This window comes from Theropithecus gelada, chromosome 15 (genome assembly GCF_003255815.1).
Source record: "Theropithecus gelada isolate Dixy chromosome 15, Tgel_1.0, whole genome shotgun sequence".
Lineage (NCBI taxonomy): Eukaryota > Metazoa > Chordata > Mammalia > Primates > Cercopithecidae > Theropithecus > Theropithecus gelada.
In genome coordinates this window covers 77,083,838-77,143,615 of record NC_037683.1, presented here as the reverse complement: position 1 = coordinate 77,143,615, position 59,778 = coordinate 77,083,838, and the positions used below count along the sequence as shown (strand labels likewise).

At 40.7% G+C, this 59,778-nt stretch overlaps 2 protein-coding genes across 7 annotated transcripts in view; one reads left to right on the top strand and one right to left on the bottom strand.

Moving 5' to 3' along the window:
- The window catches only part of CDC37L1 (cell division cycle 37 like 1), a 29,116-nt gene extending 20,275 nt beyond the window's left edge, over nt 1-8,841 (top strand). The window contains exons 6-7 of the mRNA XM_025360502.1: nt 3,070-3,234; nt 7,171-8,841. Coding sequence (XP_025216287.1) covers nt 3,070-3,234; nt 7,171-7,272 — 267 coding nt within the window. The 3' untranslated portion in view covers nt 7,273-8,841. The remainder of the gene's footprint in view (nt 1-3,069; nt 3,235-7,170) is intronic.
- A 3,510-nt stretch (nt 8,842-12,351) lies between these two features.
- On the bottom strand, nt 12,352-42,570 carry AK3 (adenylate kinase 3). Of its 6 annotated transcripts, none has more exons than XM_025359480.1 (5): nt 42,430-42,570; nt 24,888-25,007; nt 19,994-20,166; nt 19,275-19,393; nt 12,352-14,279 (listed from the first exon to the last, which is right to left on the bottom strand). In XM_025359480.1, the coding sequence occupies exons 2-5, from the start codon at nt 24,946-24,948 to the stop codon at nt 14,159-14,161; spliced, it is 474 nt and encodes a 157-aa protein (XP_025215265.1). In that variant the 5' UTR covers nt 24,949-25,007; nt 42,430-42,570; the 3' UTR covers nt 12,352-14,158. The 6 variants fall into 6 exon arrangements, with proteins under 6 accessions (XP_025215265.1, XP_025215267.1, XP_025215262.1 ...); XM_025359482.1 differs by lacking the exon at nt 42,430-42,570 and adding an exon at nt 42,073-42,145; XM_025359477.1 differs by lacking the exon at nt 42,430-42,570 and adding an exon at nt 41,302-41,673.
- Between the last annotated feature and the right edge of the window lie 17,208 nt (nt 42,571-59,778).

The window sequence follows — 59,778 nt, the reverse complement described above, 5'->3', positions numbered from 1 at the left end:
TTTTTTTTTTGAGACGGAGTCTCGCTGTGTCGCCCAGGCTGGAGTGCGGTGGCGCGATCTCGGCTCACTGCAAGCTCCGCCTCCTGGGTTCACGCCATTCTCCCGCCTCAGCCTCCGAGTAGCTGGGACTACAGGCGCCCGCCACCTCGCCCGGCTAGTTTTTTTTGTATTTTTAGCAGAGACGGGGTTTCACCGTGTTAGCCAGGATGGTCTCGATCTCCTGACCTCGTGATCCGCCCGCCTCGGCCTCCCAAAGTGCTGGGATTACAGGCTTGAGCCACCGCGCCCGGCCATCCCTCAGTAATTTTCAAGACGTAAAGAGAACTGCTGCTCTAGAGAAACTCTTACACATATGTACTAGATTGCTGTAATGGTTATAGTAGATTGTTCATAATAGTAAAAACCTGGGAACAATGAATAAATTGTGGTATAGGTTGAGTATTCCTAATCCAAAATCCAAAATGCTCCAAAATCCGAAACTTTTTGAGCATTGACATGACACTCAAAGGAAATACTCACAGATTTTGTGTTTTCAATTTAGAGATGTTCAACTGGTAGGTATAATGCAGATATTCCCAGATCTGAAAAAATTCACAATCTGAAAAACTTCTGGTGCCAAGCATTTCAGATATGCAACCTGTATATTCATTCTGTAAAATACTAGCCAACATCAGCATGGATGAAAAACGAGAGTGAATCAAACAAACCACAGAGTGATGTATCTGTTTAGATAGATACTAAATGGATATATCTAGTATCAACGTTCTTATTTTGTATTTTTTTATAAAGTGTTTTTTTAATAACAGGCAGAACTAAATAATATATTGTTGAAGGATGCATATATAAGCAGTAAAACTAAAGTAAAGGAATAATTAAGAAGACAAAAGTTACAATAATGATAACCTCAGGGAGGGAGGGGAAATGCTCTTGGGAATTGGTTTCTAGGACACTAGTAATGATCTATTTCCTAATTTCTACGGGCACATAGTGGGGGTGTTGCTGAATAAACTGTGCGTATGTCTTTTACATGCTTTTCTGCACATAGGATATATTTGAACATATACAATTAGAAGTTAAAAGGAAATATACCAAAAGTTTAACTTTGGTTATACTTGTGTGGTGGAATTATAATTTCCATTTTCTTTTTCATGTACTACAATGAACATTTCCTTTTATAAACATAAAATTATTATTCGTATATTAAAAAAAAACTGTCAATGTGGCAGTAGTCCTAACTTAAATACCCTAAACTCTTCTGAAATGCAACCGAAACACAAAGTTTTCCTGAAACAGTTGACTTTAATAGCAAATACTTGACTTGGTATTTTAGCTAGGCTGCTTCTGGTGACTAGTCTAAACTTTTGTTTGTTTTTAGAGACAAGGTCCTGCTCTGTCACTCAGGTTAGAGTGCAGTGGTGCAATCATTGCTCACTGCAGCCTTGAACGCCTGGGCTCAAGCAGTTCTCCTGCCTCAGATTCCCAGGTAGCTGGGACTACAGGCAAATGCCACCATCCCCAGCTAATTTTTTGTCGAGACATGGTCTCACTGTATTGCCCAGGCTGGTCTCGAACTTCTGGGCTCAAGCTGTCCTCCTGCCTTAACCTTCCAAAATGTACAGGCATGAGCCACCACACCTCGTCTCTTCTGAATTTTTACTTGACACTTAGGAGTAGTAAAAAACATAATTTCCTTTTCATCTTACATTAATGGATGTGTTTAAACTGGTGTTTAATAAAATAATGGAACATGGCCAAATCATATATATTGTTTGACATTTACTTTAACAAAGTAAAACTGAAACGCACTGGTCTTCAATCTTAACATTGTATTCTTAATAATACTTTTTTTTAAATTATGAAATAATCACTTTCATGGTATGCTTACTTTGTTCCAGGGACTATTCTAAGCACTTTACATGGATTAACTCATTTAATTCATATAATATTTTATGAGGATTACTATTGCTATCTTATGGGTGAAGAAATTGGCATAAAGAAATTAAGCAAGTGGCCTACACATTACTTAATAATACAAAATCTGTCATCACTATATCTAAATCCCTAAACCTTAAGCATGCAGTGAGGCCAGCAATTGTGCCTCTCAATTTTCAGAAAGAATACTTTTGGATATGACATACTCTGCGTCCACACAAGTTCTTATAAAGCGAGGTGCTAAAATGTAATTAAGGAAGTTCTTCCTAAATTTACAAGAAGATAGGATGGCAGCACAGAACATTCTCTGTGTTATTTCAATAGATGCTGATGCTGATAAGTAATCCACAGGTTTTAACCTGATTACACAACCTAAAATCCATTTGACAAGATCTCTCCCGCTACTTGAACTTAAAGCCTGCATTCTATTGGTAGGATAAATCTCTGTATCATTTCTCTATATTCAGAAGAAACATAAACAGAGGCAGCTGCCAATAGGGAGTTGCCTAAGAGTTCCACTCCCTCGACCTAAGTTATCATACTTTTTCTTTCCCTAATATTGAAAAGAAGGTACTTGCTTAACTAGAACAAGAAGATAGTTCCATAATGACGTTGACTGTTGAATTCTATTTGGTTTTCATAGCTCTTATAAGTAGGGAATATAGAGTTAGAAAATTACTAGGAACAGGTAATAGTGCACCTTCATTAGTTGTTGGAGGATTAAAAGGTTTTAAGAATATCCCTTGATTGTTTGGTAGTAGGAGGAAGATAGAATGAATTTGACAGATTAAACGAGGACTATTTTGGATTCTGTTAAGGATCCAGATAAATCAAGGAAAATACAGAGAAAGCCTTCTTTTCTTTTAGTTGTGTGCGTATGTATCGGGAGGGATTGTTTTTTATTAGCTTATTTTGCTGAAGCAGAAGGAAATGGAGCAAACCAATTATTAATGTTCCTATAAATCAGGTAGTTTTCACAAATGTGACAGGGATCATGGTGGTTTCTATATTTAGACTATTCACCTTGTCATTACTTCCTCCACTTCAAACCTGTTATATGCTTTCTGGAGTTTACTATGTCTAGAAATCTTGAAGAACACAGTCTTTGTTTTTTGTTTGTTTGTTTGTTTTTTCTAGGCAGAGGAAGAAGGTTATTTTGAAGCATTCAAAAATGAACTTGAAGCTTTCAAGTCAAGAGTAAGACTTTATTCTCAATCACAAAGTTTTCATCCTATGACACTTCAGAATCATGTTCCCCATTCTGGTGTTGGATCTATAGGTTTATTAGAATCCTTACCACAGGTAAGTTGGAAAAGTAAATATTTATTTTATAAGCATATTAGTTCACATAATTTTTGTTATTTTGCCAAACTTTTTTTTTTTTAATGTGTGTTACTATTTTACGTATTCCTGCCTCAGAAGATAACTGTTGAATCTTACTTCATGCCATGTTTTGGTACCGAATCTCACCTCTTAAGTATTTAGAGATACCAGATTTCCTCTCCTTTTAATGTAGTAATGATTAGTTATACCTAACCATTCTTAAGAACAAATCTTAGCTATTGATCCTCTCAGTCATAAACTCTTCAAGATGGCTCCCTCAGGAACTTCCTTAAAACATCTCATCCTGAGTTAGAACTATGCCATTTTGATTTTTTTTAGATGAATTAGCTTCAAAGTGGACATGCAAGTGGAATCAGTGTGATCTGTTGCTTAAGTTTATTTAGTATTTTCTTGTTAAATGTTGGTATTGTCTACAAGATGTAACATTTTTAGAACACATTAATGTAGCTGATAATATTGTATCTGGTAATATTGGCCAACTGTTTGAGCCTCTTCGAAGTCTTCAGTGGTTTGATCAAGGTAAAACCATGTCATATAGGCAGCATGAAAAAATTTACATCAAAAAGGAGAAGTGATCAGACCACTGGTCTTCCTGATGCTAGTTAGGATTACAAGTTCAAGTTATTAGATAATTCCTACCCATTTGATTTTACTAGTAGCACTTTAGCCCAGTCATCTCTCATTTCCAGGCTCCAAGATTTTAAGACCAGCTTTAGCCAGTTTAATCTGTTGCCTACATTGTGAGAAGGAAAGTCTTATGCAAAAGACAATGCAAGGAGAGTCCTATATTTAGTTTTAAACCTCATAAAGTGCTAAAAATTGAGATTTTCAATGACTTGACCTTATGTCACTATAATTTCACCATTCCAATTACATGTATGTCCTTTAAGGAAAGCGATTGATCATATTTACCCCAGTCAAAAATATTATTCTCAGGAGTCTCTGAGCCTACTCTGGCTCTAGAGGCTGCCTGGAAAAAAAAAAGTCTCAAAGATGGAAATAAATGTTTGATTTTTAAATAATTACTAATGTTCCCCCTAAGGAATATTCCCTCTACAAATTTCCTACAGATTATCTCTTAATTTTATTTAAATTCATTGATGATTTTTCTCTTCATTTCCTAAGAAATAGCGCATAGGGAAGTAGTTTTTCCAGGGGAATTCTGGGACCAAGTCACTGTGAAATCCAATATATAAACCTCCTGCAATTAAAATGTCACATAATGCATGGGAAGGAAAAAAAGAGACTTTGGAAGGGTGTAACTGATTCTAAACATAAGAGGGAAAGGTACACATTATAGTATCTTAGCCTTTGTTATCAAGAAGTTTCTTCTGGTTTGAGAGAAGTAAGTCCTTGTTACACATATTCGATAGCAACTGATATCAGGTGCTAGGCATCCCTTATAGTCATGGGGGGACTAGAATTATACAATTCTGACACTTTTGTATTGCTGATATTATCAGAGTTATTCAGATTTAATTAAGCTGGGCTAATCTCCTCATGGTGGGAGACCAATTCCTTATGGTAAGCAATTTGAGCATCCTGGTGTAGTCCTGAAGGATACAAGGGCTGGATAAAATTTCAGTTAGATGCTTGCTACATGTGCAGAAAGGATTATCAACTAATTGAGGGAAATAAAATGAGAGGACACTTGAGGGACCAAATCATCAGTTTAGAGGTTTGGAAGAAAAATCTTACCATAATAACATCTCATTTTTATATCAGTTTATAGGTTGCAAAGCACTTTCACACATATTATTTAATCTTCTCAAATACCCTGTGATTCATTTTCATTCATTTTTATAGATGAGTAAACTGAAATTCATAGAACTTAAGTAACTTGCCTGAAGTCAACACAATAAGTGATGAATCTAATATTCTACTTTTGGATTTCTGTTATACTTCACTGCTTATTCACCTATACCACAGACTGTTGAGTCATATGTGTTGAGAATGTTACTAGATGAAAATATGGGACAGTCAATGAAATTTAAGTATAGGTTAGGTTGGGTATACCGATTCCTTCTATTTTTTTAAAGTCTCTGTATGATAGTATCTTACAGTTCTTAGGAAGATGGGTGGATGAGTTTTGGAGAATCTCCTCAGCCAATTCTGTTATTTAAAGTTGTGTCATGGAAAACTGGAGCCCAGTCTTAATAGAGTAATTGTAAGCTCTCTTCCAGAGAATTAGGTTTGGATTGTCAGAAAAAGGGCTTAAAGCTGTTTTTTTGGAGAATGAGACAATGTAGCAAGAATATTGGTCATTTTTGATAAAGCTTAAGTGTGGGTAACCATTTAGCTTTTAATTTCTTTTTTTTAATAATTGACAGCAATTGTTTGAAATAAGCCAAATACCATTCATTATCCTTAGTTTTGAGAGGTCTAATCCAAGGCCTTTTGGATATAGATATAATAACAGTTACTTTAGGTTTATCGTATAGGCTAGCTTTTAATTTTACTAAATTGTGAATTTTGTTCTCCTTGAGGCTTGCATTACTAAATAGAGGCAGGATTAAAACTGAGGCCCAGTGTGAGTATCCCGTCTCATTCGGTTGTCTCTGCTATTTCCTTGACAAAGACCTGATTGGGAATAATCCAAACTCCAGCTAGCTTTTTGACTTTTAGAATAAAGGAATCTCACAAAGTGTTGTACTTTCTTAGGAGGATCTTTAGAAAACCCTGCCTCCCAACCTCCTATTGGATGGTGAGGTTTAAGACATCTATCCTGTTTGACTATTGTCCTCGTTGGTGTTTATTAAATAAAATAAATACAAGTAAAACTAGTAATACAAGTGGTAAAAGTCTTAAGTAGCAGACATTCGGAACAATTGAGTAGACAAAATTGAATTGGGGAAGAATTTTCTAAAGTTCTGGATCTTAAGGGCTATACCCTTATTCATGGTGCTTTAACAAATAATGGTTTTATTTTTGCATTTATTGAGTAAGATTTTATGTTTTCTATTCCCAGTTTTTTGAAATTGACATAACATTTATGAGTGATGCTTGTTTAAAAAATCCCGTGGTTTTATTCTGTTTAAAAAATAAGGGTGTAGGCCGGGCGCGGTGGCTCAAGCCTGTAATCCCAGCACTTTGGGAGGCCGAGACGGGCGGATCACGAGGTCAGGAGATCGAGACCATCCTGGTTAATATGGTGAAACCCCGTCTCTACTAAAAAGTACAAAAAAAACTAGCCGGGCAAGGTGGCGGGCGCCTGTAGTCCCAGCTACTTGGGAGGCTGAGGCAGGAGAATGGCGTGAACCCGGGAGGCGGAGCTTGTAGTGAGCTGAGATCCGGCCACTGCACTCCAGCCTGGGCGACAGAGCGAAACTCCGTCTCAAAAAAAAAAAAAAAAAAAATAAGGGTGTAAATACCTCTCAAAAGCGTACAGATTTCTCACTGAGTTTGTTTTAACCTTTGTGAAACCATAGTAGACCCTGAAGATATCCACAATTTTTACCCAGTAAATTTTTTTCTTCATTCAGATGATTTGCAGTTTTTCTATTTACTGTTATAATTAGATGGTAATCTTAAAAATGCATTGCTGACTTCAAACCATATTTAAATTATCAGTAGCTGTGTATATATAATCACATGGAAGTTGTAGCCTTGCCTTGTATGATTAAATGGAGAAGAAAGGTGGTATTTGTTAACATTTCTGTTTTTCACATGTATCATTCTTTTATCACATCTTATGAGGTGATAGCATCCTATTTTTTTCTTTATTTTTTTGGAATTCAGCCCAAGTCTCTTTCCAAAGTCCATCTTCTTTCCTACTGCTCTACTACACTGCAGAGAAATAGGACTGTGAAACTGAATATATATGTATGTGCTGTCATAAAACTGGTTATAATGCGTTTTTTTCTCCCCCCCAATCCACCTTTTCTTTTTCCCCAGAATCCAGATTATCTTCAGTATTCTATCAATACAGCTCTCTGCAGCTTAAACTCAGTGGTACATAAAGAAGATGATGAACCCAAAATGATGGACACTGTATAATTTGGTTAAGACTGCTGAGGCCAAGTGCTATTTTGTTACAAGAAAGGAAGAACTTGGCTATTTTCTTGACACTTTTATGGGTGCTGCACTTTATTTTTGTTTGGTTTTTGATGGGAGGGAAAGAGTACTGAAATGTTTTGTAAACTTTTTTTTAATGTGCTGCTAGGTTTTTTGTTTTGTTTTGTTCTGAAGAGAGGAGTGGTACCATATGTTGCAGGAAGTCAAACTGGACTTTTTGTGGCTACTAAATTTGCCTTTAATCTTATTGTTCTCAATTTTGGAATCAAGTATGAAAATCTGCACAAATGCAATGTTTACAAGAACTGGTTGATTCTGGGAGGCATCTGCTACAGTCTCTTTTTATATGGATATGTACATGTCCTATTCTACAAAAATGATTAAAGATAAAAACGTACTTGTATCCCACTGCTAATTTAGCTGTCAAATCTGGTATTTCATCACATTAAAAGCAATAAATCAGTAATTGGTAATCTACTTTACTAAGTAAGTTGGGGGGTACAATTTTTAAAAGTCTTAACTCTTAAATACTTGACTTTCGGCACCATCAGTTAAATCCTTGACTATAATACAAATTTGATGTAGACATTACATTTACCCTCAAATGATTCTCAAAACTATATTCCTTAGAATTTGATTTTACCCTGCTGACTTTAAGAGTTATAGTAATATCAAAAGTGATGAGCTAATATAGATTTTCTTTTTAAATAAGAATAACTTCAAGCTCACTCTTTCTTAACATAGTCTGGGATCTCTCAGGGAGTAAGTTTTCAAAGAATACTAATGACTCGTAAGAACAAACAGGAATAATAATCTGATTTTTAAATTTGTGGTTATTGTTTCACTCATGTAGCCTTTTTAATTTTTTTGTTTTTTTGTTTTTGGTTTGGTTTTTGATGTAGCCTTTTAAAAAAGGACTCTTAAAAATGATTTTTTTTTTTTTTAAAGAGAAATCTTGTAGTGCTAACTGCCTTGAGCTGCCAATTACCTATTTCTGAGAATTTGGTGACCCTTATTGGTAATGACGGCATTTACAACATTTGGCATTTCCCGTTTTTCAGCTCAGTTACCATAGAATGCTTCCAAGCTTTACTATTTCCTCGGTAAGTCATTTCAATTATGCTAGGATATTTGACGATTTAGTTTATGTAGAATTAGGTAACAAAGCTAATTATGCTATCCTTATTATTGAAGGATTAATCTTATGACTTAGACATGAGCTTTGGTTATATTTGGGTGTAGTCTTTGGCTAAGTACCCATTAAGACTAATAGCAAACACTTGGAAGGTGGCTAACTGGGACTGGGAATACATGTCTCAACTTGAGAAACCAAATAGTGCTAAGGGACTCAGGGTGATCAGACCTGTGACCTTGGCCTCATTTGTATTTTGTTTTAACTGAGGTGATCAGACACTTAGTACCCTAGAAATGGACTGGAATTATTGAATCTTCTTCTGTAACATCACAATCTTCCTGGTTTTCAGAATAAAAGTCTTTTTGTGCTTTTGATATAAATATATATAATAAAATGTTTGACTAATTTACATAGTAGTGTTTGTCAGCCTGTACTTTTTTTTTTTAACCCATGACCTAGTCATAGACATTTTTTTCTTTTTGTTCTGTTCTGAAGCAAGCTCTTATTTTTCCTTTTCTACCAAATTGAGAGAATGGGCAGACACAGGAGCCATATTCCCAGTTTCACAGAAATGTTACTTGAATTATTATTTTCCCTTCTTTCCCAGGATTTGCCTGTAAGCATTCAAATGGTTTTGAATTTCATTTTGCCTTCTTTAAGTTAGAGGTATTTAATGACTGAAGACTGGCGGGAGAGAAAGTATCAACAAACTGAGTAAACTATTCTTGAGGGGTTTTGTTTCTAAAACAGGAATTACTGAAAAGACGTTCTTTGAAACTTGATTTATATATTTTTACTTGCAAAAGAAAATACTGTGTTTTGAGTATGTAAGTGTGATTTGGTTTGTTTTGGGAACCATTGACTGATGCCATAATTTGCACTTAAAGACCATATATAGTTACCCGTACTTTAGTACTAGAAACAGTAAATTGACATCCTTGAACTAAATCCTATCAAATGAAATGTCCTTTTTTTGGTTTCTTAAGAAATAAAGAGTATACTAAGCAAAGGGATAATTTATATTTCAGGTTGGACAATTTACCCTAAACAAATTAAACCATGGAAAGTGCAAACACATGAATGAAACTTTTTTTTAACATCAAAATATCATCAAAGATTCTTGTTTCATTTGATAAAATTAATATTTGAATAAAAAATTTTTTTAATCAAATAGCTGTCCATTTATTCTCTGTTAACTCTGTCATTTTTTCAGTGGTAGTGAAGATAATACTGACTTGAAATTATTACTCTTAGGTAGATGGGTAACATTCTCTTCCAAGTATACCATTAAGTGGACTCTTTCAAATTTTGCCTAATGAGCTCACAATCTCTTATAACTTTTCTTTAGGAAAACCAGGTCCTCCTCTTCTTTCAGACTGGCATATCATATTACCCTTTTAAAAATGAATGAACGTCCGGGCGCGGTAGTTCACACCTGTAATCTCAGCACTTTGGGAGGCAGAGGTGGCAGGTCATGAGGTCAGGAGATCGAGACCATCCTGGCCAACATGGTGAAATGCCGTCTCTACCAAAAATACAAAAAATTAGCTGGGCATGGTGGCACGTGGCCGTAGTCCCAGTTACTTGGGAGGCTGAGGCAGGAGAATTGCTTGAACCTCGGGAGGCAAAGGTTGCAGTGAGCCAAGATGGCGCCACTGCACTCCAGCCTGGCAACAGAGTGAAACTCCATCTAAAAAATGAATGAACATGCTGCCCAAAGTACATGAATCTGTTTTAGTAAGTGGATTTTCTTACAGGATGAAAAAAGTTGATTGTAGGTTTAGGCAAGGTGATCCTAAAGTTAACCTTGGGGTATTTTCAGAGGAGAACAAAATGTCAGTTTACTTTTCTAAGTCAGTCATGTATTTCAGTTCTTAAATTGGTGTGGGACAGAACCGAGGTACTTGTCTGGGTTGAGGTTAGGCTTTCCATTTCAATTTTGCCACTATAGCAAACATACTTTTAACAAAACCCTTAAATCCACCCATTTCTCATCTGTAATGGACATGGACATATATATACAATTGCATAACTCTGAGAAGTTGATTTATCTGAAAATTATTTGCTTACTGTGTGAGCCAAGGGGGTCAGGGGAGGGGGACACAAGGGTGAATATAAGTTCATTCTCGATTGTTTACCATCTAATATGAAGTGAAACCAGTCTCATAAGCTTTGAAGAATTAGACTTGTTTGATCTTCTCCAAATATAGAAAATGATTTTTAAAATTCCCACATCTTTCACATAGTTAATAGCATAATTCTTCATGTTATTTACACATCAGACATTTAACTTGGAATCCTTTAGAAAAAGATGACACAGTGCTGGACTGATTGACACTTTGGCGTGACAGTTTATTCAGTGCTATATATGGAAAAACTCAGTGTTTATATCATTTAGTGAGCTAAAAACAAAAAGCAGGAGGGGGAAAAGGGCTCTACAAAGCATATTGGCTTTTACCAGAAGCTTTAAGCACAGCTACACTATTTTAACTGTTTAAAATTTTTTTAACCGTAACTTTCAAGATGAAAATCTTTAACTGCAAAGATAGGAAAGCTATTTCTACAATTTATCAGGGTCTGAAGTTTTTTGTTTGTTTGTTTGTTTTGGTCAATGAGAAGACTTAACATATTCTAAAATACAAATTCTTGCTGTTGGTTGCAAGTATAGCAATTTAACATAATTTGAGATCTATAATTACAATGATTTGTTGTTAGTATAGGGCAGTTTTGTCACAAGTTATGAGGATCCAAAGTATCTTGCTAGAATGCCATTATATATAGCTGGGGGGAAGTAGCCACAGGGTGGGGTTTAGAAATTTGAGCCAGTATTTAAACTATTTCAAATGGAACTGACATTTCTGGATGGTGTTAACAACTGCCAGTTTGCATTTCCCACGGTACACTCTGCTTACAAAAGGTATAGCAAAATAACTTTTACTCTATAAAATAAGTGGGTTGAGGTGCTGTTCTCACTGGCTTTTTTTTTTTTTTTTTTTTTTTTTTTTTTTTGAGACGGAGTCTTCCTCTGTAGCCCAGGCTGGAGTGCAGTGGCATCTCGGCTCACTGCAACCTCCACTTCCTGGGTTCACGCCATTCTCCTGCCTCAGCCTCCCGAGTAGCTGGGATTACAGGCGCCTGTCATCATGCCCAGCGAATTTTTTTTTTTTTTTCTGTATTTTTAGTAGAAATGGGGTTTCACTGTGTTGGCCAGGATGGTCTCAATCTCCTGACCTTATGATCCACTCGCCTTGGCCTCCGAAAGTGCTGGGATTACAGGTGTGAGCCACCGCGCCCAGCCTCTCGCTGGCTTTTAACAAAAATATAATAGTTTCTCCTAGCCATGGCATTCAGCTCCATACATGTATTTCCATGTAGTACATAAATCTTAATGATAGTCATTACAGAATTATTTTTTTGGGTGGGAGCAGTGACTTACACCTGTAATCCCAGCACTTGGGAAGCTGAATCGGGAAGATTGTTTGAGGCCAGGAGACGAACCTGGGCAACATACCGAGACACCATCTCTACAAAAAATAAAATTAGCCAGGCATGGTGGTGCACGCCTGTAGTTTCAGCTGCTTGGGAAGCTGAGGTAGAAGAATCGCTTGAGCCCAGGAGTTCAAGGTTACAGTGACCCAATTATGCCATTGCACTCCAGTCTGGGCAATGGAGTGAGGCCCTGTCTTAAAAAAATAAAGAAAAAGTTGTATTACAGTCATATTCATTCCTAAAGTAATGAATGTATGTGCAAACTTTGGGCTGTTTTGGGGGTGGGGAGGGAATGGTCACAGGAAATAGTCTTAATTCTCATAGTCATGTTCTTCCACTCCTCACTTTGATTTCCAGATCCCCTAAGGGTATTATGAAGGCAGGCACGGCTACCATAGCAGGAGATGAAGTATTGCATAAACCGAAACCAGCCTATGGACTGTTTTAAGATCATTTATTAGAACAGTCATTCGGAAGCCATTGAGACATCAGGCAGCAGAAAGGAAGGTGGGATGGAGCAGGCCCTGCGAAGGACCACAACAGCCACAGTTACGACATTTCATTTTATTCTGATAAAGACTGATGTATGCCGATAACCTAGTGATAATCCATAAGTTTGGTATTTCACAACAGTTTTTAGAAAGCACCTAAGATTAACATTCAAATAAGGCATTATAGAAAGTTTTATAAAGAATGAAGTGTTTACTATAATTCTTTTAAAAAACCTTGGTTCATCTTGAAAGATTGATGAATTTTTTAAATATCAGAAGAAAAGGGAAATAAAAATTTTCCCCCAAAATACATAAGAACCACTTACTGGCACTTGTATTTTAAGTACCTGGGGAAAAAATGGAACGGATTTTTAAAGGCAGTAACAGCTTGTAAGAGGGCTTGTTTCATTTGACTTGGCATCAAGTAAAGTAAGAGTAAATATGCCATGGAAGACATAATCAAATTTTTCCTCCACCTCTCATATTTCCCCACTTCTACCAGACCACACAGTACATCAGCAACCATCCTTTAGATTCCAGTTTTTAAATGGCTGCTCAGATGACGCCAATAGAGTTCTTTCTCCTTAAAATATGGTGGCAGTGAATGCTAACAGGTACAGATTTATTTGATCAGGAACAAAGAACTCCTTCAGGAAACTCACTCACTTTCCTGGTCCTTGTTAACCTATCATGTAAATTCTTTTTATTGGTACACTTGTTTACTAATTATGATTGATTGCTATTTATGCCAAGGGAGCATTTCCCGGGCATGCCTCATCTATTCACTAACAACAAAGTATGCTTACTTTATTTACATAGTGCCACAGGTTTTCTCTTTTTTCTTTTCTTTCTTTTTTTTGGCGGGGGAGATGGTACTATAACTTGTTATTTATCAGGGCAGATCATACATTTGGATCAAAAAGAAAAACCAGCAAGTAGATCCTAAAACACATTTCTTAACCTGAGTCACATCTGAAAACATAGACTTGAATTACATTTTGTTGAAAATTCATTCAACTTTGGTGCTTGTAAAAGCACTTATGTCAATTTCTGACATAAATCATAACCCTCAGTACATACGTATTTTCAAAGGAAACAAGTCATCTTAAAGTAATATTTTTCTATATGCTAATTGATACATTTTTATAGCAAATTGAAAATTCTGAGTAAACTAAAAGTATGCTTAACAAAATAAATACAGCATATATGGTTAACATATACATTTCTTAGTGTAAAGGCAGCAGTGAATTTGTGTCTCACAATAAATCTGTAAATCCAGTTGCTTTCTTTCTGGAATTTTATATAGTGTCTCACCATGTTCCACAATGCTAGAAATGTCTTCTTTGGCATCAATCTATGCAAAAATTTCTGACTATATGTTTTCTCCAAATGACATGTAACTTTTTTTAAACTTTTCTAGAAAAATATGGAAACTTTATCAACCACTTGTTAACTGAACAAAAAGACTACTACCAAATGCTCTTTCAATTTTGCTCTAACATGTTTGAAAAGTTCAGACATCGCTGATGTTTTTGAGGATAACTGCATAAAACACCAGATGATTTCAAAGGATGAATCTTAGTATCCGACTCATTTGGCACATCCTTAGTATCCAGAATAAAATCAATAGAAATAAAAGTAATATAATTTTCAAAGAATTCATACATACTGGAAGTCTTAGGAAAAGCAGCTTCTAAATGGAAGGACTAGGAGGTTTGCCCATCTTACTATTAATAGTTACACACATTTCTCCTCATGGAGTAACTGAAGCTTTCTGGCTTGTTTGTGGAACTTTAGTTTGTAGGAAAGCATACACATAGGGCCAAATCTTATTAGTTTCTGTTCCGGAGAATGTTTCCAACACTCCTTTTTTCCTAAAGATGAAACAAAAAACAAACAAACACAGGTCTGAGTCTTCCTAATAAGCTCTTTCAAAGCTTTTCTGTAAACGATGATAATGTAGATTTAGGAGTCTTGGTAAGTATGGGTTTGTGTAATCAGGAGACAAAGGCACTTGGCCAGGCATTGGAAAATTTAGATTTTAGTTTCAGTTGTGCTCTCTGACTTACATAAATGGGTGCTTAAAAAAATAACAGCACCTATCATTTATTTTATTTATTGAGCATGCACTGTGTGTCAAAGGCTGTGCTACATGCTTTACATATAATAGTTTGTTTAATCCTTTCCAAAGCTCAAATTTTCTTATTTTACTGTTAAAAACATCTCTTTGTAATGTAACTTAGCCCAAATCACCAAGTTGGTAGTACATTTCCAAACAGAACCTGTTAAGATACCAGAACACCCGTCAGCTTTTTTTTTTCTACTTAACTCCTTTGCAAAAGCTACTTTCTAATACTTGAGTATCTTTCCTTTTTGCCTAGGCCAACGTTTATTTTTTCCTCTACTCCACTCTTCTGAATTTTAACAGAAAGGGGAATAAAAGGTGTTGGTTTTACTGGGTTTCCTATTGACTGTCTTCATTTCTCCACAGGCAGATTTGTCTAGCTTGTCACTAGACCAGCAGCCAAAGTCTATTTTATTTACTCCAGTTTCCTGTGGATAATATGGTGAGGAGTGAGAATCAGAATCCTGGGGCTGCTTTTCAAGCCACACAGATTCCCTCCAGAGATTCTGGCATTCCTCTTGCTAACCCCTCGTCTAGCCCATGTGTACACCTACACATATACACACTGGTTTAAAGGCTGCAAAAGGGCAACCTAAGAACTCTGGCTTATTACTTTATGAAAACAGGATCCCTCATACCTTTGCAGCCCTTCTTACTAGGTTTTCAGGGGTTTCACTAAGGACAAAAGCATTCCTTCTTGATACCTCATAAAATTCGCCACAGTTAACTTAAATATCACCCACTGTTTTCTTGGTAAGAAACATCTGCTAAGGAGGGAAACTATGCAAATACAGCATTCTTAGGGTATGAGAAACCCCCCTGCTTCTAAATTCACTGGCACCTGGTACAACTTTCAAGGAAGTAAGCTTCTTAACTGTTGTAAGCCTCTTGAAGAGCCACTTTAAAAATCAAACCAGTGTCACAAGTGGGTTAATTACTGAGGGCACAATTGCAGGCACCTATTTGATCCTAAATCGTGGGTGAACATTTGTCATTTTAATTTCTGTGTAATAAAATGGAACCAGCTTCAACAACTGGTCCTCCAAAGAGTAAGAGCATCGTGTTGTTTGTAAACATAGACCAATTACAATGTCCCACAGCTAAGAGTTTTTTCTAAAACAACCAACAATACAACCATCAGCATTTTTAAATAACAATGCTGACTATTACTAACATTCTTGCAAATAAACTTTCAGTTTTTAGTTAAGTCTCGCCCTAGTTCTATGTGTGGGAGCTGAGAATGAAAAGCTTGAATTAGGCCAGGTGTGGTGGTTCACGTCTGTAATCCCAGCACTTTGGAAGGCCAAGGAAGGTGGATCACTTGAGGTCAGGAGTTCAAGACCAGCCTGGCCAACATGGCAAAACCCCGTCTCTACTAAAAATACAAAAATTAGCTGCGCATGGTGGCACGCGCCTGTAGTCCTAGCTACTGGGGAGGCTGAGGCACGAGAATCGCTTGAACCTGGGATGCAGAGGCTGCAGTGAACTGAGATGGCACCACTGCACTCTAGCCTGACAGAGTGAGACTCTGTCTCAAAAAAGAAAGAGAGAGAGAGAGAGAGAGAAGAGAAAGCAAAAGCAAAAGCTTGAATTAACAGCAAGAGGCAGCAAAAGCCAGAAGCAGCCTAGAAAGACTTCTCAGATATCTCCTAAGATAAGGACCCGCATCATTCACTTCATCTTCGCAGCCTTCCTCGACTGCCCTTCCTACCTTTTTTTTTTTTTTTTTTTTTTTTTTTTTTTGAGACAGGGTCTCACTCTGACACCTGCACTCTGGACTGCAGTGGTGCAATCAGAGATCACTGCAGTCTCGACCTGCTGGGTCCAAGCAATCCTCTTACCTCAGACTACCCAGTAGCTGGGACTATAGGTGTGTGCCACCATGCCTGGCTAATTTTTTTTGTTTTTATGTTTTGTAGAGACAGAGTTTCACCATGTTGCCCAGGTTGATCTTGAATTCCCGCCTCTTCGATCCTCTTGCCTTAGCCTCCCAAAGTGCTGGGATTATAGGCATGAGCCACCGTCCCAGGCCCCTTCCCATATTTTGATATTTTGACAGAACAAATCCCAACAACCCCTGGTACTTCACTGCATTGGGGGATTATCTATTCATAGCCTTGCAGTGGTGGTGCTATCTGCCCAGCAACAATGCATTCTCCCTTCCTCTGGTTACTTTTGGGAAACAACCTCTCCATCAAACTCAGTTGACGAGGTTCAGGAGAGACTGTCGCCACTCCCCATCTTCAAGGATGGACATGATCAGAGCTAATCGATGCCAACCCCAAGACTTTTGCTGGCAAAAGAGGCTCTTTGCTGCTGGGGTTTCTGACTAGTAGGAGGTAAACTGGAAAGCTGAGGGGCTGCTACACAGGGACGGCACACCTGAGACTGAAGCCAACACAGAACAATGGAGCTGAGTGACTGAGGCCTGATGATAGGTGTTTTTGAACACCTGGACCCATCCATCTATCTGTGACTTTTTAGTTATATTACCAATAAATTCCCCTTTTGCTTAAGCTGGTGTGAATTAGGTTCTTAGTTAATATAAGCACATATCACATTGTATGATAAATACTGTTTACCCAGCTCCCCACCTCACCCACATACATAGTTTCTTGGAGCCTGACAGGGACTGGATCTAATTGTCCATGTGGACCAAGGGCCTACCACAGTGTCAAGAGAGTAAACAATAATTGCTGACAATGAATGATTTAATAGACACCAGGGCTGTTGTAGGACTTCCCAGGATCTCTCACTTAATTCCTTTAACAACCCTGTAAAGCAGATGCTATTTAATATTGCCTGACTTTACAAATAAGGGATTTGCAGCATGGAGGTTAAATAGCTTGCCTAGGGCAAAAGAGATGGTAATTTTCAGAACCAGTCTCATTAAACAAATGACAAAATTATAGTAACAGTTACTATAAAAAGTGGTTTGCCAACGTAATTTTATGCTCCAGAAACAAGATGGTTTGAAAGGTCAGGCATGGTGGCTTATACCTGTAATCCCAATGCTTTGGGAGGCCGAGGCACGAGGGTTGCTTGAAGCCAGGAGTTTGAGACTAGCCCGTGCAACATGGCAAGAGGCCCATCTCTAAAAAAAAATTTTTTTAATTGGCCAGGTGTGGTGGCACGGGCCTGTAGTCCTGGCTACTTGGGAGGCTGAGACAGGAGAATTGCTGGAGCCCAGGAGTTCAAGGCTGCAGTGAACTATGATAGAACCACTGCACTCCAGCCTGGGTGACAGAGTGAGACTCTGTCTCTAAAATAAATAAATAAATAAATAAATAAATAAATAAATAAATGTTTGGAAATGGTTGCTTCAGATTTTTACTGCATACGTGCCCTATTACAACAACAATAATAATAGCTAACATTTCTATAGTGCTTTCTATGTGTCATAGAAAGTTACCCATATTAATCTTTTAACCCTTTATTCTCTTCCCCAATTTATAGAGAAAAACACAGGCAGAGGTTAAGCAGAAGGTGAAGGTGAAGATGGTGAGCTGGGACTTGAACTTAGGTATTCTGGCTTCAGAGTCTGTGTTCTGCCCATGATACTGTTCTGCCCTGATCAGGATCAGTATTCAGTAAGTACACAAATGAAAGGGGAGGCAGTAAATCCTCTGTAAGAAGTGGGAAGGCTCAGTAAGAAAACTGGACTATTTCTTAGCCTAAGTCAAATACTCATTCAGTACAGTTCCTGTATGTGTTGCACACAAAACAATGTTAAAACGTAAGCTTTTAAAGACTGCTAGCCAATTACAGAGTCAGAGGGATTAGCCGCCATCTGACATTCTTCCACACCATAGCATCCTGTATTGGCAAATGTGGTGGGCAATATTAGGTTTGCCTTCCCAGCATTCATTCCAGCCCTCCCTCCGCTACCAACGATTCCCAGCTTACAACGATTCAACACAGGATTTTTCAGTTTTATGATGGTGCGAAAGCAACATGCATTCAGTAGAAATTGTACCTCGAGCACCTGTACGACCATTCTGCTTTTCAATTTCAGTACAATATTCAGTAAATTTGTGAGATATTCAACACTTTATTACAAAACAGGATTTGTGTTAGATGATTTCGCCCAACTGTAGGCTAATCTAAGTGTTCTGAGCACGTTTAAGGCAGGCTAAGTTATGGTGCTTGGTATTTTCAAATTACAATGGATTTATCAGGACGTAATTTCATTGTAAATTGCGGAACATCTGCACATAGCAGAGTTTGGGTGAGACTGTCGCACTACCAACTCTAGATGTGGACTGGTCAGTGTAATTAGTGTAATCATTCCCACCCCAATGACTGGTTCTGCAGTGGGCAGTAACCCAAGCCTATAACAGTGAGTGCCAGGCATTCCCTGACTGCAGTTCAAGTTGGCTCCATCTGAGTGGTGCTCTGGGCTTCTATTCACTGGAGGAAAGGTTACCCCTCAGCCCGTCATAGAAAAGGAAGCCCTGGCTGTTCCTGCAAATGTCTGCTACCATGCAGGAAGCCTAAGGACAAAGCCAATACACACAGGAAGGCAAAACCAAGAGAATGGCTACACTGATCAAACCCAGGTGTGACTGAAGCCCAACTTACCTTCTGGACTCCTGTTACACAAGTTAATGTATTTCCTTTATTACTTAAGCCCATGTGAACTGGGCCTTTTGGCATTTTAGCATTTCAGCTGTAGAGGAAGGAAAATCAAAACTAGACTTAGTGCACCACTATGCAAGAGAAGTTCTGAAAAGCAAAAACTCACTGGTAATATTCCAGGACTGGCTTTGTTTGGTCTTCATAAGCCTTTAGTCTCTTGATAACCGTCTCTGGTTTATCATCCTCACGCTGAATGAGAGGCTCCCCAGTCAGGTCATCAATGCCCTAAACAGGATTAGAAGAGACTAGTATCAGATATCATATTTCTGAAGGATATTTTCATAAGCAGTTCAATTATTTTTAAACAAACATCTCTGTGCGAGTGCCAAGCACAAAAATGTGCTAACTTTTAAATAAATGGAATTCAACCTCAAGAGAGATCATCGCAACAGAAACAGGGGACGCCAGTTTCATTTCCACAGTTATCAGTCACTTTAGCCTTAGAGTAAAAGGTTTTCTAAGCAGCCTCTAAGTAAGTTTGTATATATACAAAAAGATTCAGCTATAAACTGGGAATTTTAACTGCAAGTCCTAAATAAACCAAGGTGTTATGAATCTCTATCAGCCCAACTCCTAACATACTCCTTGGCAGAGTAGGAAATCAACAAATGTTTTTGAATGAGTAACAAACCCCTGTTGCTCCTGGGGCACCTTTAGCACCAAGCTCAGTGGACTATATCAGTCAACGATACCAAGTAACCTGAGAATATACCCTCGGGAGTTTTGGTCTGGCAGAAGATTTCCAAGTTCACTAAACTTATGTCTGTTAGGGCAAGAGGACTCAGGGACAGTATGCTATATGACAGTGCCACAACAACTACTCACCACAGTTTTGGGAGGGTTGAATTCAATGTTGTAGACTCGGCCACTGGCGGGATGAATCCAGCGAGCAGTAAGGCGTTGTTTAATGACCTCAAAGGGCACATTCAGGTTAATCACTGTGTCGATTTGATAAGCTCTGTCTAGGGCTTCTGCCTGTGCAAGGGTCCTTGGAAAACCTTTATAAAGTAAAAAAGAAAAAGAAGAAAGAAAGGAAGTATAGGTGGAGGGGGAGGTGGAGACAGAAGAAAGAAAAAGAAAGCATTAATGTTGGACAATCTGAACAAAAGGAATGAGGCTCACCAGGCAGGCTGATCACAGCTGCAGTGCAACTGTGATGGTGACCTGTCAACTTGACGAGGGCATGAGTGCCCAGATATTTGGCAAATATTATTCTGGGTATATCTGTCAGGCTGCTCTTACTATGAAATTATCGTGTAAATAGGCAGACTGATAAAGTATATTGCCCTTCCTAATATGGGTGGGCCTTATCTAATCAATTTTAAGGCCTGAATAGAACAAAAGGCTGACCCTCACCCAAATAACAAAGAATTCCTCCTGCCTGCTACCTCTAACTGGGACACAGGACTTTTCCTGCCTTTAAACTCAAACTGAACTCATGATCTTCACTCAAATTCCAGAGGCTGGCCAGGTGCAGTGGCTCACGCCTGTAATCCCAGTATTTTGGGAGGCCAAGGAGGGCGGATCACCTGAGGTCAGGAGTTCAAGACCAGCCTAGCCAACATGGTGAAATCCCATCTCTAAAAAAATACAAAAATTAGCCGTGCATGATGGCAGGTGCCTGTAATCCCAACTAGTTGGGAGGCTGAGGTGGGAGAATCGCTTGAACCCGGGAGGGGAGGTTGCAGTGAACCAAGATCGCACCATTGCACTCTGCCTGGGTGACAGAGCGAGACTCCTTCTCAAAAACAAACAAACAAATAAACACTCCAGAGGCTATTTCTGAAATACGACAAAATGAAACTAAAGTCCAGCTAAAGAAACACTATTAATGCAAAAGGTCAAAACCCTAACAGATAAGCAGATGTGTTACATAGCTAAACAATGTAGTTCAAAAATAGACAGGCAAATGTACCTGATGAGTGAATTCAGAAATACACCCAAACATATTAGGGAATTTAAAATAATACTTTGATCACAAACTTTTGACTTTGCAATGTTGTTACTAAGGACATTTTGTCCAGAATACCAGAAAAAAATTAAAATTAGTAGAAATAATATATTTTCTTTTTCTTTTTTTTTTTTTTTTTGAGACAGAGTCTTGCTCTGTCACCCAGGCTGGAGTGCAGTGGCCGGATCTCAGCCCACTGCAAGCTCCGCCTCCCAGGTTTATGCCATTCTCCTGCCTCAGCCTCCCACGTAGCTGGGACTACAGGCGCCCGCCACCTCACCCAGCTAGTTTTTTGTATTTTTTAGTAGAGATGGGGTTTCACCATGTTAGCCAGGATGGTCTCGATCTCCTGACCTCGTGATCCGCCCGTCTCGGCCTCCCAAAGTGCTGGGATTACAGGCTTGAGCCACCGCGCCCGGCCAAAATAATATATTTTCAAAAATGACAAAAGTTAGGCCAGTCGTGGTGGCTCACACCTGTAATACCAGCACTTTGAGAGGCTAAGGCAGGAGGATTCCTTGAGCCCAGGAGTTTGAGACCAGCCTGGGCAACATAGCAAGACCCCTTCTCTATAAATAAAAACATCAACAAAATTAGCAGGGCATAGTGACACATGCCTGTGGTCCCAGCTACTCAGAAGGCTGAGGCAGGAGGATCGCCTGAGCTCAGGAGATCAAGGCTGCAATAAGCCATGATGACACTGCTGTACTCCAGCCTGGTGACAGGGCAAAACACTGTCTCCATTAAAAAAAAAAAAAAGTTAAAACTGCACATGCATAATTTGTTAGAGCAAAAATGATGTCTGAAAAATTACATTTTCTTATTAACAATGAAATGTGGAAAAATAGACCTTATAATGTGCTAAAATGACAGTGATAATGACTAAAACTATACCCAGGAAACCTGGATTTGGGAGAAATAATAGCCCCCAAAGAAAGCTTATAATGGCAAAATCTCAATCTATATAATTTTATAAAATAAAAATATTATAAAATTTACACTGAAGTAAGTCATCCTGGTGAAAACAATTTTAGTACATTTAATAATAATAAATGGAGTTTAACAGCTAAATCTTGAGCACTTTCTAGATGCAAAGTACTGTATGTGAAATGTTTTACAAGGATCATTTCTTTTAACCATCATAACAACCCTAAGAGATATACTTTATTATTCCCACTTTATGAATGAGGAAACTGAGGTACAGTGAGGCTAGGTAACTTACTTTAGCTCACAAAGCTCACAAAGTGATGGAAGTGGAATTTGAACACAAGCTGTCTTACCCAAATGTTCCTCAGTAGATTAGTCAAATTATGATACAGACACAAAATGCAAGCCCATGCATCTTTTATTTCATGAGGCAAATCTACATGTTAAATATAGATTTATTCAATGAAAAAGCAAAATGCAAAACATGGTATGTGTATGTGTGTGTGTATTATACAAAAATATATATAACAATATTAGATACTACCTGTGGGGGGAGCTAGAAACTTAACTCACATCTTATACCAAATATAGTAGCATCTGTGGGTTCCATATCTGGGCATTCAACCAACTTCAGATCAAAAGTATTCAGAAAAAAAAAATGGATAGTTGCACCTGTACTGAACATGTAGACTTATTTTTCTTGTCACTATTCCCTAAATAATACATTATAACAACTCTTCACATAGCAATTACATTGTATTAGATATTACAAGAAATCTGGAGATGATTTAAAGTACACTGGAGGCTAAGCAGATGTTACATGCAAACATTACACCATTTTATATAAGGAACTTGAGCATGCATGGATTTGGTATCCACAGGAGGTGGGTGGAATCGATACCCCTGAGGCTACTGAGGGACAACTGTACATTTCTGAATGTGTATGTATATGTTTTTAAATCACTAATTATACAAAAAATCCTGATGAATTACATACCAAGAAATTAAAAGTAATTGTTACTAAAGGATGTGATCATTAAGGATTTTGAGCCTCTCTGTGAAACATTTACAACTTTCTTAATTTTTTAAAAGGAAAAGGTATTTTTGCAATAGAACAATGACAAAATCACAAACATTAGTGCTTCACATTCCCGGCCTGTCCCATCTGGCTCAGTCTTTGGCTTTCCCCCGAGACCCTTACTGCTTACTGTGGGTTGGTGTCATGCATGACTTGACACTTTCCTGGGGCAGCATCACCAACCTACCTTAGTTTACCTTCTTCCTGCTGCCAAAGATGACCTGTCTCTCCACCCATGTAACCCTACTCATTCCTCAAGACCTCCCACAAACGGGAATGTTTTTCAGCCCCTTCCATCTCATAAAGAAGCAAGATTTTTCATTAAACTTTTTAAAACAAAATTTTTAATTCTGAACCATACAACATATTTTGTTTTAAAAAGGGGAAGAGGCCAGGTGTGATGGCTCATACTTGTAATCCCAGCACTTTTGGAGGGCAGATCACTTGAGGCCAGGAGTTTGAGACCAGTCTGGCTGACATAGTGAAACCCTATCTCTACTAAAAATACAAAAATTAGCCACGTGTGGCGGTGGGCACCTGTAATCCCAGCTACTCAGGAGGCTGAGGCAGGAGAATCACTTGAACTGGGGAGGAGGAGGTTGCAGTGAGAGATCACGCCATTGCACTCCAGCCTGGGCAACAGAGCCAGGCACTGTCTCAACTGAAAAGAAAAAAAAAAACTGCCTACCTCTCCACTACATTACTCTCTGTTCACATCAAATTCTTTTTTTCTTTTCTGAGACGGAGTCTCGCTCTGTCACCCTGGCTGGAGTGCACTGGTGCGATCTCGTTTCACTGCAAGCTCCGCCTCCTGGTTCAAGCAATTCCCCTGTCTCAGCCTCCCAAACAGCTGGGGTTACAGGTGTGCGCCATCACGCCCGGCTAATTTTTGTATTTTTAGTAGAGATGGGGTTTCACGATGTTGGCCAGGCTGGTCTTGAACTCCTGACCTCAGGTGATCCACCCACCTTGGCCTCCCAAAGTGTTGGAATTACAGGCGTGAACTACTGCTTCTGGTCCACATCAACTTCTAATTTACCTTTTAGCACTTATATCTGGGCTTATCCAAGTTTTTGTTTACTTGATTACTACTTGTCTTCTACTAGAATGTACTTTCCACAAGGACAAGGACTTCAGAACCTTCTTAGATAAAGCAAGCAAGTCAGGGCTGCAGGGCTTGGTGAGGGCAGCACTGAGTGCATGCATGCCTGTGTGCAGAGGTGGGTGAATGGGGTTGAGTAGGAGAGAAGACTAGATTAGCTACCCTCTTCCAAAAAAGGATATTATGACTCAGATCTTCTTGAAGAAAAGGCTTATCCCAAGGCTATCCCAGTTTTAGTGAGAACTCTGGACTCAACTGAAACAAATCTCGTGTCCTCTCTATATTAACAAAACTAAAAATCAACCTACCCTCAAGGATTCTGCCATACCTCTGGCTAGAGAAAGTTTACAGATTATTGTAAATTACTCTTGGGTCCTGCTTCTTCTGTGGTGATCCTCCCATATCACAGAATATTATCAAAGAAAGGGGAAAGGAACTAAAGTTATAACTGATGGGATCTTAGAAATCACGCAATTCACTTCCCTCTTTCACTTTGGATATAGAACTGGTCCCAGAGAAGAAGACCGGTTTCAGGATAGTCCCAAGCACCCCTCTCCTGCAAACGCCATCCTTGAAGTCCGTCCAAAGCTCATGAAATGCTCATTCTCCTGTCAGCACTCATTATTTTGGGCAGGTGAAATGCTCACGACACTCCACTTACCATCCAACAGCCAGCTATACTGGGTGAGATTTTTCAGCTCATGAAGGGCCAGCCGAGTCATGACATCATCTGGGATGAGTTTCCCTTGGTCAATGAAAGCCTTGGCTAACACGCCAATTTCTACAGCAAAGGGGGAAAAAAATCAGTAAGTGCATTTGTTTTATCCCATTCCAGGCACCTCGGAATGAGTTGCCCAAAGGGGAAGTCTGTATGGCATACTTATGTGAAAATGTGCATCACCAACTTTTCTGATAAAAACAAAGGCTTTTATTTTCTACCAGAAAAAACTATGAAATAGCTGAAATTATTTTCTTTTAAAATAAGAATTTGAAATCATCATTATTCTGAATGATTCAGTTTAAATGCCTGCTATCATGTTATTGTAGAGACTTTTCCAATCCTGTAAAACAGGTGCTACTATTGTGACACAGTTCCATTTTTAACCAGATTAGCATTGTGATTATGTCATATTTTTATTAACAAAACACTCTGGAAAATGATTTATGAACAATTTAATAATATTACCTACAACTATATGTCACTCTTATGCAACAGCATTTTAATTTCTTCATGTTCCCTTACCAAACTATTTCTATACTTTCAGAACTGTAATACCATCATAATCTGCATATCTACAATTTTATGTTCTTTTTGTCACTTAGCATTATTTAGTAAATACTTTTCAGTAGTTTTATATAGTTGTTTCAGGTAACGATATTACACTCCAAATATATTTAGAAATAAATATATAAAAATACACTTTATTACAGCAGTACTGTTGGACATTTAAATTGTGTAAATTAGTCTTGATTTTTCCTCATCACCAAAGACTCTTGTTTTTTTGCTTTTCTTTTTTTTTTTTTTATTTCTCTTTGGGATTGTTTGCAATGAATAAATTCCCAGATGTCAGATTAAAGGGTCAAGGCATATATGAACATTCTCCTAACTCTTGGTATGAATTGCCATACTGACCCCAAAACAGATTCTAAATTGTCAGATTCATGAAACTTTAGATTTTTAACCAAGAACAGATTCTAAATTGTCAGATTCATGAAACTTTAGGCTTTTAACTAAGAACAGTAACTGCATGGACACAGGCTGTCATGTGGCAGGTGTGCTGCTGGATTTGCAGACTGCACTTAGAAGAGGGTTTGGTAGATGTAGAGCTCAGGACACACTGAAACAGCCTTATATTAATGTGTGAACTTCTTTGTCTCCAGGCTTTTGACCACTGCTCTCGGGAGGGAGAGCTTCAACCTCATCAACAGCATTTGGAAAAAAAAAATGTAAAAACGTGCAATTCTCTAGGGCCAACTCCCAAAAAAACCTGTTATTGGCCTCTCCCCTCACCTCTCACTCTTCAGGCCAAGCCCTCTTCTAAATCCCCAACCAGCTGCAACAGATGGGTTAGAAGATGGGGTTAATTAATAAAGTACTTAATTTTATCAGTATATGAACAAGCCATAAGAAAAGATTCTCTTGCCACTTCTATATAATATTAGAGATTCTAGCCAAGGCAATTAGTCCAGAAAAGGAAATAAAAAGCATCCAGAAAAAAAGAAGTAAACCTATGTCTAAAGCCAAGGGTTTGAGACTAGTCTAGGCAACATGGTGAGACCCCATCTCTACAAAAGATTTAAAAATTAGCTGGGTGTGGTGGCACATGGCTATAGTCTCAGCTACTCAGGAGACTGACGCGGGCGGATTGCTTGAGCCAGGAGGTCAAGGCTACAGTGAGCCATGATCATGCCACTGCACTCCAGCCTGGGCAACAGAGTGAGACCCTGTCTCAAAACAAAAAACAAAAAAAAACATAGAATTGAAAGTCCAGAAATAACCTTAAAATTTATAGTAAACTGATTTTTAATAGGATGACAAAATAAATGAAGAAAAAGTAGTCTTTTTAACAAATGCTCCTGGGACAAATAAATATCCAGATGAAAAAGAAAGAAGTTGGACCTCTACTATGTATACAAGTTAACTCAATATAGGTCATAAACCTAAATGTAAGCGGTAAAGCTACTAAACCTTTTTTTTTTTTTTTTTTTTTTTGAGATGGAGTCTCACTCTTGTCGCCCAGGCTGAAGTGCAATGATGTAATCTTGTCTCACTGCCAACTCCCCCTCCCAGGTTCAAGTGATTCTCTTGCCTCAGCCTCCCAAGCAGCTGGGATTACAGGCGCCCACCACCATGCCCAGCCAATTTTTGTATTTTTAGCAGAGACAGGGTTTCACCATGTTGGCCAGGCTTGAACTCCTGACCTCATGATCTGCCCGCCTTGGCCTCCCAAAGTGCTGGGATTACAGGTGTGAGCCACTGTGTCCAGCCTAAAAACTCTTAACAGAAAACACACATATAAATCTTCATCACTATGCATTAGGCAATGGTTTCTAGATATCAAACCAAGAACACAACTAACAAAGGAAAAAAAATAGATACATTAGACTTCATTAAAATTAAAAACTTTGTGCTTCAAAAAACACCATTAAGAAAGTGAGGCTGGGTGCAGTGGCTCCTGCCTGCAATCTCAGCACTTTGGGAGGCTGAGGTGGGCGGATCACCTGAGGTCAGGAGTTCAAGACCAGCCTAGCCAACATGGTGAAACCCTATCTCTTAAAAAAGAAAAGAAAAGAGAAAAGAAAAGAAAAGAAGTGAAAAGACAATGCATAGCATGGGATGGAAGAGAAATTTTGCAAATCATGTATCTGGTAAGGAATTGTATCTAGAACATCTAAAGAACTCTCACAACTCAACAATTTAAAAAAATTTTAAATGGGCATAGGATCTGAATACACATTTCTTCAAAGAAGATATACAAATGGCCAATAAGCGCATGAACACATGATCAACATCCTTAATCATTAGAGAAATCAAATGAAAGCCACAATGAGATACCACTTCACATTCACGAACATGGTTATAGTAAAAAAGACACATACAGGCCTACCCTGGAGATATTGTGGGTTTGGTTCCAGACCACCACAATAAAGTGAATATGTGAGTCACACAAATTTTTTGGTTTCTCAGTGCATATAAAAGTTATATATTTACATTACATTGTAGACTATTAAGTGCAATAGCATTATGTCTAAAATAACAATGTACCTACCTTAATTTAAAATAGTTCTATTGCTAAAAAATGTTAATGATCATCTGAGCCTTCAGCGAGTCTTAATCTTTTTGCTGGTGGAGGGTCTTGCCTCCATGGCTGATGGCTGCTGACTGATCAGGGTAGAGGTTGCTAAACGATGAGGTGGCTATGACAATTGCGTAAAAGAAGACAACAATAAAGTCTACCTCATCAACTGACTCTTCTTTCCACCAAAAACTTCTCTGATGCATGCAGTGTTGTGGGATAGTATTTTATCCACAGTAGAACTTCTTTCAAAACTGTAGTCTATCCTCTCAAACCCGCTGCTCCTTTTTCAACTAAGTTTAAGTCATATTCTAAATCCTTTGAGGTCAGGAGTTCGAGACCATCCTGACCAACGTGGTGAAACGCTGTCTCTACGAATAATACAAAAATTAGCCGGCTGTGGTGGCATATGCCTGTAGTCCCAGCTACCAGGGAGGCTGAGGCAGGAGAATTGCTTGAACCTGGGAGGCGGAGGTTGTAGTGAGCTGAATCGCACCACTGCACTCCAGCCTGGGCGACAGAGTGAAACTGTGTCTCAAACAAAAAAATAAATAAAAACAAGTGTTGGTAAGAATGTCGAGAAACTATAACCCTCATACATTGCTGGTAGGATTATAAAGTGGTGTAGCCAATTTGTAAAACAGTGTGGTAGTTTTTTTAAAGGTTGAACACAGTTACCAAGCCCTGCATGGTGGCTCACATCTGCAATCCCAGCACTTTGGGAGGCCAAAGCAGGAATTTCACTTGAGGCCAGGAGTTCAAGACTAGCCTGGGCAACACAGCAAGACCATGTCTCTACAAATAAATTTTGTTTGTTTGTTTTTGAGACGGAGTTTTGCTCCTGTTGCCCAGGCTGGAGCACAATGGCACTATCTTGGCTCACTGCAACTTCTGCCTCCTGGGTTCAAGTGATTCTCCTGCCTCAGTCTCCCGCGTAGCTGGGGTTACAGGCATGCACCACCACGCCTGGCTAATTTTGTATTTTTAATAGAGATGGTGTTTCACCATGTTCGTCAGGCTGGTCTCGAACTCCTGACTTTGGGTGATACAACCACCTCTGCCTCCCAAAGTGCTGGGATTACACGCATGAGCCACCACACCCGGCTTAAATAAAATTGTTTAAATTAGCTGGGTGCTTGGCATGTGTTTCTAGTTCCAGTTACTCAGGAGGTTGAGGCAGGAGGATCACTTGAGCCCAGGAGCTCAGTGCTGCAGTAAGCCATGATCGCACAACTGTACTCCAGCCTGGGTGACAGAGCAAGACCCTGTCTCGGGAAAAAAAAAAAAAAAAAAAAAGACAGTTACCATAAGAGATAGCAATTCCTCCCCTTGCTATATGCCCATAAGAAATAAAAACATATGGCCAGCTATGGTGGCTCATGCCTGTAATCCCAACATTTTGCGAGTCAAGGCAGCAAGATTTCTCGAGCCTGAGAGTTCCTGACCAGCCTGGGCAACACAGCAAGACCCTACATCTAAATCAAAAAAATACGGGCATGGTGGTGCACACCTGTAGTCCCAGCTACTTGGGAGGTTCAGGTGGGAGGATCACTTGGGCCTAGGAGTTGAAGGCTGCTGCTGCTGAGTTACGATTGCATCACTGCACTCCAGCCTGGGTGACAAAGAGAGACTGTGTCTCTTAAAAAAAAAAAAAAAAGAAAGAAAAAGAAATATGTCTACACAAAAACTTGTAAATGAATGTTCATAGTGGCATTATTTAAAATAACCAAGAAGTAGAAACAACTCAAATGTCCATCAACTGATGAACAGATAAATAAAACGTGATATATCAAGACAATGGAATATGATTCAGCAAAAAAAGAAATGAAGTACTGATACATGTTACAGCACAGATGAACCTTCAAACATGCTCAGTGAAAGAAGCAAGACACAAAAGACTACATATCGTATGATTCCATTTGCATAACATGTTTAGAATAGGCAAATCTATAGAGATGGAAAGATTAGTAGTTGCCAAAGGCTGGGAGGGTTGGGGAGAAATGGGTAATGACTGCTAATGAGAACAGGGTTTCTTTTTGGAGCGATAAAAATGTTCTAAAATTGACGGAGGTGATGGTTTCACAACTTTGGATACACTAAAAATCACTGAATCATACACTTTACAAGGAGTAATTGTATGGTATGTGAATTAAATCGATGTTGTTTTTTAAAAAATAGAACAGATGAAAAATTCCCAGTAAGAAAAAATATTAAAAAACACTCATAGTCTCATCACTACTCAGAGATAATTATTGTTAATGATAATATAAAAATTTTCATTGCCTGTGGTCCCAGCTATTCAGGAAACTGAGGTGAGAGGATTGCTTGAGCCCAGGAGGTCAAGGCTGCAGTGAGCCATGATCGCACTACTGCACTCCAGACTTGGTGACAGAGCAAGACCTTGTCTCAGGAAAAACAAAAACAAAAACAAAACAAAAACCAGGTATTTTTTAGTTTTGTTAACATATAGATAGATAATCCTACGTGTAGTCTAATAATCTGTTTTTCATTTATCGTGAACTTTTTTTATGTTTGTATGATTTAATTAGAACAAGACATTGAGAATAGATTATCTTTAACATTCCAAAGAGATTTTTGTGTGATGAGAAAGAATTGTTATTTTTCTCTTTTGTTTTATGTGTTAAATATATTATCTTGTATATGGTTATTGTGAAAAAATCTATTTTTAAATTGCAGTATTGAATGGAAGTTACATGAGTTTTTACCTTCTCAATTATAATTGCTCTGTGAACTTTCACTTTGATCATTATGGACTCAGTTTGAATGCCTGACTGATCAAGACTGCTACCTGATCTGTACATCTTTTGATTGCCTTACTTGGCTGAAAGGATAGTCTTGTAACTGTTGATGTTGGTTTTAGCTACTGATATTGTCACTCTTTCTCAAATGTAAAGTGTTTTTATTTTATTGTTTTTGTTGTTGTTTTATAATTTTTATTATATTTTCAGGGGTACATGTGCAGGTTTGTTACACAGGTGAACTTGTGTTGTGGGAGTTTGTTGTACAGACTATTTCATCACCCAGGTATTAAGTCTAGTACCCATTAGTTATTTTTCCTGATCCTCTCCCTCCTCCCTGCCTCTATCCTCTGAAAGGTCCCAGTGTGAATTGTTCCCCTCTATGTGTCCATGTGTTCTCATCATTTAGCTCCCACTTATAAGTGAGAACATGAGGTATTTGGTTTTCTCTTCCTGCGTTAGTTTGCTAAGGATAATGGCCTCCAGCTTCATCCATGTCCCTGCAAAGGACATAATCTTGTTCTTTTTTATGGCTGCACAGTACTTCATGGTATATATATAATGAACTTTCTATATCAATAAGCATTTATCCACAATATTTATTAAAACCTGGAGCCTATAATGTTTCAGTTGAAGCTTATTAAAAAAAAAAAAAGACTTAACTCCCTAATTCCGAGTCTAAGCAGTTTGCATACTACCTTTCAAATATATTTACCCCCTCCCAAAATTATATGCAAAGACTCTTAACCAGCATGTTCTCTGGAGATATGGTAAAGTTTTATCCATTTGATTACCTACATTTAATATTACATCTTAACAGACTCCTCATAAAAATTCTAGAGTGGAACCCTGAACGACATGGGTTTGAACTGCATGGGTCCACCTGTACCTCTGCCACCCTTGAGACAACAAAACTGACCCCTCCTCTTCCTCAGTCTACTTGACATGAAGACAATGGGGATGAAGATCTTTATGATGATCCGCTTCCATTTAACAAACAGTAAATATATTTTCTTTTCTTATGATTTTCGTTTTTAGAGACAGGGTCTCGCTCTGACACCCATGCTGGACTGCAGTGGTGTGATCATAGCTCACTGAAGCTTCGATTTGCTGGGTTCAAGTGATCCTCCCACCTCAACCTCCCAAGTAGCTGGGAAAACAGGCACACGCCACAATGCCCGGCTAATTTTTTTTTTATTTTTGGTAGAGATGGAGTCTTGTGATCCTCCCATCTTGGCCTCCCAAAGTGCTAGGATTACAGGCATGAGACACTGCACATGGCTGATAATTTCTTAATAACATTTTCTTTTCTCTCGCTTGCTTTATTATAAGAATACAGTATACAATACATATATCATATAAAATATGTGTGAATCAATTGTGTATGTCATTGGTAAGGCTTCTGGTCAACGGTAGGATATTTAAGTTTTGGGGATGTCAGAAGTTACACGTGGATTTTCGACTACACTAGGAATCAGCAGCCCTAACCCGGAAGTTGTTCAAGGCCAACTATATTTCCTTTTTTGATTCAAAAATTAACAAATTTGGGCACTTCCACAAAACACAAAAGGCAGTTCAAAAGTAAATTATTTATAATAAGCTAATTTTCTACAATGTTATACACTAAAATAAGAAAAGAAGGTTAGAGAAAGGGAAACTCAAAACCAACTTTTGAGGATAATAACTAGAAATCCTAAAACATGGAGACATTAGTATGAGAAATAAACCTTTATATTACATAAAAAGTCATTTTAAATTCTGTAGCTCCCTTTAAAGTTCATGTTACCCAAATCAACCACACCTCATATCTGAATAAGCTTATTCAAACTTACTGTTTGAGCAGTTATGAAGCACAAAAGAGGGACCTGACCAAACTGTAAATAACAGTTCTCTCTCTCTCTCATTTTTTTTTTTTTCAAAGAGCCAATGCAGTGGCATGATTATAACTCACTGCAGTCTCAAACCCCTGGGCTCAAGCGATCCTCCCAGCTTAGCCTCCCAAGTAGCTAGGGCTACAGATAAGCACCATCATGCCTGGCTAATTTATTTATTTATTTATTTTATAGAGATAGGGGTCTCACTATGTTGCCCAGGCTGGTCTCAAACTCCTGGACTCTAGTGATCCTCCTGCCTTAGCGTCCCAAATTGCTGGGATTACAGGGGTGAGCCACCCCCCAACCAGCAGTTCTCTTTCACATGTGCCAAGAGAAAAGGCTACAGAGAATTAACCTAGTTCCTGCCAAAATTGCTTTTAAAATCATTATAAATGACATAAAACTTAACTTTAAAACTGTGTTGAAACAAAATAAAACTAGGAGAATATCAGAAAATTAAATGATAGCTTTATGCCCTATCATGGGCTTGTAAAAAAACTTTTCTCAAATAATAAACACTTGAGTCAACAAAGTGGTTACCTCTGGGAAGCAGGAAGGAGATGTGCATGGAAGGGGAACTGGAGGGCCCCCAAAGTCCTTGTTTCCCTCTGGTGATAGGTAAATGATGTTCGTTTTATTATTCTTCTAACCATACATAGACCTTGTAATACTCTGATGCATGGAATATTTCACAAGAATTATATTAAAAATGAAAACCTCCCTTGACCATTGTTCCTCCCGCTAACCATCACCCAATCTCTCTCCTCTTCAGTGAAGCATCCAGAAAGAGTTCCTGTTCCAGGCCTATACTCCCCTTCCCATTCACTCTGCTTCAGATAAATTCTGATTTTGACAATTACATAAATGCCCACCTGGGTCCAGCCTCATTTTATTTCTCCTCCTCCCTCATCCTCCCCATTGGCACTTCAGCCTGAAACCACACTCCAGCAAGGAGCTCTACATACATGGATCCTCCTAGCCTTTACCCAAGCCCCATGGTAAGCTCTTACACATTTTTCAACACACATCCTAAAAGGCCCTTCATGGTCAAGTGTCCCTCAACCTCCTATGGAACTGGAAGCTCCCACTCTGAACTTCCAAATGTCACAGACTTGTCTCTATTGCAACACCTATCACACCAATGACTATCTGTTTACATGTTGTTACAGACGGAATTACGTCTCCCTTAAATCTGTATGTTGGAACCTAACTCCCAGTGTGACGATATTTGGAAATAGGGATTTAAAGGAGGTAATTAAGATTAAATGGAGCCGGGCACGGTGGCTCATGCCTGTAATCCCAGCACTTTGGGAGGCCGAGGCGGGCGGATCACAAGGTCAGGAGATCGAGACCACGGTGAAACCCCGTCTCTACTAAAAATACAAAAAATCAGCCTGGCGCGGTGGCGGGCGCCTGTAGTCCCAGCTACTCAGGAGGCTGAGGCAGGAGAATGGCGTGAACCTGGGAGGCGGAGCTTGCAGTAAGCCGAGATCACGCCACTGCACTCCAGCCTGGGCGACAGAGCGAGACTCCGTCTCAAAAAAAAAACCAAAAAACCAAAAAACAAAAAAACAAAAAAAAAAACAAAAAAAAGATTAAATGAGGTCATAAGGGGAGGGCACTAATCCAATAAGCCTGGTGTCTTTATAAGAAGAGGATGAGATGTCAGGGGTGCCTGCTTACAGAGGAAAGGCCATGTGAGAACAAAGTGAGAAGGCAACTAGGCAGGCCAGGAAGAAGGGCCTCACCAGAAACCAACTCTGCCAGTGCCTTGGTCTTATACTTCTAGCCTCCAGAACTATAAGAAAATAAATCCTGTGGTTTAGCCTTCCCTAGTATGTGGTATTGTGTTACAGCAGCCTGAGCTGACTAATACACATGTCCATCTGCCCACCTGCCCCCATGCCTACACTCTGTGAGCACCTAGTGAAATCAGTTCCTCTCCGTGTCTCCACTACCTAGCACATATCTGATGCTTAAAGGATCCATGGATAGTTGCCTGAATGAATGGTTAGATGGACAGATGGATACATGGACAGACAAGCTCCCTGGATTCTACTAGATTCTAGCCATGGAATTGTAAAAGGCCTAACTTACTTTGTTAAAAAATATCCATCTAGCAAAAGCCTACTTTCTTTGAGACAGTATTCACGACCAGGCTTACCTTTTAAAAATTGTTCTTTAAGTTATTTAAACAAACTATGGTACACCCATAAGATAACAGAAAAAGAGAAAACAATCCACATGTTCACCAGCTTATGAATGGATAAATAAAACACGGCCCATCCATAAAATGGAATTGTATTCAGCAATAAAAAAGAATGAAGTACTAAAACATGCTACAGTGTGGATGAGCCTTGAAAACACTAAGCTAAATGAAAGAAGCCAGTCAGAAAAGATCACATATTGTATGACTGCATTTGTATAAAATGTACAGTATAGAAAACTCAAGAGAGACAGGAGGTGAGTTGGTGTTGCCAGAGGCTTAGGTGGAGGGGAGCGGGGTTGGAACAGAAGTGACTGCTAATAGGTATGAACTTTCTTTTATGGAGTGATGGGTATGTTCTAAAATTGATTATTAAAGAAAAAATATTAATTTTTAAAAGGTTGGGCACTGTGGCTCATGCCTGTAATCCCAACACCTTGAGAAGTTAAGGAGGGAGGATTACTTGAGGCTAGGCGTTCATGACAAGCCTGGACCAACATGGTGAGACCCCATCTCCATTATAAAAAAAGAAAAATGGATTCCATTGATTATGAGGAAACAAAAGAAAGAAAACACAAATTTAAGTATTTATATATATATATATTTTGTTGTTGTTGTTGTTGTTGTTTTTAAAACAGTTTTTGCTGTGTTGCCCAGGCTGGAGTGCATTGGCATGATCTTGGCTCAATGCAACTCCGCCTCCTGAGCTTAAGTCATTCTCCTGCCTCAGCTTCCCAAGTAGTTGGGACTGCAGGTACCCGCTACCACACCCAACTAATTTTATTTTGTATTGTTAGTAAAGACGGGGTCTCACCATGTTGACCAGGCTGGTCTCAAATCTGACCTCAAATGATCCACCTTCCTCGGCCTCCCAAAGTGCTGTAATTACAAGTGTGAGCCACCATGCCCAGCCAAAAAAATATTTTAAAAAGAACAAAGAAAAAATTTCTTAAAAGAAAAAATATATTAATTTAAAATTGATGAAGGCCAGGCGCAGTAGCTCACACCTGTGATCCCAGCACTTGAGGTAGGGAGTTCGAGACCAGCCTGGCTAACATGATGAAAACCCATCTCTACTAAAAATACAAAAATTGGCTGGGCATGGTGGCTCATGGCTGTAATTCCAGCTACTCAGGAGGCTGAGGCAGGAGAATCACTTGAACCTGGGAGGCGGAGGTTGCACTGAGCCGAGATCGTGCCACTGCACTCCAGCCTGGGCAACAGAGCAAGTGAGACTCCATATCAAAAAAAAAAAGTTGATTTTGGTGATGTCTGCACAACTCTGTGAATATACAAAAAGTCCACTGAGTTTTATACTTTAAATGGATACATTATATGGTACATTAATTATATCTCAATAAAGCTATCAGAAAAAAATGAAATGGGGTACTCCATATGCAAAGCAATATTGTTAAAGGCATAAAACAGTATATACAGCATGCTATAATCTGTGTTTTAAAAAACACATACACAAAGAGAAGCATAGGTAAATCTTTGGTTGTATAAGCATAAAATATCTTGGAAGAATCTTTTCATGAAATATCCTTTTATGTTTTTAGAATTGCCTATTACAAATTAAATGTTTTACCATTCCAAAAAAAAAAAAATCCGCCCTGCCATCAGTATCATCCTAATTATGCATGCCTATGTGCCATAGGTATACATAATAATGTTTCGTTAGACATACAGAATCCAGGGACTGACAGAAGTCTTGAAGATTATCCACTACATTCATCTGCCCCAGCATATAGATGAGGATAAAGGAGATTCATAAGGGTTGGCCGTCTAGTCTAGGGTTATGTCTCCCTTTTTTTTGAGACAGGGTCTCATTCTGTCACTGTGAGTACGGTGGTGCCATCACAGCCCACTGCAGCCTCGAACTCCTGGGTTCAAGCAGTACTCTCACCTCAGCCTCTCAGAGAGCTGAGACATAAGGCGTGTGCCACCACATCCAGCTAATGTTTTTATTTTTTGTAGAGACGGGTTCTCACCATGTTACCCAGGCTAATCTCAATCTCCTGGGCTCAAATGACCCTCCTGCCTCGGCCTCCCAAAGTGCTGAGATTACAGGCATGAGGCACCAAACCTAGCCAAGGTTACATCTCTGAGAAGTACTATGCTACAGTGCAGTGTCTCAGACTGAGCAATCACATGTCAACCTCATGATTTCTACCATAGCTGAACTACTATTCACTATATAGTTTACTATACAGTTCTTTACTATATAGTTTTCTTTAAAGTGACTTAGCTTTAAAAATTAATAGCTATAATTTTCATGAAATACAGCTTTGGTGTGCTAGATTTGTGTCTGTTTCAAATCTACTTTGAAATAGATAAAAAGTTTTTGTCTATGTAAAATGTCTATCTCATGAATCTCATTGTCTAATTCACGTCTATCTCATGAATCTCAGTATGGGAAACACTGCATAGAGAAAAGAGTATTTAATTAGCACACAAGGAAATCTACGTTTTCACCCTCATCCCCCAATAAACACTGTTTACTATCAAGCAGGTTCTTCTCCTGAACTCAGTCTCTTCATCTTCAAGAGAGGCCTGACTTTGGGAGGTCGAGGTGGGTGGATCACCTGAGGTCAGGAGTTCGAGACCAGCCTGTCAACACGGCAAAACTCCGTCTCTACTGAAAATACAAATATTAGCCAGCCACAGTGGTGCAAGCCTGTAGTCCCAGCTACTTGAGTTGGGAGGCGGAAGCAGGAGAATCGCTTGAACCCAGGAGTCGGAGGTTGCAGTAAGCCGAGATTGTGCTACTGCACTCCAGCCTGGGCAACAGAGTGAGACTCTGTCTCAAAAAAATAAAACAAAATAAAAGAGAGAACTGGACTAAATGTCTTAAGGTCAGATTCAAGTTCCCTGACTCCAGGTTTCAGTAATGATCTACATTCCAGCTTTGCTACTGTCAATGAGTTGCCTAATGTTTCCAGTGTTCTTATCATATCTCCTGGGATGATTTTAAACCTTAGCTATAAAATACAGCCATGGGCTATAAAATATAGCACCCTCATAAAACAATGACTGGAAAGTAAATTGGAACAACCCTTCTGTTGTAGTATTTGATAGTACCATATTTGTAGAAATTCCATACTAGGAATTTATTTGAAGGAAATAAGCAAAGATGTGCCAAATGTTTATGTACAGAGATCGTCATAACAGTATTTATTATAATAAACAATGGTTAACAACATACATGTCCAATAAAAATGTTTAATAACAATACAACTTTGGCTGGGTGCGGTGACTCACACCTGTAATCCCAGCACTTTGTGAGGCCGAGGTGGGCAGATCACGAGGTCAGGAAATCGAGACCATCCTGGCTAACATGGTGAAACCCTGTCTCTACTAAAAACACAAAAAAATTAGCCGGGCATGGTGGCGGGTGCCTGTAGTTCCAGCTACTTGGGAGGCTGAGGCAGGAGAACAGCGTGAACCCGGGATGTAGTGCTTGCAGTGAGCCGAGATCGCGCCACTGTACTCCAGCCTGGGGGACAGAGCGAGACTCTGTCTCAAAAAATAACAAATAAATAAATAAATAAATAAATAAATAAAACCATACAACTTTGATAAAATTAAACATCTTTTTTTTTTTTGAGATGGAGTTCCACTCTTTTCACCTAGGCTGGAGTGCAAGGGTACCATCTCAGCTCACTGCAACCTGTGCCTCCCAGGTTCAAGTGATTCTCCTGCCTCAGCCTCCCAAGTAGCTGGGATTACAAGTGCCCACCACCATGCCTGGCTAATTTTTGTATTTTTAGTAGAGACAGGGTTTTGCCATGTTGGTCAGGCTGGTCTCAAACCTCTGGTGATTCACCCACCTCAGCCTTCCAAAGTGCTGGGATTACAGGCTTGAGTCACCCCGCCCGGCTTAAACATCGTTTTTAAGACTGGTTAATGATGCGTGAACATGCTCACTATAAATGAGAATAAAAAAGTAACCTATCATTTAGAATATGACAATTTGTTTTTAGAATTTAACCATTTTGCAAATACAAATGCAACAGAAATAAAAAAGAAAAATAAAAAAAAAAAGAATAAAAGAAAATGCACCCAAGGGTTAATTATAATCATCTCTGTGTGGCAAGGCAGAATTATAAAGGATCTTAATTTACCTTTTTTATATTTGCATGAAAGAGATATAGTTTCCTTCTTTTATAATAAATATGCTTTACTTTTTTCCTTTTTTTTTTTTTTTAGACAGGGTATCACTCTGTCACCCAGCTTGGAGTGCAGTGGCACAATCTCAGCTCACTACAACCTCTGCATCCCGGGCTCAAGTGATTCTCCCACCTCAGCCTCCTGAGTAGCTGGGATCACAGGCGCGAGCCACCATGCCCAGCTAATTTCTTGTATTTTTGGTAGAGACAGGGGTTTCGCCATGTTGCCTAGGCTGGTCTTGAATTCCTGACCTCAAGTGATCTGCCTGCCTCAGTCCCCAAAGTGCTGGGATTAAAGGCATGAGTCACCGTGCCAGGCCTACTCTCTTAGACTTTGGTTAACCTGACCCCAACCAGTATCAGTATCTGGGATTGTTTAATGTTACCTAACTACTTCAATATGTTGCATTAACAACATTTAGCAAGCAAGTCAAACAACTTTTTTTTCTCTCTCTTTCTCTCTCTCTCTCTCTCTTTTTTAGATGGGGTCTTGCTCAGGCTGGAGTGCAGTGTTGCAGTCTCGGCTCCCAGCAACCTCCACCTCCCAGGTTCAAGCGATTCTCCCACCTCAGCCTCCTGAGTAGCTATGACCACAGGCGCCTGCCACCGCGCCCTGCTAATTGTTTTTGAATTTTTTATAGAGACGCAGTTTCATCATGTTGCCCAGGCTGGTCTAGAACTGCTGAGCTCAAGTGATCCGTCCACCTCAGCCTCCCAAAGTGCTGGGATTACAGGTGTGAACTGGTTACATAAATCATACTAGATTCTGAAAATACATACCTACAAAAACAGAATGAAATGGATGTGTCCGTTTTCATGTGAAATATATCCCAGACACGAAGTGAAACCACACTGATGCAGAGTATATATACATAGTATGATCACATATTACATACAAGAAAAGACACACCTTGGCCGGGAGCGGTGGCTCATGCCTGTAATCCCAATACTTTGGGAGGCCGAGGTGGGTGGATCACGAGGTCAGGAGATGGAGACCAGCCTGGCTAACACAGTGAAACCCTATCTCTACCAAAAATACAAAATTTAGCCCGGCGTGGTGGCATGCGCCTGTAGTCCCAGCTACCAGGGAGGCTGAGACAGGAGAATTGCTTGAACCCAGGAGGCAGAGGTTGCAGTGAGCCGAGAGCACGCCACTGCACTCCAGCCTGGGCGACAGAGCAAGACTCCGTCTCAAAAAACAAACAAACCAAAAAAAGAAAAAGAAAATAAGTGATACACGTATCTGTGCTTATAAAGTAAACCTTTCTAGAAGGAAACTCTGTCCCCCCCCCCCCAACGAAGAATGGGACTGAGGTAGGGAACGAAGGAGGGCGTTGTTTTTTATGCTATACACGTCTATCCTGTTTCTTATCCTTACAAAAAAGAAAAAAAGAAAAGAAAAGAAAGAAAAAGGCCTTGTGTAGGCATTATTTCTATATAGTAAATGGGTTTCAAAATGAGTTTCAAAACAGGTTCTATTTTGAAAAGTAAGGTCAACATTTTTTGAGAAAAAAACTCCCGCTATTGGCTTTTCAAAAACAACCTTCTTAAGAGAGAATTTGCATACCACAAATTCACCCATTGTATAGTGTAGATTGTTAACTGGCTTTCGTGCTGAGCTGTAAGAATTCATTTGGCATGAGAAACAAAATATTTTATGTAACCACGCGTAAGAATAGCCTCCGTGTCTACGAAATCTAGGGATATCAAAATTTGAGATAATTTTATGACTGCAACAAGGGTAAATAATACTTGGCCTTCGGAATATGGGGGAAAGGTCAGAACTACAAGATCCCATAGAGCTTAACCACACCAAAAAAAAAAAAGGAAAACAAGAAAGAGAGGAGAAAAGAAGAGAAGAGAACAAAACAAGCAAACTCTAGCAGGGCTAATGCCAGTCTTCTAAATGCACCAGCACGTTGAATAAGCTGCAGCTCAGCTCGATGGACCCCCAAGAGTGGTTGCCACTGGGAAGACTAGTGCCTCTGAAACAAAGCCCGGTGGTTTCCTTTCATCTCTGAACTTCGAGCTTGACCTAACTTTCCAGTACCTTCCCCAGCCCCACTCTCCCATAACCCGCCCGAAGCGGCCCACGGGGGCCGGAGGTTTCGGGGTGCAGTCGCTCAGCAGCCCGAGGTCTCTGTCCCGGGCGACGGGAGGGAAATGCCGCGCCCGCAGCCTGGGACCCGCGTGCCCAGCTTCGGCCCCCTCGCACGCAAAGTCCGACCCGGGTGACAGCGCACGGCCGGCCCTGGGCCCAGAGCTCCCACCTGTGCCCCGCAGCATGTTGTCCCGGAGCAGGTCCCCGCTGGAGAGGTGCTTCAGCTGGAAGTGTGTGGTGATGCGCGACGACACGGTGCCCTTGCCCGAGCCCGGGGCCCCCATGATCACCGCTCGCAGCAGCCGCGCGGACGCCCCCATGGCCGCAGACCCAGGCCCGCGCCGCGCGGCTACCAGGGCTTTGGCCTGGCCTGCGCTCTCACCCGCTTCGCAGCCCGCGCCGGCCGGCTGGCAGCGCCGCTATCAGGCGGTTACTGAGGTTCCCAGGCGTTCCCGGAAGTGAGCCGACAGCCACTGGGGCAGCCCAGACAGCGACCGACCCCGCGGCTGCTCCCGCCTCTCGGCGACCCCGGCGCACCCAGTCCCGGCGCCTGGCCCCGCCCAGCCGCGCAAGCCGCGCCGCCTCTGCGCTCGCTCTGCCGCCCAGCTGCCACCTGCGCCTCTCCGCGGCCCCTCTCCACCGGCCGCTGGGCCCAGTCCCTTCGGCGCCCCTCTGCACCAACCCCCACGCGCCCTCCACTCAGCTCAGATCTACCTCCGCGCCTCTCCGCGACTCCCGAACCCCGCGCCCTGTCCGGCCGAGTCCCAGCCAGATAGACCGCGCTCCCCTCTGTCCGACCTTGGCAACTCCTGCGCGCCCCCCGCCCCCGCCACCTCTAGTCGCCCTTCGGAGCCTCTTGGTTTCGGAATCCACCCGCACCCACCCCTCCAACAACCCTTTCGTAGTCTGGGCCCCTAGTCCATAGCAGGCGCTGCCCTACCCAGTCCCTGCGGGACACACCGCGCCCCCTTCCGTGCTCCCTTGACAACCCTTGTCCCCGCTCCACCTGGCGCCCACTCGAGTCCCCCCTCCCCTCTACTCCCTTGGACCGCCAGACCCCCCGCTTCTGCACCCACCCCCGCCTTTGTCCCTCCCTCCTTCCTCCTCTACCCTTCCCTCATTCCTCCTCTTCCCTTCCCTCCTTCCTCCTCTTCCCTTCCCTCCTTCCTCCTCTTCCCTTCCCTCCTTCCTCCTCTTCCCTTCCCTCCTTCCTCCTCTTCCTCTGCTGCCAAGGGCCCTCTCTTCCCACTCCTCTGTGTAGAACCAGAGGGAGTGACCTTGAGCCGAGAGGGCCTACCTCATTTTACAGGAGAGGAAATTCGAGTTTCATTGAGTGAGATTCTTTTATAAGTAACATAAAAGAGTATGTGAAACTGTGGAGGCAGGCTGTTGTAGATAGGCGGTCGGAAAAGCTTTGAAGAGATGGCATTTGTGCTGAGTACTTAATTAGAATGTGGAAGAGAGAGACATAGGCCCTTCCTATGTCCAGTTTTAGGGGAAGGCCCTAAACTGGAGGTTTGGCATGTTTCAAGAATGGAAACAGAGGACAAACATTCGAGTGAGTATCATTTTGTCTGCAAACTGGGCATAGAGGATTAGAATGGAGGAGTTAATGTAGTACTTAGTGCAATGCCAGCTACAGGGTCAATGTTCAATAATGATTGTCCATTTATTATCATTGCTTTGTGCTGTGACACTATGTGAAGGCAGAAAGAAGGCTCTATGAAAATAAACACAGTTACCATTCTCCTCAGAGGTCCAGAACTGATTTCAAAGAAGATAGAAATGACATCAGGGTGAGACAGTGAGTGAATCTTGACTGAGTGAATGGATGGGGGATTTCAATAGATAGACAGCCTGGTACTTAGAAAAGACATTAGCCTTTACTTTCTGATATGGAAAAAAAAGAAAGAAAATACATACCTTCTACATTTTTTTTTCTTTGAGACAGAGTTTTGCTCTTGTTGCCCAGGCTAGAGTGCAATCGGCTCACCGCAACCTCCGCCTCCCGAGTTCAAGTGATTCTCCTGCCTCAACCTCCCAAGTAGCTGGGATTACAGGCACGTGCCACCGCACCCGGTTAATTTTATATTTTTAGTAGAGACGGGATTTCTTCACGTTAGTCAGGCTGGTCTGAAACTCCTGACCTGAGGTGATCCACCCGCCTTGGCCTTCCAAAGTGCTGGGATTACAGGTGTGAGCCACTGCACCCTTCCTTGTTTTGTTTGTTGTTTGTTTGAGACAGGGTCTTGTTTTGTCGCCCAGGCTGGAGTGCTGTGAAGCGATCTCAGCTCACTGCAACCTCTACTTCCCAGGTTCAACTGATTCTCATGCCTCAGCTTCCCAAGTAGCTGGGATTACAGGCACCCGCCACCACACCCAGCTAATTTTTGTATTTTTAGTAGAGATGGGGTTTCATCATGTTGGCCAGGCTGATCTCAAACTCCTGACCTCAAATGATCTGCCCGCCTTAACCTCTCCAAGTGCTGGGATTACAGGCTTGAGCCACCCCACTGTGCCCAGCCGAGCTCATACATACTCATTACTAAGCAAGAAATAATGAAAATAAATAAATTAAACATTGAATTAATGTAATTGGGAAAAGGACATCAAAATAACCCATGGAAAGCAGAGGAAGGGATGAAGTAAACAACACAAATGAAAGGATGAGAAAAACAACTAACTAAAGAATGAACGAGTCTGGACAAGTACAACTTATGCAATACTAGAAAATCTGAAGGTGTGGAGAAAGTACTTCTAATCTCAAAGCTGGGAACATAGGAGGTTCTGGCTCCAAAAGAAACCAGAAAGAAAATCCTGGGGAAATTTGGTTTAGAAAAAAAAGTGTTCAAACAAAAATAGCTGAGGAATCATCCTCTCATTGCAGGGGCGAAAAGCTGAGTGTCGTGGTCATATCAACAGGCCCACAAAACACCCATCAACTTTAGCTTTGCGAAAGGTTGTTGATTACAAATGAGTAACTGCCAGTCTGTGAAATCTCCTGGCAACTGTGCCTGGCGTAGTCATTTCACCATTCGCAGGCATTTGTATGGATCTGTTCCTCACTGCCTACCTTGTTCCAACGGAAAAACACTGAGGTCAAATTCATTCAAATTCTAATTTAATGATCAAGTGTTTATACAGATTAGTTTGAAGCAAATAAAGCCCAGATGAGTGCTTTGCACATAGTAGGCACTCAATAGGTCTTTGTTGATTAAATACTAAGAATTACTGTTTTGTCACTTTTGTTTGTTTGTTTTTGAGCTGGAGTCTCTCTCTGTCACCCAGGCTGGTGCAGTGGCGCAGTCTTGGCTCACTGCAACCTCTGCCTCCTGGATTCAAGGGATTGTCCTGCTTCAGCCTCCCAAGTAACTGGGACTACAGGCCTGAACCATCATGCCCAGCTAATTTTTGTATTTTTAGTAGAGGTTTCGCCAATTTGGCCAGACTGGTCTCAAACTCCTGACCTCAAATGATCCTCCTGCTTTGGCCTCCCAAAGTGCTGGGATTACAGGTATGAGCCACCATGCCCAGCCTTTGTCACATTGAAGACTGAAATGTTTAAGGGCTCTAGAATGTACAACTGAGGGGGAAATGATAGGCATGTGTCATGGGTTGAATTGTATTTCCCCAGGAGATATATTGAAGTCCTAACCTCCAGTACCTCAGACCATGACCTTACTTGCACATAGGGTCTTTGTAGACATAGTTAAGACAAGGTCATAGTGGAAGATGGTCAGCTCTTAATCCAATATGACCTGAAAACATAGGGGGAGAATGCCATGTGATGATGGAAGCAGATATTGGGCTTAAACAGCTGCAAGCCAAGGAACACCAAAGATTGCTGGGGACACTAGAAGCCAAGAGAAAGACACAAAGCTGATTCTCCCCTAGGATCCTTGGGGGAGAATAACCCTGCCCTCACCTTGACTATGAATTGTAGCCACTAGAACTGTGAGAGAATAACTTTCTATTGTTTCAAGCCCCCTAGTTTGTGGTAATTTGTTACTGTAGGTCTAGGGAACTAATACAGCTTGTTTCCAAGAAGTATGTATATGTGTTTGTATATTGCTTCACACTATGTGTTACCTAGATGAGAACAAAAGAATAGAAGGGTTCATGTTTGAGAAATAATTACTGGGATTGTAGTGATTGTAGTGCGACAAAGACAAGGAAGGTGCATCAGTTATCCACTACTATAAAAATCCACTCCAGGCCAGGCGTGGTGGCTCACACCTGTAATCCCAGCACTTTGGGAGGCTAAGACAGGAGGATCACTAGAGTCCAGGAGTTTGAGACCAGCCTGGGCAACATAATGACACCCCTTCTCTACAAAAAAAAAAAAAAAAGAAGAAGACGAAGAACATTAGCCAGTGTGGTGGTGTGCACCTGTGGCCCCAACTATTTGGGAAGCTGAGGTGGGAGGATTGCTTGAGCCTGGAAGGTTGAGGCTATAGTGAACTGTGATCACATCACTGTACTCCAGCCTGGGCAACAGAGCAAGACCCTGTCTCAATGAATAATAAATATTCTGGCCAGATGTGTTGACTCACACGTGTAATACCAGCACTTTGGGAAGCCAAGATGAGTGGATCACTTAAGGTCAGGAGTTTGAGACCAGCCTGGCCAACATGGTTAAACCCCCGACTCTACCAAAAATACAAAAATTAGCTGGGCGGGATGGCGTGTGCCTGTAGTCCCAGCTACTCGGGAGGCTGAGGCACGAGAATTGTTTGAACACTTGAACCAGGGAGGCAGAGGTTGCAGTGAGCCAAGATCATGCCATTGCACTCCAGCCTGGGTGACAGAGTGAGACTCTGTCTCAAAAATAAATAAATAAACAAACAAAAATTAGCTGGTCGTGGTGGTGCACACCTGTAATCCCAACTAGTCAAGAGGCTGTGGCAGGAAAATCACTTGAACCCGAGAAACGGAGGTTGCAGTGAGCCTAGATCGCACCATTGCACTCCAGCCTGGGCAACAGAGTAATACTCTGTCTCCAAAATAAAAAATAAAATAAATAAATATCTGGGGGAAGAATGTTCTAGAGAGAAAAGAACAAACGCAAAGGCCCTGAGGGAGGAGTGTGCTGGAGTTTCCAAAGAAGCCATTTGCCTGGAACAGAGAGAGCAAGAAATGAAAGTTATTCAACAAGAAAGCTCAGGGAGGTAGTAAGGGTCCAGACCTTACATGGCCTAACAAACCACTGTGGCAAATGGTATTGTCCGAAGACAGCCACGACGCCCACTCCCAGTCCATAAGCTTATCTTTGACACTTCTCCAATCAAGAAGTGAGGTCCCTGTCCCCTCCACCTTTAACCGAATAGACTTCTGTGACTGTTTTGACCAACTGAGTATGGTGGAAGTGCTATTATGTGACTTCCAAGGCTAAGTCATAAAAGACAAAGCAGCTTCTGATTTGTTCACTAGGACACTCATTTTGGAAGCCTACAGCTGCCACATGGGGAATCTGACTGCCCCGAGGCCAAGAGGCTGTAAGGAAGTCCAGATTAACCCACATGGAGAAACCACTTAGGGACTTCCTGAGATGACATGGAGAGAGCAGTGCTTTATTCCCTGGGTGTCCCAACTCTAGCCATCTGACTGCACTTGCATGAGATACCTCAAGCCAAAACTATCCAGCTGAGTCCTTCCGAAGTTCCTGAGCCACAGAAGCCATGGGAGAAAATAAAGTGATCGTGGTGGTTTCAATAATGCAAGTGAGAGAGGATGATGACTTGGGCTTGCATGGTATAGGTGATGAGAATTAGTTGGATTCTGAATACAAACATTCATTTTCTAGAAATAATCTCAAACGTATAGAAAAGTTGCAAATACAGTACAAAGATTCTTTTTTTCTGAGCCATTTGAGATGCCCCATCATTCTTGAATATTTTCATATATGTTTCCTACAATGACATATTTGCATAACCACAATATAACTTTTAAAATAAGAAAAAATCACATGACTAACATTTAATCAGATCTTATTCAATTTCCCCAAATGTTCCACTAATGTTCTTTATAACAGAAGTTATGAAATCATACAGTAAATTTTAGTTGTGTGATTTTCAAAATCACACATTGCATTCAGTTTCCATGTCTTTATTCTCTTTCAGTTCTCTTTCAAGCTGGAGTAATTCCTTAGTCTTTCCTTGACTTTTATGACCTTGACACTCTTTGTTCATTGTTTTTGTTTTTTTTTTTAACTTCCCATACTATACCGACGTAATGACCTTCACACTCTTGAAGATTATAGGAAGGTTATGTTGTAGAACACCGTCTCTTTATCTGATGTTTTCTCATGATTATATTCAGCTTATTCATCTTTGGTAGAGAAAATTACAGAAGTAGTGCTGTGATTTTGTTATGTTCCGTCAGATGGCATATGATTTTAATGTGTTGTATTATTGATGATGCTAACTTTGATCACCTAGTTAAGGTGGTGTCTGCAGGATCTCTCCACTGTAAAGTTACTCTTTTTCCATTTGTAATTAACAAGTATTCTAGGCCCGGCACAGTGGCTCACGCCCGTAATCCCAGCACTTTGGGGGACTGAGGAGGGAGGATTGCTTGAGCTCAGGAGTTTAAGACCAGCTGGGTAACAATTCAAAAAGATTAGCTGGGCATGGTGGCCCAGCCTATATTCTTAGCCTCTCAGGGAGTGGGTTGAGCGGGGTGCTGAGGTGGGAAGATCGCTTGAGCCCAGGAGGTTGAGGCTGCAGTGAGCTGTGATCGTACCACTGCATTACAGCCTGGGCAACGGAGTAAGACCCTGTCTTTTAAAAAAAAAAAAAAAAAAAAAAGTATTCTGTGAGAGGGTAGTTGAAGTTCAGACTTTGTAAATACCTCGTCTTTCATCAAACTTCTAATTTACTCACTATCTTACATTTATTTATATGGTTTCCTATTTTATTAAACAGGTTGTAAGCCCTTGTCATTATTACTTATTTTGATGTTCAAATCATTTAAGATTTGGCTAATGGAATCCCCTTCATGTCAGCTAGCATCTGTGTCCTTTTGGCATGTCCCCATTACTCTTTGTGCACTTCTTTACTTTCTAGCATAAGAAGGTCCAGGTTCATCTTGTACTTCTAGACCCAGCAACACATTGAGATGGCTGAGATCAACCATTTCTCCAAGAATCCCTGGTTCCCTTTAGTGGAATATGGAATTTAGAAACTCAGGCCTGTGCATTCAGTGTGCTCATTACTATTAATGTGTTGCTGCTTTAAGGCCCTCTTAGAGGACAGAGCTAAGGAATATGTAAATATGTTTGTATTCATTTACACATACGTTTACATCTACATTTATTTCTATGTTTATCTATGTATTATTGAAGCCATGAGTTTACACTGATACCTTCAATTCTGATCTAACATTCTAGGATTCATTTTCATTTTTTCCCTTCCATCCTTCACTACAATCCTAGTCTGGTCTTCTCTTCATACATTGAAGCCACCAATTTTTATTTTATTTTATTTTTTTTTTTTAGAGACAGAGTCTTACTCTGTCACCCAGGCTGGAGAGCAGTGGCGTGAGCGTACCTCACTGCAGCCTCTACCTCCTGGGCTCACGTGATCCTCCTGCTTCAGCCTCCCAAGTAGCTGGAACTACAGGCACATGACATCACTCCCAAATAATATTTGTTTGTTTGTTTATTTATTTATTTATTTATTATTTTTAGTAGAGACAGGGTCTTGCTGTGTTGCCCGAGTTGGTCTCAAATACCTGGGCTCGAGGGATCCTCCCACCTCAGCTTCTCAAATATTGGGATTACAGGTGTGAACCGCTACATTCAGTCTTCTTTTATTCTTATCTACCTAACACACAGTCACACATTGCTTCTGGATTTTGAGTTAGTGTCTCTAACAGACTCTCATGTCCTTCATGTATCCATATTTATGATCAATCACCCTGTGTATACCCAACCTTCCATCACCACAGCCTACCCTTTCTCCATGCAGATGTCCTCCTCACCCTACTTGGGTTACAGAATTCCCTGCCGACCACTCATCAGCCCGATATGTGGACACTCTTATCTGGCTGGGGCTCTGACACTCTGCTGGACCAGACCACCCCCTCCACAGACATCCTTCTCACCCCTTCTGGGCTCTGATCACAGACCAGGCTGCTCATCGCTATGAGCATTCTACTCACCCTGTGCAGACTCCAAAACCCTGAGCCACACTGTAGTGTCCTCTATGTGGAGACATCTTCCTCACTCCAGTCAGACTCTGGTACTTGTGCCGGGCAGCTCTCCTCTGCAGATGCCCTCTTCTTGCATATATTTTAAATGTAGACCATACAGGAGTCCCTGGTGGATTCGATGGATTAAAGTGAAGGAAAAAAAGAGATTTATCCTGAGCTACTGGGAGAATAGAACTGTCATTAGCTGAGATTGGGAAGACTGTAAGAAAGACAGGTTTGGGTGAAAATATTAGAGTTGTTTTGGAATAAGTCAACTTCAAGATGCCTGCTGGACATCCAGGCAGAGAAAATAAGGAAGCAGGCAGATGTATAAATTTTGATCACAGGGTAGAGGTCCAGGCTGGAGATATAAATTTGAGAGTTGTCAATATGTTTAAATTTATGAGATGGTACAAGCTCACTAGGGAGCAACTTTAGATAGAGAGGAGAAGTCTGAAATCTGAGTTCTGAGGTTCTCCAACATTTTGAGGTTGGAAGATATGGAAGAAACATTGAAAAAGCTTGAAAGAGAGGGAGAGGCCAATTAAGAAGAAAATTGGGTGAGTATGATGTCATGGAAGTCAATTGAAGAAAGTGTTTCAAGAAGAATATGATTAAAGGAGTCAAATTCTGCTGATAGGTAGGACTAAGAACTGATTGAAAATTACTTCTAGGCTGGGCACAGTGGCTCATGCCTGTAACCCCAGTACTTTGGGAGGCCGAGGCGGGCAGATCACGAGGTCAGGAGTTTGAGACCAGCCTGGCCAGTATGGTGAAACTCCGTCTCCACTAAAAATACAAAAAATTAGCCAGGCATGGTGGCGCCTGCCTGTAGTCCCAGCTACTTGGGAGGCTGAGGCAGGAGAATCACTTGAACCCAGCAGACGGAGGTTGCAGTGAGCCGAGATCGTGCCACTGTACTCCAACCTGGGTGACAGAACGAGACTCCACCTCAAAAAAAAAAAAAGAAAATTACTTCTAGTTGTCAAAAAACCCCTTATGAAATAAATTACATTTCACTTACAATTTATAGATTTAAAAAATGAGGATAATTTTGCCGCAAATTCCATAACTATTCAGCAGCTAAATTAGTGATTTCAAAATGTACTGGATGCATACAGGAAATGGTTTCTCTGAGGAGAAACTTCTGGGAGTAGAATTCAAATTATCCAGACAAGGGTGTTAGAGAAAAAAGATAAGGTCTAGACAAAAGTCAAGGAACAGAACAGAGAAGGTCGAACTCAGATACTACAATGTCATATCTGTTAACACTTTGTAAAAGAAACAGAAGAGGGAGCCTTAGAACTAAGACAATTGTATTAGGACGTTCACTTGGAAGGATAAATAAGAATATCTGAGAAAGCCCTAAGAAAGACGGACAATGAGGAAGCCTGTACAATAAGAAGATAATATTGACACATATCTTAGTCTATTCTGTGCTGCTATAACAAAATATTGAGACTGGATACTTTATAATGAAAAAGAAACATATTGGCTCACAGTTCTGGAGGCCGAGAAGTCCAAGATCCAAGTGCTAGCATCTGGTGGGAGCGAGAGAGAAAGAGACCATGCCCGAAAGCCCCTTCATTAAGGCACTAAACCCACTCAGGAGGGTGGAGCCCCATGGCCCAAATACTTCCCAAAGATCCCACCTCCCAACACTGTCTCAATGGCATAAATTTCAACATAAATTTTGATGGGGATAAATGTTCAAACCCATGGCAGCACATGAATAAAACAGAATAGAAAAGCCAAAAATTTTTTAAAAATAAGAAAACCGAAAAATAAACTTAATGGCATCTGGAAGTCTAATAAGTGGTAAAGATGCCATCTCAAATCAACAGAGAGAAAGACCTTCTTAATAAATAGTCCTAGATAAATGGGTAGCCAGTGGAAGAAGATACAATCTTAGTCTGTTTTCTGTTGCTATAACAGAATACCTCAGACTGGGTAATTTATAAAGAAAATAAGTTTATTTAGCTCATGATTCTGGGGGCTGGGAAGTCTAAGAGCAGGGTGCCAGCATCTGGTAAGGGCCTTCCTACTACATCATAATATGACAGAGGGCATCACATGGCAAGAGAGGAAGAGCATGTCAACCTCTCAGGTCTCTCTTCTTCTTATAAAGCCACCAGTCCCATTATGGAGGCCCTACCCTGATTACTTTATCTAATCCTAATTACCTCCCAAAAGCCCCACATGCAAATGCCACCAATCTATAAATTTGGGAGTTACATTTCCAACACATGAAATTAGAAGGGCATGTTCAAACCGGAGCACCACCATATCTGTTTTTCCACTGTAAGATAAATTCCAATGGATCAAATATCTAATTTTTTGAAAGAAGTAAAGCTATATAAATGCTAGAAGAAAATATGATGAAATTTTTCTATAATCAAGAAATTGGGAAAACTTTTCTAACTCTAGATATTTGATCCATTGGAATTAGTGAGGGGTTTCCAAAATGTTCCCCAGGCTGGAGTGCAGTGGCCGGATCTCAGCTCACTGCAAGCTCCGCCTCCCGGGTTTACGCCATTCTCCTGCCTCAGCCTCCTGAGTAGCTGGGACTACACGCGCCCGCCACCTCGCCCGGCTAGTTTTTTTGTATTTTTTAGTAGAGACGGGGTTTCACCTGGTTAGCCAGGATGGTCTCGATCTCCTGACTTCGTGATCCACCCGTCTCGGCCTCCCAAAGTGCTGGGATTACAGGCTTGAGCCACCGCGCCCGGCCAACTTTTCTAACTCTGAATTCAATATCCAGATGCAATAAAGGAAAAGACCAAAATTTGAAGTATACAAAACAACATTTTCACATAGCAAAAGACATCATAAGCAAAATGAAAAGATAAATGACAAACCGGGATATGATTTCCAATGTATGTCATAGGCAATGGGTGAACGTCCAGTGATGTGTTCTTCCCAGGGGTGGGGGTCAGGAGGGTGTTATCGCATTTGCCAATTTCCATGGAGTAAATACTCCCACCATAGCCAATGATAACTTGCCAATGTAACATCAGCTGCACTAATGCTACATCAGCGGGACTGCAAAATTCCTAAAAATTTAACAGTCAGCACTTGCAAGCTGGCACTAGCCAGCTTCAGCACACTGCTGCAAATATTCCTAATATATGATGGGCTTCTAAAGATGGAGAAGGGAAGGAAACCCATCCTATGGAAGATAGACAAGAGATCCAAACACTTCGCAGTTCACACACATACACACAAAATGAAAATAAAGGACCTTTAAATATATGAAAAGATGTCAAATCTTACTACCCGTAAAATAAATGCAAATTAAAACTAAAATGAGATACCATTTTTCAAGTATCAGATTGGGAAAAATCTCAAAGGTCGACAATATAATGTGTTTATAAGGCGGTGAGGAAGGAGGCACTCATATTTTGCTGGTGGGAATGCAAAAAATGGTACCATCTATAAGGAGGGTGTCAGCCTTAAGAATGAAACTGAGGTAAAATTAGTATAAATCAAAAGTTTATTTGGGCCAAATTCGAGTACTTTAATCTGGGAAATACATGTTCAAGTTGCCCTGAAATATATGCTCCAATTAGCAGAAGTTACAAGTGGGTTTCCAAAGGCAAAAACGGGGTGGTTCCTAAATTGAACATGAACTATTGGTTGGCTATACATTGTTTTTTATATCACTAATGCCAAGAACATGAATATAATGGGTGAGGGTCACATAGTGCAATTTATGATAGAATTTTAGGTAATTTATCAGCTAGTCTGGAAACTACAAGGAAGAAAAGAAAAAACTAAATGCCTTTAAGCAGGCCGGGTGCAGTGGCTCGTGCCTGTAATCCCAGTACTTGGGGAGGCTGAGGCAGATGGATCACTTGAAGGCAGGAGTTTGAGACTAGCCCGGCCAACAAGGTGAAACCCCATCTCTACTAAAAAATACAAAAATTAACCAGGTGTGGTGGTGTGCACCTGTAATTCCAGCTACTTGAGAGTCTGAGGCACAAGAATTGCTTAAACCCAGAAGGCAAAGGTTACAGTGAGCTGAGATAGTGTCACTGCACTCCAGTCTGGGTGACAGAGCAAGACTCCGTATCTAAAAAAAAAAGAAAGAGAAAAAAAGAAAGAGAGAGAAAGAGAAAGAAAGAAAGAAAGAAAGAAAGAAAGAAAGAAAGAAAGAAAGAAAGAAAAAGAAAAGAAAAGAAAAGAAAAGAAAAGAGAGAGAAAGAGAAAGAAAAGAAAGAGAGAAAGAAAGAAAGAGAAAAAGAAATTGCCTTTAAGCAGCTGCCCTGGTGAGGGAGAGGATGACACCTGGGAAGGGGGCAGGCCTGTGATTGAAGACTCATTCTTTTTTTTTTTTTTTCTTTTCAAGACAGAGTCTCACTGTGTCACCCAGGCTGGAGTGCACAGGTGCGATCTTGGCTCACTGTAACCTCCGCCGCCCGGGTTCAAGTGATTCTCCTACCTCAGCCTCCAGAGTAGCTGGGATACAGGCACCTGCCACCACACCCGGCTAATTTTTGTATTTTTAGTGAAGACAGAGGTTTCACCATGTTGGCCAGGCTAGTCTTGAACTCCTGACCTCAGGTGATCCACGTGCCTTGGCCTCCCAAAGTGCTGAGATTACAGGCATGAGCCACCATGCCCAGCCTGGTGCAATGGCGCGATCTCGGCTCACTGCAACCTCCGCCTCCTGGCCTAATAAATTTTGCATACCTCACATTCTTCAGACTGCTCTGAGCTACTTTTCTTTCTCAAGGGAAATTTGGCAATATCTAGCAAAATTTTATATACCATTTGTCAATTGATCCATCTATCTCAAAAATACAAAAAGACATATACAGAAAGTTATTCAGTAAGCACTACTTTTAATAGTAAGACCAGAAACATCCCCAAAGTTCATTCAGCACAGAATGATTGAATAAACTAAGATTTACTAACATAGTAAAATATTATGCATTTGTAGAACCCATAAGAAGTATCTCTGTGGCATGATAGCCACTGAAAAAAGTAGGGTGGCAAAAAATGAAGGTAATATCCTACCATTTAACTAAAGAGAGAAGAGGATATGAATATATCCTTATATTCACATTTTTTAAAACAGAAGAACAAGCTAGGCAACGTGGCTCATACCTATAATTCCAGCATTCTGGGAGGCTGAGGTGGGTGGATCACCTGAGCTCACGAGTTGGAGACCAGCCTGGGCAGCATGGTGAAATCCCGTCTCTACCAAAAATACAAAAATTAGCCGGGCATGATGGTGTTCATCTGTAGTCCCAGCTACTCAGGAGGGCGAAGTGGGAGGATGGTTTGAGCCCAGGAGGCAGAGAAATAGAAAAATAAAATGAAAATGAACAGCAAAAAACCCTGATTACCAGGCCGGGCACAGTGGCTCACGCCTGTAATCCCAGCACTTTGGGAGGCTGAGGCAGGCGGATCACCTGAGATTGAGAGTTTGAGACCAGCTTGACCAACATGGAGAAACCCCATCTCTACTAAAAATACAAAAGTAGCCAGGCATGGTGGTGCATGCCTGTAATCCCAGCTACTCAGGAGGCTAAGGCAGGAGAATCGCCTGAACCCAGGAAGTAGAGGTAGCAGTGAACTGAGATCGCACCATTGCATTCCAACCTGGGCAACAAGAGCAAAACTCCATCTCAAAAAACCAAAAACAAACAAACAAACAAAAACCCTGATTACCTCTAGGAGGAGAAGGGAATAGAGCTGAGGCACAGGGATGGAGGCCATGTGTCTCTGAAGATTTCACTTTGTTAATTGCGCAACAAGGTTTCCTCCCTCCTTCCCTTCCCTCCCTCCCTCCCTTCCTTCCTTCCTTCCTTCCTTCCTTCCTCTCTCTCTCTTCCTTGCCTGCTTTCATCTCTTTCTCTTTTTCTTTTTCTCTTTCTCTTTCTTTCCCTTCCTCCCTCCCTCCATTCCTTTCTTTTTCTTTCTTTTTTTTTTTCTTTTTTCTTTTTTTTTTTTTTTGAGAAAGGGTCTCATTCTGTCACCCAGGCTGGAGTACAGTAGTGCAATCCTGGCTCACTACAGCCTCCACTTCCTGGGCTCAAGTGATCCTCCCACCTCAGCCTCCTGAGTAGCTGGGATTATAGGCACGCACCACCATGCCTGGCTAATTTTTGTATATTTTGTAGAGAAGGAGTCTCACTATGTTGCCCAGGCTAGTCCCAAACTCCTGAGGTCAAGCAATCCACCCCCTTTGGCTTCCCAAAGTGCTGGGATTACAGGTATGAGCCACCTCTTCCGGCCCATTTTCTAAAACATTTTAAAAAGCAACTCCTGAAAGTCAAAGACAAAATAAAACAAATGAACCTGGTTGTGTAATGACTGGTTCTATTTTTATAAATTGTGACTGCTCTCTGATTAGCTCATAGAAATCTAAGTACAGGTAGTGGCTTCCTTTGGAATGGAGGTAACTCATGTTCTGAAGTTTTTTCTCTTGGAATTTTCTACAAATCTCACATATCTATTTTTGGCATTCCTGACATGTCAAATACCGTAACATTGGCCATACAGCATACTTCCTTGGTTAGTTTCTCTTAGCCTGAGGCATTGCTTGTCCTCTGATATAAAACATCCCCCACCGTAGCACTGACTTCCCTCCAGAAATGAGACATCACTTTATCCTAATAACATCCCTTTAATTCCGAGGCTGTGGTCCATCCAGGGCATTTCTATCCCAGATCCCAGGTATAATGTGTTAACAGAAAAAAACAAGCGGTAAAAGATTTTAAAGAGGTTTAATCTGAGCCAATATGTGTGACCATGGCCCCTAGAAATACAGTCTCAAAGCAGTCCTGAGGAAGTGAGCCCAAGGTAGTCAGTTATAGTTTGGTTTTAGACATTTCAAGGAGACAGGGGTTACAGGCAAAGACAAACCAATACATGGAAGAGACATATTGGTTTGGCCGGAAAAGGTGAGATATCTCGAAGCAGGAGCTTACAGGTCATAGGCGGACTCAGATATTCTTTAATTTGCAATTGGGCTGGGCACAGTGGCTCATGCCTATAATCCCAGCACTTTGGGAGGCCAAAGCAGGAGGATGGCTTGAGCCCAGGAGTTCAAGACCAGCCTGGGCAATCTAGTGAGACTCCATCTCTACAAAAAATTAAAAAATTAGATTAGTGTGGTGACATGTGCCTGTAGTCCCAGCTACTCGGGAGGCTGAAATGGGAGGATCACTTGAGCCTAGGAGGTCAAGGCTGCAGTGATCACACCACTGCACTCTAGTCTAGGTAATGAAATGACCCCTGTCTCAAAAAAAAGAAAAAAGAAAGAAAAAGAAAAAGAAAAATCGGAATTGGTTGAAGGAGTAAAGGTTTGTCTAAAAATTTGAAGTCCACAGAAAGGAACATTTAAGTCAAGATAAGAAAGTCTAGGTCAGAGTGACCTGCAGGGGTTTGTGACTTAACGTCGGGCATAGCCTCAGGTCTTGTTTATAATTTGGTATCTTATTCTCACAGAGTCCCTCTTGTTAAGTCTCATGATCTCTATTTTAACACAAATGCTGAGCATTTGTTTTGTCTAAACTGCAAAAGCAAGGGAGTATAATGAGGCATGCCTGACCTCCCATCCTGTCATGGCCAGGGACTCAGTTTTTCAGATTTCTCTTGGCCAAGAAAGGGTCCAATCCATCAGTTGAGGAGCTTAGGATTTTATTTTTAGTTTACAAAGGTAATCATTTACTCCCATGAGGGTAATCATCCTCCTTGAAATTCAAGGATTTCCTGGATCACAGGATCTGCAGTTACACACAGCTGAGTTTGGCTTTCACAGGCTGAGTGACCTTGAGCAAAATAATTAACCTATTTTAACTTCACCAGCCTATCTTTATGAAACAGGGGAATGATAATACCTACTCTATGGGGTTGTTGCAAGATTTAAGTAAGATTATATACGTGTCAAAGGACAAAATTACAGCAAATTTAAAGATCGCAGCTGGTTTTATTTGTGATTCTAGAGTTGGACAACACTTCTTTCTATCAAATAGAATAAGTGTTCCCAGGAGCTGAGAAGGGGCTGGCTTACAGACAGGGTAAGGTGAAGAAAGCAGAGGCAAAGAATGGTGTGTACCAGGCATTGCAAAGCTGCTTTGCTGTGGGGTGGAGATAGAACAATAGAAAAAGAACTGATTAGTTAACATCAGGTTACTGCAGGCTACTTCTTTTAGGTAGGAATTAAAGCAGAAGGCACTTCATTATCCTGCCAATTGAAGACTGGCCTATTTGGAAAATCAGCTGTTATCTCTTCGGATTTCTAGGAAAGTCAGATAACAACTTAGTTTGGGTTTGGTGACATGGATGTGGAACTTCAGCATTTGGTTTTTAATCTGGTCTGCTGGGGCCTAGTGCAGAAACAGTCTAAAACAATGACCTCTTATGTTTTTTATTTAGCATGTGTAAAATGCTAGGTACATATTGGTTGCTCCCTCTCTTTTTTTTGCTCTGCTTATCTTGTCTTCTCTCCTTTCTTCCCACCTTCTTTTCAATCTAGTAACAAGTGTTATTAAAAAAAAAAAGCAAAGGATAATGTAAATCTGCAGACAATTTTTAAAAATATGAGTATCTCTTTTCAGTCAATATTTGCAACTTCCACCTCATTAAATATTCTCTCACAGCAGAATAAGGTGGCAAAGAAATGAAGTGCAAATTAGCCTAAGGTAGCTGAGTCCTCATCCTGGTTTCATCACTAATTAGCTCTACGGACCTAGGCAAGCACTTGACCTTTCTGATCCACGCTTTTCTCAACAGCACAATGAAGATCATGCCTGTCGCAGAGGGGCAGTGAGGTTCCTGTTGCTGGCATGCCCTATCATTATGTAAGTAGAGGGCCTGTCTACAAATAATCTCTTCAGGCAAATTGCGTAATTTGACATTGAAGTTATCCTTCTCTTTACCTCTCTCCCCCATCTTCGGCTCCAGGTTTTAAAGACTGCTATTAAAAGACAAATACGTTAGCACATTAAGATATTATCACCTAGCAATAACTTTTTAAAAGTTAATTAATCAAATTAGTCATAGCAGACAGCAGAGTCACTATGCTTTGGGCACAGGGAGGTTGGGATTTGGATGGGATTGTAAAGGAATCCGGAATACTTTGGCTCTCGGCTCATGATGCTCTCAAAGAAAACTCCTGTATAGAAAATGGGGGAAGGAGCCTCCAGACAAACCCTGCCCTCTCTGCAGTTTTGCTTCGGGCTTGTAATTCACTTTTCCTGAGAATGTCACGGAATCTGTGGATAAGCAGGTGAAAAACCACTCTTATCAAGTGTGGAGGGAAAAGAAAAGGTTTTGTTTGTTTGTTTGTTTTGAGACAGTCTTGCTCTGTCACCCACGTCAGTGCAAACACGGCTCACTGCAGCCTCAACCCCCTGGGCTCAAGTGATTGATTGTCTCACCTCAGTCTCTCCAGTACCTGGGACCACAGGTGCATGATGCCACACCCAGTTAATTTCTAATTTTGTAGCAGTGGGGTCTTGACGTGTTGCCCAGGCTGGTCTCGAACTCCTGAGTTCAAACAGTCTGCCTGCCTTGGGCTCCCAAAGCATTGGGATTACAGGCGAGAGCCACTGAAAAAAGATACATTTTTTATCAGAGAAATCTGAACCCCTTTACATTATCAGGCCCAGAGAGGCATTGGGATGTAACTGTAGTCGCATCTCACTCCTTCTCGAGCTAAATAATGATCTCTTGAAGTCTCTTGCTATGCAGACTCTAAACTAACTGATGCCAATTAGCCATAAAATGCCATACACCCTACAGTTCAACAAAGTCTAGCCAATCACAAACCACTGTTATTTCTGTAAACCAATGAGAATTACTAATGATCAACTTTGTAAGCGCCCCCTCTCCTGATTCGTCTTATATTCTTTAAAAATTTGAGGCTCTCTTTTTTTTTCTTGGGTGCACTCCCCAAGGCAACTTGAAAGTGTGTCCCAGGCTGCAGTTCTCAACCTTGACCCCAATAAACTCGCTATAATAATTTTGCCTCAGCTTCTTCCTTTCAGGTCGACACAAGCATTAATTGGCAAGAAGAAAGAGAGAGAGAGAGAGAAAGAGAGAGAGAGAGAAAGAAAGAAAAGTGACTCTGTTAGAAGCTAGGCTGGATGCAGTGGCTCACGCCTGTAATCCCAGCACTTTGGGAGGCCGAGGCAGGTGGATCACCTGAGGTCAGGAGTTCGAGACCAGCCTGGCCAACATGGTAAAACCCCATCTCTACTAAAAATACAAAAATTAGCTGGCCATGGTGGCAGACACCTGTAATCCCAGCTACTCGGGAGGCTGAGGAAGGAGAATCACTTGAACTCAGGAGGTGGAGGTTGTAGTGAGCCAAGATCACGCCATTGCACTCCAGCCTGGGCAACAAGAGTGAAACTCAAAAAAAAAAAAAAAAAAAAAAAAAAAAAAGCAGCCTTTTAGCACTTAATTTAAATTTTTTTAGAGAAAGGGTTTGGCTATGTTG

Excerpts from the sequence above, each read along its gene's own strand:
- AK3 (XM_025359477.1), bottom strand. The coding sequence starts at position 41,452 with ATGGGGGCGTCCGCGCGGCTGCTGCGAGCGGTGATCATGGGGGCCCCG. Across the intron at positions 25,008-41,301 it reads CAACATGCTGCGGGGCACAG|AAATTGGCGTGTTAGCCAAG; the intron begins GTGGGAGCTCTG and ends CCTTTGCTGTAG. Across the intron at positions 19,394-19,993 it reads TCAACCCTCCCAAAACTGTG|GGCATTGATGACCTGACTGG; the intron begins GTGAGTAGTTGT and ends AATCCTGTTTAG.